We start from the raw sequence: 58441 nt of genomic DNA, 5'->3' as shown, positions 1-58441 counted from the left end.
AGTGACAGCACCCATAGCCACCCCAACAGTGACAGCGCCCATAGCCGCACCCAACAGTGACAGCTCCCATAACCCCACCCAACAGTGACAGCACCCATAGCCCCACCCAACAGTGACAGCGCCCATAGCCCCACCCAACAGTGACAGCACCCATAGCCCCACCCAACAGTGACAGGTCCCATAGCCCCACCCAACAGTGACAGAACCCATAGCCCCACCCAACAGTGACAGCACCCATAGCCACACCCAACAGTGACAGCACCCATAGCCACCCCAACAGTGAGAGCACCCACAGCCCCACACCAACAGTGACAGCACCTATAGCCCCACCCAACATAGTGACAGCACCCACAGCCCCACCCCAACAGTGACAGCACCCATCGTCCCACCCAACAGTGACAGCACCCATAGCCACCCCAACAGTGACAGCACCCACAGCCACACCCAACATAGTGACAGCACCCACAGCCCCACCCCAAGTGATAGCACCCACAGCGCCACCCAACAGTGACAGCACCCATAGTCCCACCCAAAATAGTGACAGCACCCACAGCCCCACCCAACATAGTGACAGCACCCATAGCCCCACCCAACATAGTGACAGCACCCACAGCCACCCCAACAGTGACAGCACCCACAGCCACCCCAACAGTGGCAGCACCCATAGCCCCACCCAACACAGTGACAGCACCCACAGCCCCACCCAACATAGTGACAGCTCCCATAGCCCCAGCAACATAGTGACAGCACCCACTGCCCCACCCAACATAGTGACAGCACCCATAGCCCCACACCATCAGTGACAGCACCCACTGCCCCACCCAACATAGTGACAGCACCCATAGCCCCACACCATCAGTGACAGCACACATAGCCCCACCCAACAGTGACAGCACCCATAGCCACCCCAACAGTGACAGCACCCATAACCACCCCAACAGTGACAGCACCCATAGCCCCACCCAACAGTGACAGCTCCCATAGCCCCACCCAACACAGTGACAGCACCCATAGCCACCCCAACAGTGACAGCACCCACAGCCCCACACCAACAGTGACAGCACCCACAGCCCCACCCAACATAGTGACAGCACACATAGTCCCACCCAAAATAGTGACAGCACCCATAGCCCCACTCAACAGTGACAGCACCCATAGCCACCCCAACAGTGACAGCACCCACAGCCCCACCCAACATAGTGACAGCACCCATAGCCCCACCCAACATAGTGACAGCACCCACAGCCCAACCCCAACAATGACAGCACCCATAGCCCCACCCAACAGTGACAGCACCCACAGCCCCACCCCAACAGTGACAGCACCCATAGCCCCACCCAACAGTGACAGCACCCACAGCCCCACCCAACAGTGACAGCACCCACAGCCCCACCCAACAGTGACAGCACCCATAGCCCCACCCAACATAGTGACAGCACCCACAGCCCCACCCCAACAGTGACAGCACCCATAGCCCCACCCAACAGTGACAGCACCCATAGTCCCACCCAAAATAGTGACAGCTCCCATAGCCCCACACAACAGTGACAGCACCCACAGCCCCACCCAACATAGTGACAGCACCCATAGCCCCACCCAACATAGTGACAGCACCCATAGCCCCACCCAACAGTGACAGCACCCATAGCCACCCCAACAGTGGCAGCACCCATAGCCACCCCAACAGTGACAGCACCCATAGCCACCCCAACAGTGACAGCACCCATAGCCCCACACAACCGTGACAGCACCCATAGCCACCCCAACAGTGACAGCACCCACAGCCCCACCCCAACAGTGACAGCACCCATAGTCCCACCCAACATAGTGACAGCACCCATAGCCACCCCAACAGTGACAGCACCCACAGCCCCACCCCAACAGTGACAGCACCCATAGTCCCACCCAACACAGTGACAGCACCCATAGCCACCCCAACAGTGACAGCACCCAGAGCCACCCCAACAGTGACAGCACCCATAGCCCCACCCAACAGTGACAGCACCCATAGCCACCCCAACAGTGACAGCACCCATAGCCCCACCCAACAGTGGCAGCACCCATAGCCACCCCAACAGTGGCAGCACCCATAGCCACCCCAACAGTGACAGCACCCATAGCCCCACCTGTGACAGCACCCATAGCCACCCCAACAGTGACTGCACCCACAGCCCAACCCCAACAGTGACAGCACCCACAGCCCCACCCAAAATAGTGACAGCACCCACAGCCCCACCCAAAATAGTGACAGCACGCATAGCCCCACCCAACAGAGTGACAGCACCCAGAGCCCCACCCAACATAGTGACAGCACCCATAGCCCCACCCAACATAGTGACAGCACCTACAGCCCCACCCCAAGTGACAGCACCCATAGCCCCACCCAACATAGTGACAGCACCCATAGCCCCACCTGTGACAGCACCCATAGCCACCCCAACAGTGACTGCACCCACAGCCCAACCCCAACAGTGACAGCACCCACAGCCCCACCCAAAATAGTGACAGCACCCACAGCCCCACCCAACATAGTGACAGCACCCATAGCCCCACCCAACATAGCGACAGCACCCATAGCCCCACCCAACATAGTGACAGCACCCACAGCCCCACCCCAACAGTGACAGCACCCATAGCCCCACCCAACAGAGTGACAGCACCCATAGCCCCACGCAACACAGTGACAGCACCCATAGCCACCCCAACAGTGACAGCACCCACAGCCCAACCCCAACAGTGACAGCACCCACAGCCCCACCCAACATAGCGACAGCACCCACAGCCCCACCCAACACAGTGACAGCACCCATAGCCCCACCCATAGCCCCCCCAACAGTGACAGCACCCAGAGCCACCCGTAGCCCCACCTAACAGTGACAGCACCCATAGCCCCACCCAACATAGTGACAGCACCCATAGCCACCCCAATAGTGACAGCACCCACAGCCCAACCCCAACAGTGACAGCATCCACAGCCCCACCCAACATAGTGACTGCACCCACAGCCCCACCCAACATAGAGACAGCACCCATAGCCCCACCCAACATAGCGACAGCACCCATAGCCCCACCCGTGACAGCACCCATAGCCACCCCAACAGTGACAGCACCCATAGCCACCCCAACAGTGACAGCTCCCATAGCCACCCCAACAGTGACAGCACCCATAGCCCCACACCATCAGTGACAGCACCCACAGCCCCACCCAACATAGTGACAGCACCCATAGCCCCACCCAACAGTGACAGCACCCATAGCCACCCCAACAGTGACAGCACCCATAACCACCCCAACAGTGACAGCACCCATAGCCACCCAACAGTGACAGCACCCATTGTCCCACCCAACACAGTGACAGCACCCATAGCCCCACCCAACAGTGACAGCACCCATAGCCACCCCAACAGTGACAGCACCCATAACCACCCCAACAGTAACAGCTCCCATAGCCCCACCCAACACAGTGACAGCACCCATAGCCACACCAACAGTGACAGCGCCCATAGCCGCACCCAACAGTGACAGCTCCCATAACCCCACCCAACAGTGACAGCACCCATAGCCCCACCCAACAGTGACAGCGCCCATAACGCCACCCAACAGTGACAGCACCCATAGCCCCACCCAACAGTGACAGGTCCCATAGCCCCACCCAACAGTGACAGAACCCATAGCCCCACCCAACAGTGACAGCACCCATAGCCACACCCAACAGTGACAGCACCCATAGCCACCCCAACAGTGAGAGCACCCACAGCCCCACACCAACAGTGACAGCACCCATAGCCCCACCCAACATAGTGACAGCACCCACAGCCCCACCCCAACAGTGACAGCACCCATAGCCCCACACCATCAGTGACAGCACCCACAGCCCCACCCAACAGTGACAGCACCCATAGCCCCACCCAAGTGACAGCTCCCATAGCCACCCCAACAGTGACAGCTCCCATAGCCACCCCAACAGTGACAGCTCCCATAGCCACCCAACAGTGACAGCACCCATAGCCACCCCAACAGTGACAGCACCCATAGCCACCCAACAGTGACAGCACCCATAGCCCCACCAAACAGTGACAGCTCCCATAGCCCCACCCAACAGTGACAGCTCCCATAGCCACCCCAACAGTGACAGCACCCATAGCCACCCCAATAGTGACAGCACCCATTGCCCCACCCAACACAGTGACAGCACACATAGCCACCCCAACAGTGACAGCACCCATAGCCACCCCAACAGTGACAGCGCCATAGCCTCACCCAACATAGTGACAGCACCCATAGCCCCACCCAACAGTGACAGCACCCATAGCCCCACCCAACAGTGACAGCTCCCATAGCCCCACCCAACAGTGACAGCACCCACAGCCCCACCCAACATAGTGACAGCACCCATAGCCCCACCCAACAGTGACAGCTCCCATAGCCCCACCCAGCATAGTGACAGCACCCACAGCCCCACCCAACATAGTGACAGCACCCATAGCCACCCCAACAGTGACAGCACCCACTGCCCCACCCAACATAGTGACAGCACCCACAGCCCCACCCAACATAGTGACAGCACCCATAGCCCCACCCAACAGTGACAACTCCCATAGCCCCACCCAACATAGTGACAGCACCCATAGCCCCACACAATAGTGACAGCACCCATTGCCACCCCAATAGTGACAGCACCCATAGCCCCACCCGACAGTGACAGCACCCATAGACACCCCAACAGTGACAGCACCCATAGCCACCCCAACAGTGACAGCTCCCATAGCCACCCCAACAGTGACAGCACCCATAGCCCCACACCATCAGTGACAGCACCCACAGCCCCACCCAACATAGTGACAGCACCCATAGCCCCACCCAACAGTGACAGCACCCATAGCCACCCCAACAGTGACAGCACCCATAACCACCCCAACTGTGACAGCACCCATAGCCACCCAACAGTGACAGCACCCATAGTCCCACCCAACACAGTGACAGCACCCATAGCCCCACCCAACAGTGACAGCACCCATAGCCACCCCAACAGTGACAGCACCCATAACCAACCCAACAGTAACAGCTCCCATAGCCCCACCCAACACAGTGACAGCACCCATAGCCACCCCAACAGTGACAGCGCCCATAGCCGCACCCAACAGTGACAGCTCCCATAACCCCACCCAACAGTGACAGCACCCATAGCCCCACCCAACAGTGACAGCGCCCATAGCCCCACCCAACAGTGACAGCACCCATAGCCCCACCCAACAGTGACAGGTCCCATAGCCCCACCCAACAGTGACAGAACCCATAGCCCCACCCAACAGTGACAGCACCCATAGCCACACCCAACAGTGACAGCACCCATAGCCACCCCAACAGTGAGAGCACCCACAGCCCCACACCAACAGTGACAGCACCTATAGCCCCACCCAACATAGTGACAGCACCCACAGCCCCACCCCAACAGTGACAGCACCCATCGTCCCACCCAACAGTGACAGCACCCATAGCCACCCCAACAGTGACAGCACCCACAGCCACACCCAACATAGTGACAGCACCCACAGCCCCACCCCAAGTGATAGCACCCACAGCGCCACCCAACAGTGACAGCACCCATAGTCCCACCCAAAATAGTGACAGCACCCACAGCCCCACCCAACATAGTGACAGCACCCATAGCCCCACCCAACATAGTGACAGCACCCACAGCCACCCCAACAGTGACAGCACCCACAGCCACCCCAACAGTGGCAGCACCCATAGCCCCACCCAACACAGTGACAGCACCCACAGCCCCACCCAACATAGTGACAGCTCCCATAGCCCCAGCAACATAGTGACAGCACCCACTGCCCCACCCAACATAGTGACAGCACCCATAGCCCCACACCATCAGTGACAGCACCCACTGCCCCACCCAACATAGTGACAGCACCCATAGCCCCACACCATCAGTGACAGCACACATAGCCCCACCCAACAGTGACAGCACCCATAGCCACCCCAACAGTGACAGCACCCATAACCACCCCAACAGTGACAGCACCCATAGCCCCACCCAACAGTGACAGCTCCCATAGCCCCACCCAACACAGTGACAGCACCCATAGCCACCCCAACAGTGACAGCACCCACAGCCCCACACCAACAGTGACAGCACCCACAGCCCCACCCAACATAGTGACAGCACACATAGTCCCACCCAAAATAGTGACAGCACCCATAGCCCCACTCAACAGTGACAGCACCCATAGCCACCCCAACAGTGACAGCACCCACAGCCCCACCCAACATAGTGACAGCACCCATAGCCCCACCCAACATAGTGACAGCACCCACAGCCCAACCCCAACAATGACAGCACCCATAGCCCCACCCAACAGTGACAGCACCCACAGCCCCACCCCAACAGTGACAGCACCCATAGCCCCACCCAACAGTGACAGCACCCACAGCCCCACCCAACAGTGACAGCACCCACAGCCCCACCCAACAGTGACAGCACCCATAGCCCCACCCAACATAGTGACAGCACCCACAGCCCCACCCCAACAGTGACAGCACCCATAGCCCCACCCAACAGTGACAGCACCCATAGTCCCACCCAAAATAGTGACAGCTCCCATAGCCCCACACAACAGTGACAGCACCCACAGCCCCACCCAACATAGTGACAGCACCCATAGCCCCACCCAACATAGTGACAGCACCCATAGCCCCACCCAACAGTGACAGCACCCATAGCCACCCCAACAGTGGCAGCACCCATAGCCACCCCAACAGTGACAGCACCCATAGCCACCCCAACAGTGACAGCACCCATAGCCCCACACAACCGTGACAGCACCCATAGCCACCCCAACAGTGACAGCACCCACAGCCCCACCCCAACAGTGACAGCACCCATAGTCCCACCCAACATAGTGACAGCACCCATAGCCACCCCAACAGTGACAGCACCCACAGCCCCACCCCAACAGTGACAGCACCCATAGTCCCACCCAACACAGTGACAGCACCCATAGCCACCCCAACAGTGACAGCACCCAGAGCCACCCCAACAGTGACAGCACCCATAGCCCCACCCAACAGTGACAGCACCCATAGCCACCCCAACAGTGACAGCACCCATAGCCCCACCCAACAGTGGCAGCACCCATAGCCACCCCAACAGTGGCAGCACCCATAGCCACCCCAACAGTGACAGCACCCATAGCCCCACCTGTGACAGCACCCATAGCCACCCCAACAGTGACTGCACCCACAGCCCAACCCCAACAGTGACAGCACCCACAGCCCCACCCAAAATAGTGACAGCACCCACAGCCCCACCCAAAATAGTGACAGCACGCATAGCCCCACCCAACAGAGTGACAGCACCCAGAGCCCCACCCAACATAGTGACAGCACCCATAGCCCCACCCAACATAGTGACAGCACCTACAGCCCCACCCCAAGTGACAGCACCCATAGCCCCACCCAACATAGTGACAGCACCCATAGCCCCACCTGTGACAGCACCCATAGCCACCCCAACAGTGACTGCACCCACAGCCCAACCCCAACAGTGACAGCACCCACAGCCCCACCCAAAATAGTGACAGCACCCACAGCCCCACCCAACATAGTGACAGCACCCATAGCCCCACCCAACATAGCGACAGCACCCATAGCCCCACCCAACATAGTGACAGCACCCACAGCCCCACCCCAACAGTGACAGCACCCATAGCCCCACCCAACAGAGTGACAGCACCCATAGCCCCACGCAACACAGTGACAGCACCCATAGCCACCCCAACAGTGACAGCACCCACAGCCCAACCCCAACAGTGACAGCACCCACAGCCCCACCCAACATAGCGACAGCACCCACAGCCCCACCCAACACAGTGACAGCACCCATAGCCCCACCCATAGCCCCCCCAACAGTGACAGCACCCAGAGCCACCCGTAGCCCCACCTAACAGTGACAGCACCCATAGCCCCACCCAACATAGTGACAGCACCCATAGCCACCCCAATAGTGACAGCACCCACAGCCCAACCCCAACAGTGACAGCATCCACAGCCCCACCCAACATAGTGACTGCACCCACAGCCCCACCCAACATAGAGACAGCACCCATAGCCCCACCCAACATAGCGACAGCACCCATAGCCCCACCCGTGACAGCACCCATAGCCACCCCAACAGTGACAGCACCCACAGCCCAACCCCAACAATGACAGCTCCCATAGCCACCCCAACAGTGACAGCACCCATAGCCCCACCCCAACAGTGACAGCACCCATAGCCCCACCCAACAGAGTGACAGCACCCATAGCCCCACGCAACACAGTGACAGCACCCATAGCCACCCCAACAGTGACAGCACCCACAGCCCAACCCCAACAGTGACAGCACCCACAGCCCCACCCAACATAGCGACAGCACCCACAGCCCCACCCAACACAGTGACAGCACCCATAGCCCCACCCATAGCCCCCCCAACAGTGACAGCACCCAGAGCCACCCGTAGCCCCACCTAACAGTGACAGCACCCATAGCCCCACCCAACATAGTGACAGCACCCATAGCCACCCCAATAGTGACAGCACCCACAGCCCAACCCCAACAGTGACAGCATCCACAGCCCCACCCAACATAGTGACTGCACCCACAGCCCCACCCAACATAGAGACAGCACCCATAGCCCCACCCAACATAGCGACAGCACCCATAGCCCCACCCGTGACAGCACCCATAGCCACCCCAACAGTGACAGCACCCACAGCCCAACCCCAACAATGACAGCTCCCATAGCCACCCCAACAGTGACAGCACCCATAGCCCCACCCCAACAGTGACAGCACCCATAGCCCCACCCAACATAGTGACAGCTCCCATAGCCCCACCCAACATAGTGACAGCACCCACAGCCCCACCAAACATAGCGACAGCACCCATAGCCCCACCCAACATAGTGACAGCACCCACAGCCCCACGCAACACAGTGACAGCACCCATAGCCCCACGCAACAGAGTGACAGCACCCATAGCCACCCCAACAGTGACAGCACCCATAGCCACCCCAACAGTGACAGCACCCACAGCCCAACCCCAACAGTGACAGCACCCATAGCCCCACCCAACAGAGTGACAGCACCCATAGCCCCACGCAACACAGTGACAGCACCCATAGCCACCCCAACAGTGACAGCACCCACAGCCCAACCCCAACAGTGACAGCACCCACAGCCCCACCCCAACAGTGACAGCACCCACAGCCCCACCCAACATAGCGACAGAACCCACAGCCCCACCCAACATAGTGACAGCACCCATAGCCCCACCCAACAGTGACAGCACCCATAGCCCCACCTAACAGTGACAGCACCCATAGCCCCACCCATAGCCCCCCCAACAGTGACAGCACCCAGAGCCACCCGTAGCCCCACCTAACAGTGACAGCATCCACAGCCCCACCCAACATAGTGACAGCACCCACAGCCCCACCCAACATAGTGACAGCACCCATAGCCCCACCCAACAGTGACAGCACCAATAGCCCCACCCAACATAGTGACAGCACCCATAGCCCCACCCAACAGTGACAGCATCCATAGCCCCACCCATAGTGACAGCAGCCATAGCCCCACCCAACAGTGACAGCAACCATAGCCCCACCCAATAGTGACAGCACCCACAGCCCCACCCAACAGTTACAGCACCCATAGAGCCACCCAACAGTGACAGCACCCATAGCCCCACCCAACATAGTGACAGCACCCATAGCCCTCCCAACAGTGACAGCACCCATAGCCCCACCCAACATAGTGACAGCACCCATAGCCCTCCCAACAGTGACAGCACCCATAGCCCCACCCAACATAGTGACAGCTCCCATAGCCACACCCAACACAGTGACAGCACCCATAGCCCCACCCAACATAGTGACAGCACCCATAGCCCCACCCAAGTGACAGCACCCATAGCCCCACCCAACATAGTGACAGCGCCCATAGCCCCACCCAACAGTGACAGCTCCCATAGCCCCCCCAACATAGTGACAGCACCCTTAGCCCCCCCCAAGTGACAGCGCCCATAGAGCGGGAGGAGAGGCAGGGAGGGAGGGAAGGCGGGGGGGAGGGAAGGCGGGGGGGGAGGGAAGGCGGGGGGGGGGGGAGGGAAGGCGGGGGGGGGGGAGGGAAGGCGGGGGGGGGGGGAGGGAAGGCGGGGGGGGGGGAGGGAAGGCGGGGGGGGGGGGAGGTAAGGCGGGGGGGGAGGTAAGGCGGGGGGGAGGGAAGGCGGGGGGGAGGGAAGGCGGGGGGGAGGGAAGGCGGGGGGGGAGGGAAGGCGGGGGTGGGATGGAAGGTGGGGGGGGGATGGAAGGTGGGGGGGGGATGGAAGGTGGGGGGGGATGGAAGGCAGGGGGGGGGATGGACGGCGGGGGGATGGAAGGCGGGGGGATGGAAGGCGGGGGGGGGGGAATGGAAGGCGGGGGGGATGGAAGGCGGGGGGGGGATGGAAGGCGGGGGGGGGATGGAAGGCGGGGGGGGATGGAAGGCGGGGGGGGATGGAAGGCGGGGGGGGATGGAAGGCGGGGGGGGATGGAAGGCGGGGGGGGGATGGAAGGCGGGGGGGGATGGAAGGCGGGGGGGGATGGAAGGCGGGGGGGGTGGAAGGCGGGGGGGATGGAAGGCGGGGGGGATGGAAGGCGGGGGGGGATGGAAGGCGGGGGGGGATGGAAGGCGGGGGGAGGGGGATGGAAGGCCGGGGGGGGGGGATGGAAGGCCGGGGGGGGGATGGAAGGCGGGGAGGAGGGAAGGCGGGGAGTAGGGAAGGCGGGGAGGAGGGAAGGCGGGGAGGAGGGAAGGCGGGGAGGAGGGAAGGCGGGGAGGAGGGAAGGCGGGGAGGAGGGAAGGCGGGGAGGAGGGAAGGCGGGGAGGAGGGAAGGCGGGGAGGAGGGAAGGCGGGGAGGAGGGAAGGCGGGGAGGAGGGAAGGCGGGGAGGAGGGAAGGCGGGGAGGAGGGAAGGCGGGGAGGAGGGAAGGCGGGGAGGAGGGAAGGCGGGGAGGAGGGAAGGCGGGGAGGAGGGAAGGCGGGGAGGCGCGGAGGGAGGGGAGGCGGGGAGGGAGGGCAGGCGCGGAGGGAGGGAAGGCGGGGAGGGAGGGAAGGCGGGGAGGGAGGGAAGGCGGGGAGGGAGGGAAGGCGGGGAGGGAGGGAAGGCGGGGAGGGAGGGAAGGCGGGGAGGGAGGGAAGGCGGGGAGGGAGGGAAGGCGGGGAGGGAGGGAAGGCGGGGAGGGAGGGAAGGCGGGGAGGGAGGGGAGGCGGGGAGGGAGGGGAGACGGGGAGGGAGGGGAGACGGGGAGGGAGGGGAGGCGGGACGGGAGGGGAGGCGGGGAGGGAGGGGAGGCGGGGAGGGAGGGGAGGCGGGGAGGGAGGGGAGGCGGGGAGGGAGGGGAGGCGGGGAGGGAGGGAAGGCGGGGAGGCGGGGAGGGAGGGGAGGCGGGGAGGGAGGGGAGGCGGGGAGGGAGGGGAGGCAGGGAGGGAGGGGAGGCGGGGAGGGAGGGGAGGCGGGGAGGGAGGGGAGGCGGGGAGGGAGGGGAGGCGGGGAGGGAGGGGAGGCGGGGAGGGAGGGGAGGCGGGGAGGGAGGGAAGGCGGGGAGGGAGGGAAGGCGGGGAGGGATGGCCGAGTGGACGTAGGTACAATGCTGTTTTGAAGGGGCGGTGTCGATTGTCGTAAAAACCCACCTGGTTCACTAATGTCCTTTCGAGAAGGAAATCTGCCGTCCTTACCCGGTCTGGCCTACACGTGGCTCCAGACCCACAGCAATGGGGTGACTCTTACCTGCCCCCTGGAGTGGTGACCAGTTACCCAGTTCACAGGCAATTAGGGATAGGCTGGGTTTGGCAGCGGAGCCCACATCCCAGGAAAGAATAATCTTTTAAAACTGCAGCGCCAAACATCACTAAGTTGCCGAACTCACGTGTCATACTCCACTGCAGCATCAGCGACATGTTGGAGGAAGCTATCCATCCCGCTGCCATCCATTGCCGATACCCCAACCACCTGATAGAAACAACGGCCGTTAGAGTAATCCGGAACAGAACGTCAGCCGCGCGTCCCCGCCCCCCCCCCCAACATGCTCTCCACACCCACCCTGTCAACACCCCTCAGCATCTGAAAGGTTTCATCAAGTTGCCTCTTTCTCCTCTGAACTTCAGAAGATACAAACTCAACCTTTCCAATCCTTCCTCATAAGACAACCCGCCCATTCTTAGTATAGAACATAGAACAATACAGCGCAGTACAGGCCCTTCGGCCCACGATGTTGCACCGAAACAAAAGCTATCTAACCTACACTATGCCATTATCATCCATATGTTTATCCAATAAACTTTTAAATGCCCTCAATGTTGGCGAGTTCACTACTGTAGCAGGTAGGGCATTCCACGGCCTCACCACTCTTTGCGTAAAGAACCTACCTCTGACCTCTGTCCTATATCTATTACCCCTCAGTTTAAGGCTATGTCCCCTCGTGCCAGCCATTTCCATCCGCGGGAGAAGGCTCTCACTGTCCACCCTATCTAACCCCCTGATCATTTTGTATGCCTCTATTAAGTCTCCTCTTAACCTTCTTCTCTCCAACGAAAACAACCTCAAGTCCATCAGCCTTTCCTTATAAGATTTTCCCTCCATACCAGGCAACATCCTGGTAAATCTCCTCTGCACCCGCTTCCTATAATGCGGTGACCAGAACTGTACGCAATACTCCAAATGCGGCCGGACCAGAGTTCTGTACAGCTGCAACATGACCTCCCGACTCCGGAACTCAATCCCTCTACCAATAAAGGCCAACACTCCATAGGCCTTCTTCACAACCCTATCAACCTGGGTGGCAACTTTCAGGGATCTATGTACATGGACACCTAGATCCCTCTGCTCATCCACACTTTCAAGAACTTTACCATTGGCCAAATATTCCGCATTCCTGTTATTCCTTCCAAAGTGAATCACCTCACACTTCTCTACATTAAACTCCATTTGCCACCTCTCAGCCCAGCTCTGCAGCTTATCTATATCCCTCTGTAACCTTCTACATCCTTCCACACTATCGACAACACCACCGACTTTAGTATCGTCTGCAAATTTACTCACCCACCCTTCTGCGCCTTCCTCTAGGTCATTGATAAAAATGACAAACAGCAACGGCCCCAGAACAGATCCTTGTGGTACTCCACTTGTGACTGTACTCCATTCTGAACATTTCCCATCAACCACCACCCTCTGTCTTCTTTCAGCTAGCCAATTTCTGATCCACATCTCTAAATCACCCTCAATCCCCAGCCTCCGTATTTTCTGCAATAGCCTACCGTGGGGAACCTTATCAAACGCTTTGCTGAAATCCATATACACCACATCAACTGCTCTACCCTCGTCTACCTGTTCAGTCACCTTCTCAAAGAACTCAATAAGGTTTGTGAGGCATGGCCTACCCTTCACAAAGCCATGCTGACTATCCCTGATCATATTATTCCTATCTAGATGATTATAAATCTTGTCTCTTATAATCCCCTCCAAGACTTTACCCACTACAGACGTGAGGCTCACCGGTCTATAGTTGCCGGGGTTGTCTCTGCTCCCCTTTTTGAACAAAGGGACCACATTTGCTGTCCTCCAGTCCTCTGGCACTATTCCTGTAGCCAATGATGACATAAAAATCAAAGCCAAAGGTCCAGCAATCTCTTCCCTGGCCTCCCAGAGAATCCTAGGATAAATCCCATCAGGTCCCGGGGACTTACCTATTTTCAGCCTGTCCAGAATTGCCAACACCTCTTCCCTACGTACCTCAATGCCATCTATTCTATTAGCCTGGGGCTCAGCATTCTCCTCCACAACATTATCTTTTTCCTGAGTGAATACTGACGAAAAATATTCATTTAGTATCCCACCTATCTCTTCAGACTCCACACACAATTTCCCATCCCTGTCCTTGACTGGTCCTACTCTTTCCCTAGTCATTCGCTTATTCCTGACATACCTATAGAAAGCTTTTGGGTTTTCCTTGATCCTTCCTGCCAAATACTTCTCATGTCCCCTCCTTGCTCGTCTTAGCTCTCTCTTTAGATCCTTCCTCGCTACCTTGTAACTATCCATCGCCCCAACTGAAACTTCACACCTCATCTTCACATAGGCCTCCTTCTTCCTCTGAACAAGAGATTCCACTTCCTTGGTAAACCACGGTTCCCTCGCTCGACGCCTTCCTCCCTGCCTGACCGGTACATACTTATCAAGAACACGCAGTAGCTGATCCTTGAACAAGCTCCACTTATCCAGTGTGCCCAACACTTGCAGCCTACTTCTCCACCTTATCCCCCCCAAGTCGATTTCGGCGGGAGAACAGCTGGTGAGTCAGTTTCAGCGGGAGCATTGCGGAAGGAGGTTGCTGGGAGGTAAGTCAACCTTTAAAAGCACTTGTCTTTGCAGGGGCAGGCCAGTCGATTTCGGCGGGAGAACAGCTGGTGAGTCAGTTTCAGCGGGAGCAGTGCGGAAGTGGTTGCTGGGAGGTAAGTCAACCTTTAAAAGCACTTGTCTTTGCAGGGGCAGGCCAGTCGATTTCGGCGGGAGTGGAGCTGGCTGGTTAGTCAATTTCAGCAGGAGCTGAGAATTTTTCTTTTTTTTTTTTAAATTAGTTTTTTAGGCGGGAACAGGAAGTCGACCCGCGGACGTCTGGGAAGACCCTCACCAATAAATTCTGGTGGAGAGGAAACCCGAGACACTACACGTGTAGTGTCCCCCACCCGCCCTCCCCCTCTAACCTACGAATAAAACTCATTGGTGTGAGGTAAGTACCATATTTTATTATATTATTATTTTTAATAAAAATTTAATTTAGTTGTTAGCCAGATCTTGGTAGAAAGTTAGAGGAATGGCAGGGAAGGGAGTGCAATGTTCCTCCTGCAGGATGTTTGAGGTGAGGGATGCAGTTAGTGTCCCTGCTGATTTTACCTGCAGGAAGTGCTGCCATCTCCAGCTCCTCCAAGACCGAGTTAGGGAACTGGAATTGGAAGAACTTCGGATCATTCGGGAGGCAGAAGGGGTCATAGATAGCAGCTTCAGGGAATTAGTTACACCAAAGATTGGAGATAGGTGGGTAACTGTAAGAGGGACTGGGAAGAAGCAGTCAGTGCAGGGATCCCCTGCGGTCGTTCCCCTGAGAAACAAGTATACCGCTTTGGATACTTGTGGGGGGGACGACTTACCAGGGGTAAGCCATGGGGTACGGGCCTCTGGCACGGAGTCTGTCCCTGTTGCTCAGAAGGGAAGGGGGGAGAGGAGCAGAGCATTAGTAATTGGGGACTCGATAGTCAGGGGCACAGATAGGAGATTTTGTGGGAGCGTGAGAGACTCACGTTTGGTATGTTGCCTCCCAGGTGCAAGGGTACGTGATGCCTCGGATCGTGTTTTCCGGGTCCTTAGGGGGGAGGGGGAGCAGCCCCAAGTCGTGGTCCACATTGGCACCAACGACATAGGTAGGAAAGGGGACAAGGATGTCAGGCAGGCTTTCAGGGAGCTAGGATGGAAGCTCAGAACTAGAACAAACAGAGTTGTTATCTCTGGGTTGTTGCCCGTGCCACGTGATAGTGAGATGAGGAATAGGGAGAGAGAGCATTTAAACACGTGGCTACAGGGATGGTGCAGGCGGGAGGGATTCAGATTTTTGGATAACTGGGGCTCTTTCTGGGGAAGGTGGGACCTCTACAGACAGGATGGTCTACATCTGAACCTGAGGGGCACAAATATCCTGGGGGGGAGATTTGTTAGTGCTCTTTGGGGGGGTTTAAACTAATGCAGCAGGGGCATGGGAACCTGGATTGTAGTTTTAGGGTAAGGGAGAATGAGAGTATAGAGTTCAGGAGCACAGATTTGACGTCGCAGGAGGGGGCCAGTGTTCAGGTAAGTGGTTTGAAGTGTGTCTACTTCAATGCCAGGAGTATACGAAACAAGGTAGGGGAACTGGCAGCGTGGGTTGGTACCTGGGACTTCGATGTTGTGGCCATTTCGGAGACATGGATAGAGCAGGGACAGGAATGGATGTTGCAGGTTCCGGGGTTTAGGTGTTTTAGTAAGCTCAGAGAAGGAGGCAAAAGAGGGGGAGGTGTGGCGCTGCTAGTCAAGAGCAGTATTACGGTGGCGGAGAGGATGCTAGATGGGGACTCTTCTTCCGAGGTAGTACGGGCTGAAGTTAGAAACAGGAAAGGAGAGGTCACCCTGTTGGGAGTTTTTTATAGGCCTCCTAATAGTTCTAGGGATGTAGAGGAAAGGATGGCGAAGATGATTCTGGATATGAGCGAAAGTAACAGGGTAGTTATTATGGGAGACTTTAACTTTCCAAATATTGACTGGAAAAGATATAGTTCGAGTACAATAGATGGGTCGTTTTTTGTACAGTGTGTGCAGGAGGGTTTCCTGAAACAATATGTTGACAGGCCAACAAGAGGCGAGGCCACGTTGGATTTGGTTTTGGGTAATGAACCAGGCCAGGTGTTGGATTTGGAGGTAGGAGAGCACTTTGGGGACAGTGACCACAATTCGGTGACGTTTACGTTAGTGATGGAAAGGGATAAGTATACCCCGCAGGGCAAGAGTTATAGCTGGGGGAAGGGCAATTATGATGTCATTAGACATGACTTGGGGGGGATAAGGTGGAGAAGTAGGCTGCAAGTGTTGGGCACACTGGATAAGTGGGGCTTGTTCAAGGATCAGCTACTGCGTGTTCTTGATAAGTATGTACCGGTCAGACAGGGAGGAAGGCGTCGAGCGAGGGAACCGTGGTTTACCAAGGAAGTGGAATCTCTTGTTAAGAGGAAGAAGGAGGCCTATGTGAAGATGAAGTGTGAAGTTTCGGTTGGGGCGATGGATAGTTACAAGGTAGCGAGGAAGGATCTAAAGAGAGAGCTAAGACGAGCAAGGAGGGGACATGAGAAGTATTTGGCAGGAAGGATCAAGGAAAACCCAAAAGCTTTCTATAGGTATGTCAGGAATAAGCGAATGACTAGGGAAAGAGTAGGACCAGTCAAGGACAGGGATGGGAAATTGTGTGTGGAGTCTGAAGAGATAGGCGAGATACTAAATGAATATTTTTCGTCAGTATTCACTCAGGAAAAAGATAATGTTGTGGAGGAGAATGCTGAGCCCCAGGCTAATAGAATAGATGGCATTGAGGTACGTAGGGAAGAGGTGTTGGCAATTCTGGACAGGCTGAAAATAGATAAGTCCCGGGGACCTGATGGGATTTATCCTAGGATTGTCTGGGAGGCCAGGGAAGAGATTGCTGGACCTTTGGCTTTGATTTTTATGTCATCATTGGCTACAGGAATAGTGCCAGAGGACTGGAGGACAGCAAATGTGGTCCCTTTGTTCAAAAAGGGGAGCAGAGACAACCCCGGCAACTATAGACCGGTGAGCCTCACGTCTGTAGTGGGTAAAGTCTTGGAGGGGATTATAAGAGACAAGATTTATAATCATCTAGATAGGAATAATATGATCAGGGATAGTCAGCATGGCTTTGTGAAGGGTAGGTCATGCCTCACAAACCTTATTGAGTTCTTTGAGAAGGTGACTGAACAGGTAGACGAGGGTAGAGCAGTTGATGTGGTGTATATGGATTTCAGCAAAGCGTTTGATAAGGTTCCCCACGGTAGGCTATTGCAAAAAATACGGAGGCTGGGGATTGAGGGTGATTTAGAGATGTGGATCAGAAATTGGCTAGCTGAAAGAAGACAGAGGGTGGTGGTTGATGGGAAATGTTCAGAATGGAGTACAGTCACAAGTGGAGTACCACAAGGATCTGTTCTGGGGCCGTTGCTGTTTGTCATTTTTATCAATGACCTAGAGGAAGGCGCAGAAGGGTGGGTGAGTAAATTTGCAGACGATACTAAAGTCGGTGGTGTTGTCGATAGTGTGGAAGGATGTAGCAGGTTACAGAGGGATATAGATAAGCTGCAGAGCTGGGCTGAGAGGTGGCAAATGGAGTTTAATGTAGAGAAGTGTGAGGTGATTCACTTTGGAAGGAATAACAGGAATGCGGAATATTTGGCTAATGGTAAAGTTCTTGAAAGTGTGGATGAGCAGAGGGATCTAGGTGTCCATGTACATAGATCCCTGAAAGTTGCCACCCAGGTGGATAGGGTTGTGAAGAAGGCCTATGGAGTGTTGGCCTTTATTGGTAGAGGGATTGAGTTCCGGTGTCGGGAGGTCATGTTGCAGCTGTACAGAACTCTGGTACGGCCGCATTTGGAGTATTGCGTACAGTTCTGGTCACCGCATTATAGGAAGGACGTGGAGGCTTTGGAGCGGGTGCAGAGGAGATTTACCAGGATGTTGCCTGGTATGGAGGGAAAATCTTATGAGGAAAGGCTGATGGACTTGAGGTTGTTTTCGTTGGAGAGAAGGTGGTTAAGGGGAGACTTAATAGAGGCATACAAAATGATCAGGGGTTGGATAGGGTGGACAGTGAGAGCCTTCTCCCGCGGATGGATATGGCTGGCACGAGGGGACATAACTTTAAACTGAGGGGTAATAGATATAGGACAGAGGTCAGAGGTAGGTTCTTTACGCAAAGAGTAGTGAGGCCGTGGAATGCCCTACCTGCTACAGTAGTGAACTCGCCAACATTGAGGGCATTTAAAAGTTTATTGGATAAACATATGGATGATAATGGCATAGTGTAGGTTAGATGGCTTTTGTTTCGGTGCAACATCGTGGGCCGAAGGGCCTGTACTGCGCTGTATTGTTCTATGTTCTATGTTCTAAGTCACGTCTAATGGCATTATAATTGCCCTTCCCCCAGCTATAACTCTTGCCCTGCGGTGTATACTTATCCCTTCCCATCATTAACGTAAACGTCACCGAATTGTGGTCACTGTCCCCAAAGTGCTCTCCTACCTCCAAATCCAACACCTGGCCTGGTTCATTACCCAAAACCAAATCCAACGTGGCCTCGCCTCTTGTTGGCCTGTCAACATATTGTTTCAGGAAACCCTCCTGCACACACTGTACAAAAAACGACCCATCTATTGTACTCGAACTATATCTTTTCCAGTCAATATTTGGAAAGTTAAAGTCTCCCATAATAACTACCCTGTTACTTTCGCTCTTATCCAGAATCATCTTCGCCATCCTTTCCTCTACATCCCTAGAACTATTAGGAGGCCTATAAAAAACTCCCAACAGGGTGACCTCTCCTTTCCTGTTTCTAACTTCAGCCCATACTACCTCGGAAGAAGAGTCCCCATCTAGCATCCTCTCCGCCACCGTAATACTGCTCTTGACTAGCAGCGCCACACCTCCCCCTCTTTTGCCTCCTTCTCTGAGCTTACTAAAACACCTAAACCCCGGAACCTGCAACATCCATTCCTGTCCCTGCTCTATCCATGTCTCCGAAATGGCCACAACATCGAAGTCTCAGGTACCAACCCATGCTGCCAGTTCCCCTACCTTGTTTCGTATACTCCTGGCATTGAAGTAGACACACTTCAAACCACCTACCTGAACACTGGCCCCCTCCTGCGACGTCGAATCTGTGCTCCTGACCTCTATACTCTCATTCTCCCTTACCCTAAAACTACAATCCAGGTTCCCATGCCCCTGCTGCATTAGTTTAAACCCCCCAAAGAGCACTAACAAATCTCCCCCCCAGGATATTTGTGCCCCTCAGGTTCAGATGTAGACCATCCTGTCTGTAGAGGTCCCACCTTCCCCAGAAAGAGCCCCAGTTATCCAGAAATCTGAATCCCTCCCGCCTGCACCATCCCTGTAGCCACGTGTTTAATTGCTCTCTCTCCCTATTCCTCATCTCACTATCACGTGGCACGGGCAACAACCCAGAGATAACAACTCTGTTTGTTCTAGTTCTGAGCTTCCATCCTAGCTCCCTGAAAGCCTGCCTGACATCCTTGTCCCCTTTCCTACCTAGTCGATTGAACCTTCTCTGAACTGATTCTAATGCATTTACATCTTCCCTTCAATAAGGAGACCAATACTGCACACGGTACTTTAGTCTGACTAATGTCCCGTACAACGGAAACATAACCTCTCTACTTTTGTAATCAAATTTAATAACTATTTGTTTTGACATAATTAATTAGTGCTTCAATGTCACTCAGCGGGGTGCAGTGCCCCAACTGTGAGATGTGGCAGATCCGTGAAGTTTCCAGCGTTTCGGTCGACTACATCTGCAGCAAGTGTAACCAATGGCAGCTCCTCACAGGCCGCGTGGTTCGGTTGGAGCAGCAGTTGGATGCACTTAGGAGCATGCAGGTGGCGGAAAGCGTCATAGATCGCAGTTATAGAGACCCAAGGTGCACAGATGGGTGACCGCTAGAAAGGGCAGGCAGTCAGTGCAGGAATCCCCTGTGGCTGTCCCCCTCTCTAACAGGTATACCCCTTTGGATACTGTCGGGGGGGATAGCCTATCAGGGGAAAACAGCAGCAGCCAGAGCAGTGGCACCACGGCTGGCTCTGATGTTCAGCAGGGAGGGTCAAAGTGCAAGAGGGCGATAGTTATAGGGGACTCTAGAGTCAGGGGCACAGATAGGTACTTTTGTAGTTGTGAAAAAGACTCCAGGATGTTATGTTGCCTCCCTGGTGCCAGGGTCCAGGATGTCGCTGAACAGCTGCAGGGCATCCTGAAGGGCGAGGGTGATAAGGCAGAGGGCATGGTCCATGTTGGTACCAATCACATTGATAGAAAGAGGGATGACGTCTTGCATCAGGAATTCAGGGAGTTAGGCAGTACACTAAAGAGCAGGACCTCTCGGGTTATCGTCACTGGATTACTCCCAGTGCCACGTTCCAGTGAGTACAGGAATAGGAGAATAGCCCAGATGAATGTGTGGCTTGAAGGTTGGTGCAGGAGGGAGGGTTTTAGATTCCTGGACCAGTGGGACTGTTTTTTGGGAAGGTGGGACCTACATCTAAACCAGAGCGGGACTAAAACCCTGGCTGGCGGGTTTGTTCAAACTAGTTCAACAGGCGGAGAGGACGCAGACTGACAGCAGAATCGGGACACAGTATAACACGGAAAAGCAATCAGGTCAGAGGGAATACAGCAGTAGCAGGTTTCAAGGGCCTTATCTACCAAGATATATCAGCTTGGTTGACTTCAGCTCCAGCACCTTGCCTTTTTTCCTGCAGCTCTCTGGAAACACACAGACACACACAAGCTGCTTTTTCAAACTACAATAGACCAAACGTATGAAGCTCTCAGAGAAATTATACTTTTGGAGGAGTTTAAAAATTCAATTCCTGATGTAGTGAGAACTCATGTGGAAGAACAGAGGGTTAAAACTGTGAGGTTAGCAGCAGAAATGGCAGATGATTATGAATTAGTTCACAAATCAAAGATTGGTTTCTGACATCAGTTTCAGCCGGTGAGGGATAGAAATTGGGGACATGAGAAATACTCAAGTGGTAAAGGTGATCTGATGGGAGACAATAAAGAGTGTACCTCAGATTAAAAAAGAAATCCAGGAGGGGCGAAAAGAAATGAAAAGTTTCAAATGTTTTCACTGTAATAAACTAGGCCATGTAAAGTCACAGTGTTGGTGGTTGAAGAAAAGCACTGGGAAGGCTGATGTGGTAAAACAGGATAAGACAGTAGGGTTTGTTAGAGTGGTAAAGGAAAGCCCAAGGGAAGCGAAGGAGGTGCAAACGATTGTACAGCCTGTTCAAGAAGTAATTGTTTCCTTGTGTGGGTAAGGTTTACTCATGTGTATCAGGAGGAGCAGGTAAAGAAGTCACAATTTTAAGAGATACAGGGGCTAGTCAGTCTTTAATGGTAAGAGATGAGGAATTAACAAAGAACAAAGAAAAGTACAGCACAGGAACAGGCCCTTCGGCCCTCCAAGCCCGTGCCGACCATGCCGCCCGACTAAACTACAATCTTCTCCACTTCCTGGGTCCGTATCCCTCTATTCCCGTCCTATTCATGTATTTGTCAAGATGCCCCTTAAATGTCACTATCGTCCCTGCTTCCACCACCTCCTCCGGTAGCGAGTTCCAGGCACCCACTACCCTCTGCGTAAAAAACTTGCCTCGTACATCTCCTCTAAACCTTGCCCCTCTCACCTTAAACCTATGGTCCCTAGTAATTGACCCCTCTACCCTGGGGAAAAGCCTCTGACTATCCACTCTGTCTATGCCCCTCATAATTTTGTAGACCTCTATCAGGTCGCCCCTCAACCTCCGTCGTTCCAGTAAGAACAAACCGAGTTTATTCAACCGCTCCTCATAGCTAATGCCCTCCATACCAGGCAGCATTCTGGTAAATCTCTTCTGCACCCTCTCTAAAGCCTCCACATCCTTCTGGTAGTGTGGCGACCAGAATTGAACACTATACTCCAAGTGTGGCCTAACTAAGGTTCTATACAGCTGCAACATGACTTGCCAATTCTTATACTCAATGCCCCGGCCAATGAAGGCAAGCATGCCGTATGCCTTCTTGACTACCTTCTCCACCTGTGTTGCCCCTTTCAGTGACCTGTGGACCTGTACACCTAGATCTCTCTGACTATCAATACTCTTGAGGGTTCTACCATTCACTGTCTATTCCCTACCTGCATTAGACCTTCCAAAATGCATTACCTAACATTTGTCCGGATTAAACTCCATCTGCCATCTCTCCGCCCAAGTCTCCAAACAATCTATATCCTGCTGTATCCTCAGACAGTCCTCATCGCTATCCGCAATTCCACCAACCTTTGTGTCGTCTGCAAACTTACTAATCAGACCAGTTACATTTTCCTCCAAATCATTTATATATACTACAAACAGCAAATGTCCCAGTACTGATCCCTGCGGAACACCACTAGTCACAGCCCTCCAATTAGAAAAGTATCCTTCCATTGCTACTCTCTGCCTTCTATGACCTAGCCAGTTCTGTGTCCACCTTGCCAGCTCACCCCTGATCCTGTGTGACTTCACCTTTTGTACTAGTCTACCATGAGGGACCTTGTCAAAGGCCTTACTGAAGTCCATATAGACAACATCCACTGCCCTACCTGCATCAATCATCTTTGTGACCTCATCAAAAAAACTCTTATCAAGTTAGTGAGACACGACCTCCCCTTCACAAAACCATGCTGCCTCTCCCTAATACGTCCATTTGCTTCCAAATAGGAGTAGATCCTGTCTCGAAGAATTCTCTCCAGTAATTTCCCTACCACTGACGTAAGGCTCACCGGCCTGTGGTTCCCTGGATTATCCTTGCTACCCTTCTTAAACAAAGGAACAACATTGGCTATTCTCCAGTCCTCCGGGACATCCCCTGAAGACAATGAGGATCCAAAGATTTCTGTCAAGGCCTCAGCAATTTCCTCTCTAGCCTCCTTCAGTATTCGGAGGTAGATCCCATCAGGCCAGGGGACTTATCTAACTTAATATTTTTTAAGACACCCAACACCTCGTCTTTTTGGATCTCAATGTGACCCAGACTATCTACACACCCTTCTCCAGACTCAACATCCACCAATTCCTTCTCTTTGGTGAATACTGATTCAAAGTATTAATTTAGTACCTCACCCATTTCCTCTGGCTCCACACAGATTCCCTTGCCTATCATTCAGTGGGCCAAACCTTTCCCTGGCTACCCTCTTGCTTTTTATGTACGTGTAAAAAGCCTTGGGATTTTCCTTAACCCTATTTGCCAATGACTTTTCGTGACCCCTTCTAGCCCTCCTGACACCTTGCTTAAATTCCTTCCTACTTTCCTTATATTCCACACAGACGTCGTCTGTTCCCAGCCTTTTAGCCCTGACAAATGCCTCCTTTTTCTTTTTTTTTTTGTAGTTTGGGAAGAATGTTGCCAGAAAAGGTGGTGATATGTGGAATTCAGGGTGAGAGGAATAGTGTTCCATTATATGAGGTAAGGTTGGAAAGTGCAGTGAAGAGTGGTGAAGTGGTAGTAGGAGTAATAGAGAAACTATCTAGTCCAGGAATACAGTTTATCTTGGGTATTGATATAGCTGGATCGCAGGTGGGAGTGATGCCTACTGTGGTTGATAAGCCAGTGGAAAATCAGACAACTGAAGGGTTGAAGGACGAATATCCTGGGATTTTTCCGGATTGTGTAGTAACAAAGGTCGCAAAGTCACAGGTTAAGACAAGAGGAGAAATCAAAGAGTGAAGATGAAGTTGAAGTGCAATTATCAGAATCGATTTTTGATCAGATGGTTGGAAGAGAACAAGAACAGGTGGAGGATGAGGTGGATATTTTTAGTTCAGGAAAATTGGCAGAGTTACAACAGAAAGATGTAGAAATAAAACGGATATATCAGAAAGAATATACGGAAGAGGAATCTGAGAGTATACCAGAGTGTTATTACCGTAAAAGTGATGTCTTGATGAGAAAATGGAGACCTTTACATATGCAGGTGGATGAAAAGTGGGCAGAAGTTCATCAAGTAGTATTGCCGGTAGGGTATAGAAAGGAGGTGTTGCGAGTTGCACATGAGGTACCAGTGGGAGGTCATTTGGGAATAAGGAAAACTCAAGCTAAAATCCAGAAACATATTTATTGGCCTGGACTACATAAAGATGTAGTTACATTTTGTCAATCATGTCACACATGTCAAGTGATAGGGAAACCTCAAACAGTGATAAAACCAGCGCCCTTAATACCCATTCCAGCATTTGAGGAACCTTTTACAAAGGTCCTAATTGATTGTATAGGACTGCTTCCTAAAACGAAAAGTGGGAATCAATATTTTTTGACTATAATGGATGTGTCTACTAGGTTTCCACAGGCCATTCCAGTACGTAATATTACAGCTAAAAGGATTGTGGAGGAGTTACTTAAATTCTTTACTAGATATGGACAACCCACAGAAATACAATCAGATCAAGGAATGAATTTTACTTCAAATTTATTCAAAGAAGTTATCGATAGCTTAGGAATAAAACAATTTAAATCAACTGCGTACCATCCAGAATCGCAGGGAGCATTAGAAAGGTGGCATCAGGTATTCAAGACAATGTTGAGGGCGTATTGTCAAGATTATCCAGAGGATTGGGATAAAGGAATCCCATTCGTATTGTTTGCAATTAGGGATGCACCTATTGAGTCTACCAAATTTAGCCCTTTTGAACTAATTTTTGGGCATGAGGACCACTTAAATTGATTGAGGAAAAATTGGTGGGTGAGAAATCAGAAATTACACTATTGGATTAAGTGTCAAATTTTAGGGAACGATTAAATAGAGCAGGTGAATTGGCTAGACAACATTTGAAAGTTGCACAAAATGTGATGAAACGGGTAGCGGACAAGAAATCCAAAGTTCGTAGTTTTGCCAGTGGGGATCATAGAATCATAGAATTTACAGTGCAGAAGGAGGCCATTTGGCCCATCGAGTCAGCACCGGCTCTTTGAAAGAGCACCCCACCCAAGCCCATACCCCCACCCTATCCCCATAACCCAGTAACCCCACCCAACACTAAGGGCAATTTTGGACACTAAGGGCAATTTATCACGGCCAATCCACCTAACCTGCACATCTTTGGACTGTGGGAGGAAACCGGAGCACCCGGAGGAAACCCACGCACACACGGGGAGAACGTGCAGACTTCGCACAGACAGTGACCCAAGCCGGGAATCGAACCTGGGACCCTGGACCTGTGAAGCAATTCTAACCACTATGCTACCGTGCTGCCCACGAAAGAAACGTCAAAAATTTCAATGGACAGCGGACTTTCAACAGGCATTTGACTGCCTGAAAGCTGTAATCACCAATGTTCCTGTATTGGAGAATTGCAAGGGGCTCTGTGGTCAGATTGAACTAAAGTATCTGATTCTAAAGAGAAATGCCGAGGAGTAGAGGAATGGATGGATCGTGCAGAGACTTTGTTCGAAGAGACTGTCAATCGAGAAGGATTTCGGTTGGAGGAAGAAGAACGAGAAAAATGGACTATATTATTATACCTGTTTGCGTGTGTTAGCAAAGAGCAAAGAACAAAGAAATGTACAGCACAGGAACAGGCCCTTCGGCCCTCCAAGCCCATGCCGACCATGCTGCCCGACTCAACTACAATCTTCTACACTTCCTGGGTCCGTATCCCTCTATTCCCATCCTATTCATATATTTGTCACGATGCCCCTTAAATGTCACTATCGTCCCTGCTTCCACTACCTCCTCCGGTAGTGAGTTCCAGGCACCCACTACCCTCTGCGTAAAAAACTTGCCTCGTACATCTATTCTAAACCTTGCCCCTCTCAGCTTAAACCTATGCCCCCTAGTAATTGACCCCTCTACCCTGGGGAAAAGCCTCTGACTATCCACTCTGTCTATGGCCCTCATAATTTTGTAGACCTCTATCAGGTCTCCCCTCAACCTCCTTCGTTCCAGTGAGAACAAACCGAGTTTATTCAACCGCTCCTCATAGCTAATGCCCTCCATACCAGGCAACATTCTGGTAAATCTCTTCTGCACCCTCTCTAAAGCCTCCACATCCTTCTGGTAGTGTGGTGACCAGAATTGAACACTCTACTCCAAGTGTGGCCTAACTAAGGTTCTATACAGCTGCAACATGACTTGCCAATTCTTATACTCAATGCCCCGGCCAATGAAGGCAAGCATGCCGTATGCCTTCTTGACTACCTTCTCCACCTGTGTTGCCCCTTTCAATGACCTGTGCACCTGTACTCCTAGATCTCTTTGACTGTCAATACTCTTGAGGGTTCTACCATTCACTGTATATTCCCTACCTGCATTAGACCTTCCAAAATGCATGACCTCACATTTGTCCGGATTAAACTCCATCTGCCATCTCTCCGCCCAAGTCTCCAATCTAAATCCTGCTGTATCCTCCGACAGTCCTCATCGCTATCCGCAATTCCACCAACCTTTGTGTCGTCTGCAAACTGTTTCTTTTGAACCAGTAAAGTGTTTTTACTGTGTGCATTTCTTAATTGATGGTGCAAAGATGAAAAATGAAACCATCTTGAAGTTGATGGTTTATTTTTTTTTTTTGGGGGAGGTGTCAAGTGAGAGTACCTTTAAGAAATGGATGTTTCGTGATGTCAGAGGTTGGGGGGAGCTGAGCTCACTTCTGCTTTTGGTTTCAGTTTGAAAAAGCAGCTTGTGTGTGTCTGTGCGTTTCCAGAGAGCTGCAGGAAGAAAAGCAAGGTGCTGGAGCTGAAGTCAACCAAGCTGATATATCTCTGCCATCAAACAGAAAATATATATATTCTGTGACCTGGTGTGTTACTGTTTTGGATGTTTTAAGGAACATTTTGAGGGATTATTTAGTGTTGTATTATTTTCGGGGTTATCTTTGAAGTAAGGGGTGTTAAGAGATCCAATGTTTATTTAATAGGTTAATTTGAGTTCATGGAATAAACATTGTTTTGTTTTAAAAACCACGTGTCCATAATTGGAATACCACACCTGGGGAACAAGCCGTGTGCTTCAAAAGCAACAATCCATTAAAGGGAGAGGTCGGTTGAACTCCATGATACATTTTGGGGTTCTGAAAACACCTCTCCCATAACAATTAGCTACGAGGAGCGGTTGAATAAACTCGGTTTGTTCTCACTGGAACAATGGAGGTTGAGGGGCGACCTGATCGAAGTCCACAAAATTATGAGGGGCATGGACAGGGCGGAGAGTTAGTAGCCTTTCCCGAAGCAAGGGCCGAAGGGCCTGTTCCTGTGCTGTATTGTTTTTTTGTTCTTTCTGTCACAGGTTCTTCCTGTGGCCGGAGTGGAGAAATGAAATGTTCACCCCCAAGGTTGGCAGGATAACATGGCTGCTGATTCCGCTCGGCGAAGAACAAATTTACCAGACTGGGCCCAAGGCAGAAGGTGAGAACACGAGGGAAACGTTGTACTCCATCCCGTCTTCCGACCCCATCCCGTCTTCCTCCTCAATCTACCCTCCCTCCTCAATCTACCCTCCCTCCTCAAGCTCACCTCCCGCCTCAAGCTCCCCTCCCGCCTCAAGCTCCCCTCCCGCCTCAAGCTCCCCTCCCGCCTCAAGCTCCCCTCCCGCCTCAAGCTCCCCTCCCGCCTCAAGCTCCCCTCCCGCCTCAAGCTCCCCTCCCGCCTCAAGCTCCCCTCCCGCCTCAAGCTCCCCTCCCGCCTCAAGCTCCCCTCCCGCCTCAAGCTCCCCTCCCGCCTCAAGCTCCCCTCCCGCCTCAAGCTCCCCTCCCGCCTCAAGCTCCCCTCCCGCCTCAAGCTCCCCTCCCGCCTCAAGCTCCCCTCCCGCCTCAAGCTCCCCTCCCGCCTCAAGCTCCCCTCCCGCCTCAAGCTCCCCTCCCGCCTCAAGCTCCCCTCCCGCCTCAAGCTCCCCTCCCGCCTCAAGCTCCCCTCCCGCCTCAAGCTCCCCTCCCGCCTCAAGCTCCCCTCCCGCCTCAAGCTCCCCTCCCGCCTCAAGCTCCCCTCCCGCCTCAAGCTCCCCTCCCGCCTCAAGCTCCCCTCCCGCCTCAAGCTCCCCTCCCGCCTCAAGCTCCCCTCCCGCCTCAAGCTCCCCTCCCGCCTCAAGCTCCCCTCCCGCCTCAAGCTCCCCTCCCGCCTCAAGCTCCCCTCCCGCCTCAAGCTCCCCTCCCGCCTCAATCTCCCCTCCCGCCTCAATCTCCCCTCCCGCCTCAATCTCCCCTCCCGCCTCAATCTCCCCTCCCGCCTCAATCTCCCCTCCCGCCTCAATCTCCCCTCCCGCCTCAATCTCCCCTCCCGCCTCAATCTCCCCTCCCGCCTCAATCTCCCCTCCCGCCTCAATCTCCCCTCCCGCCTCAATCTCCCCTCCCGCCTCAATCTCCCCTCCCGCCTCAATCTCCCCTCCCGCCTCAATCTCCCCTCCCGCCTCAATCTCCCCTCCCGCCTCAATCTCCCCTCCCGCCTCAATCTCCCCTCCCGCCTCAATCTCCCCTCCCGCCTCAATCTCCCCTCCCGCCTCAATCTCCCCTCCCGCCTCAATCTCCCCTCCCGCCTCAATCTCCCCTCCCGCCTCAATCTCCCCTCCCGCCTCAATCTCCCCTCCCGCCTCAATCTCCCCTCCCGCCTCAATCTCCCCTCCCGCCTCAATCTCCCCTCCCGCCTCAATCTCCCCTCCCGCCTCAATCTCCCCTCCCGCCTCAATCTCCCCTCCCGCCTCAATCTCCCCTCCCGCCTCAATCTCCCCTCCCGCCTCAATCTCCCCTCCCGCCTCAATCTCCCCTCCCGCCTCAATCTCACCTCCCGCCTCAATCTCACCTCCCGCCTCAATCTCACCTCCCGCCTCAATCTCACCTCCCGCCTCAATCTCACCTCCCGCCTCAATCTCACCTCCCTCCTCAATCTCACCTCCCTCCTCAATCTCACCTCCCTCCTCAATCTCACCTCCCTCCTCAATCTCACCTCCCTCCTCAATCTCACCTCCCTCCTCAATCTCACCTCCCTCCTCAATCTCACCTCCCTCCTCAATCTCACCTCCCTCCTCAATCTCACCTCCCTCCTCAATCTCACCTCCCTCCTCAATCTCACCTCCCTCCTCAATCTCACCTCCCTCCTCAATCTCATCGTCATACTAATCTACCTGGCCAGGCGCATCTATCCGAGACAGGGTTGGCACGGGGTGACCATCGCACAGTCCATGTGGAGACAAAGTCCCATTCTCAAACTGAGAACACCCACCGTGTTTATGGCAATACCACCATGTTAACTGGAATTAGGGAGAACAGATGTAACAGCTCAAAACTGCACAAACTGCACAACATTGACATTTCGCCATAATCTGTAACATAAGAACATAAGAACTAGGAGCAGGAGTCGGCCATCTGGCCCCTCGAGCCTGCTCCGCCATTCAATGAGATCATGGCTGATCTTTTGTGGACTCAGCTCCACTTTCCGGCCTGAACACCATAACCCTTAATCCCTTTATTCTTCAAAAAACTATCTATCTTTATCTTAAAAACATTTAATGAAGGAGCCTCGACTGCTTCACTGGGCAAGGAATTCCATAGATTCACAACCCTTTGGGTGAAGAAGTTCCTCCTAAACTCAGTCCTAAATCTACTTCCCCTTATTTTGAGGCTATGCCCCCTAGTTCTGCTTTCACCCGCCAGTGGAAACAACCTCCCCGCATCTATCCTATCTATTCCCTTCATAATTTTATATGTTTCTATAAGATCCCCCCGCATCCTTCTAAATTCCAACGAATACAGTCCCAGTCTACTCAACCTCTCCTCGTAATCCAACCCCTTCAGCTCTGGGATTAACCTAGTGAATCTCCTCTGCACACCCTCCAGCGCCAGTACGTCCTTTCTCAGGTAAGGAGACCAAAACTGAACACAATACTCCAGGTGTGGCCTCACTAATACCTTATACAATTGCAGCATAACCTCCCTAGTCTTAAACTCCATCCCTCTAGCAATGAAGGACAAAATTCCATTTGCCTTCTTAATCACCTGTTGCACCTGTAAACCAACTTTTTGCGACTCATGCACTAGCACACCCAGGTCTCTCTGCACAATAGCATGTTTTAATATTTTATCATTCAAGTAATAATCCTTTTTGCTGTTATTCCTACCAAAATGGATAACCTCACATTTGTCAACATTGTATTCCATCTGCCAGACCCTAGCCCATTCACTTAACTTATCCAAATCCCTCTGCAGACTTCCAGTATCCTCTGCACTTTTTGCTTTACCACTTATCTTAGTGTCGTCTGCAAACTTGGACACATGGCACTTGGTCCCCAACTCCAAATCATCTATGTAAATTGTGAACAGTTGTGGGCCCAACACTGATCCCTGAGGGGCACCACTAGCTACTGATTGCCAACCAGAGAAACACCCATTTATCCCCACTCTCTGCTTTCTATTAATTAACCAATCCTCTATCCATGCTACTACTTTCCCCTTAATGCCATGCATCTTTATCTTATGCAACAACCTTTTGTGTGGCACCTTGTCAAAGGCTTTCTGGAAATCCAGATATACTACATCCATTGGCTCCCCGTTATCTACCACACTGGTAATGTCCTCAAAAAATTCCACTAAATTAGTTAGGCACGACCTGCCCTTATGAACCCATGCTGCGTCTGCCCAATGGGACAATTTCCATCCAGATGCCTCGCTATTTCTTCCTTGATGATAGATTCCAGCATCTTCCCTACTACCGAAGTTAAGCTCACTGGCCTAACCTTATGGTTCAGCATTGTCTCCATTTTACCAACAAGGCAGGTGCCAAATCTCTGCTCAATAGACAGTGCAGGTGAGTGTGCCAGAAGCTAAAATGGAGGTGTCAGTCTGGTGAACAAGACTCCATGTAGGCTGCACAGCAGAAGAAGCAGGTTACAGATGGAGGTCAGCAATCCCACAAGCAATGGATCAAATCCAGCCACATCCAGTGTGAATTGTGGTTGACAATTAAACTACTTACGGGATAGGGAGGGTTCCACAAGCAGCCTCATCATAAATGGCGGTGGAGAAAAACACAAGGCTGAAAGTCTCCAGGTGAACAAATCTATGAGTAAATAGATTGGGTAGACAGGAAGAATCTTTTTCCCTTGGTGGAGGGATCAGTGACCAGGGGGCAGAGATTTAAGGTGAGGGGCAGGAGGTTTAGGGGGGATGTGAGAAAAGCCTTTTCACCCAGAGGGGGGAGGGAGTCTGGAACTCGCTGCCGGAGAGAGGGGTGGAGGCAGAGACCCTCAGAACATTGAAGGAGTATTTTGATGAGCATTTGAAATGCCAGAGGAGACACGGCTACAGACCGAGTGCCGGGAAATGGGGTTAGGATAGGTGTTCGATGGGCTGAAGAGCCTCTTTCTGGGATATGTGACAGCGACTCTTGCTGGAATCATTCCAAACACATATTACCACTCCGTTTATTATTCTGTTCAGACACTTCTATGTTCCCTGTTATTTTAGATCCTGGTTCGAACTCTCTCTCTACCCTGCAGATCTCTCCTTTACTTACATCTATCTTGATTCACGGGTATCGTCAACCTGACAGTTCTAAGCCTCTTAGAGAATGGTGCGGAAACGGAGACTGAGCTCAATCCTCCAGCTACTGAAACATAGAAGATAAGGAAAATAGACTAGGAATGCTCTGAAATAATGTACACAACTCACCCGCAGTTTGCTGTAGAATTCATCCAGGACAAGGCTCATGGAGCGGGTCAGGTTACTGGCAAATGTCGTCTCCTGATTCAGTGCATCCTGAAAAGTTTCAAAATCTTTCATCCACTCCACGGCAAAGGAATGGTCCACGATATCGATCTACAACCACAGCAACAGGAAACTTATTAATCTACAATCAGAGCATTAGGGTTTCTCCAGCGTAGAGTGGGAGCAGAAGGCTTACTTGTTATAAACAAACCAATTCTTCTTCAGACATTAATCTACCCACTCACCACATCCCCCGCAACGGCACTTGGTGCTCATATCCCCATCCTCAGCTGCACCTCAGCCCCTAAACTCTCACCACCCACATTCCCACTGGATGGCCATATCCCCTTCAAATCCCAGGCTGACCCATTACTACCCGAGTGTTTCCTGTTGTCCTCCCCAGCCACTCTGTAGCCTGATTAACTGGGGTGAGACTCCATTGGAACTCAGTCACGATTGGTCCTTTACAGCCAGGAAACATTAATCCTTTCTGACTGGGATACCTCTGAACCCAAGCCAAGAGGTGAAAGGTCATTAAGTGACCCCTACGGTGCTCCAACCAGGTTGAAGAGATTCTTACCTTATTCATGATGACAACAAACGGCAGTCTGGTCTTGTAGAGAATGCTAAAAGAGGAGAGACATTACAATTTAATGGAGTATATCCAGGAAATGGGCAACGCAACAAACTTACTAAAGGGATTTAAACAGATTCAATAGAAGCAGAGATCAAATAAAAGGAATTGTTACACAAGTGGAGTTGTTATTGTTAAGTAATGGGTTAAGAGACATTCCAATTACAAAGAACAAAGAAATGTACAGCACAGGAACAGGCCCTTCGGCCCTCCAAGCCCGTGCCGACCCTGCTGCCCGACTAAACTACAATCTTCTACACTTCCTGGGTCCGTATCCCTCTATTCCCATCCTATTCATGTATTTGTCAAGATGCCCCTTAAATGTCCCTATCGTCCCTGCTTCCACTACCTCCTCCGGTAGCGAGTTCCAGGCACCCACTACCCTCTGCGTAAAAAACTTGCCTCGTACATCTACTCTAAACTTTGCCCCTCTCACCTTAAACCTATGCCCCCTAGTAATTGACCCCTCTACCCTGGGGAAAAGCCTCTGACTATCCACTCTGTCTATGCCCCTCATCCTTTTGTAGACCTCTGTCAGGTCGCCCCTCAACCTCCTTCGTTCCAGTGAGAACAAACCGAGTTTATTCAACCGCTCCTCATAGCTAATGCCCTCCATACCAGGCAACATTCTGGTGAATCTCTTCTGCACCCTCTCTAAAGCCTCCACATCCTTCTGGTAGTGTGGCGACCAGAATTGAACACTATACTCCAAGTGTGGCCTAACTAAGGTTCTATACAGCTGCAAACTAAGTTTCTATACAGCTGCAAACTAAGTTTCTATACAGCTGCCTCATTTATGTTAAGTATCCAATGATTGACACTGATATGTAAAGGGGCTTCAGGTGGCCTTTGTGTCAGGTGATGTGATGTCAGAGTTTTGTGCAGAGTCTGTTAAAGTGAAATAAAGGCTGTTGTAAAAGGAGCAGAACCTTTGACTCTTTATACAACAGCAGCTCAACGTCTAATCACCTTTGTGGAAGGAAAATCAAACAAATTCGCAGAAATAACAGCAGGATTGTTGTTGAAGATTTGAATTCACTGTCCGAGTAGGAAGAAAACAGCAGGGGGAATGGAATTTGCAAAAAGGAACCCTTTATTCTTCAAAAAAAACTAGCGATCTTTATCTTGAAAACATTTAATGAAGGAGCCTCAACTGCTTCACTGGGCAAGGAATTCCATAGATTCACAATCCTTTGGGTGGAGAAGTTCCTCCGGAGCTCAGACCTAAATCTACTTCTCCTTATTTTGAGGTTAATTAGTTCTGCTCAATTTCAAGAACAAGCCCAATTTCTCCAATCTTTGCTTGTATCTAAAATTCCTCATTCCTGGTGTCATTCCAGTAAATCTCCTCCACACTCTCTCCAGGGCTTTAACATCCTTCCTTAATTAAGGTGCCCAGAACTGAACACAATACTCCAAATGTGGGCTGACCAATGATTTGTGGAGGTGTGGCATCACTTCTTTGTTTTTATACTCTATGCCTCTATTTATAAACTCAAGGATGCTATAAGCCTTTTTAACAACTTCATAGAATTTACAGTGCAGGAGGAGGCCATTCAGCCCATCGAGTCTGCACCGGCTCTTGGAAAGAGCACCCCACCCAAGGTCAACACCTCCACCCTATCCCCATAACCCAGTAACCCCACCCAACACGAAGGGCAATTTTGGACACTAAGGGCAATTTATCATGGCCAATCCACCTAACCTGCACATCTTTGGACTGTGGGAGGAAACTGGAGCACCCGGAGGAAACCCACGCACACACTGGGAGAACGTGCAGACTCCGCAGACAGTAACCCGAGCCGGGAATCGAACTTGGGAGCCTTGAGCTGTGAAGCAACTGTTTGAACTTGTCTGGCCACCTTCAGAGAATTATGCTCTTGAACCCCGAGGTCCCTCTGCCCCTGTACCCATTCTCAAAGTTGTACCATTGAGCCTGTATTGTCTCCCCGTGTTTCCTCTACCAAAATGCATTACCTCACATTTCACTGCGTTGACGTTTATCTGCCAGGTGGCTGCCCATTTGGCCAACTTGTCAATGTCCCTCTGAAGTCGCTCAGCGTCATCCTCACAATTCACTATTCTCCCTCGCTTAGTATCATTTGCAAATTTAGAGATTTTGCCCTCCACACCCAACAGGGAGAATACAGAATGGCCAATTCACCTAACAGCACACCTTTCGGGACTTGTGGGAGGAAATAGGAGCACCCGGCAGTAAACCCACGCAGACACAGGGAGAACGTGCAGACTCCGCACTGACAGTAACCCAAGTAAGAGTCAACATCCGCGCGGGGGGGAGCGACGGCCTCCGCGCCGGGGGGGGGGAGCGACGGCCTCCGCGCGGGGAGGGGGGGGGGGGAAGAGAGCGACGGCCTACGCGTGGAGGGGGGGGGGGGGAGGGGGAGAGCGACGGCCTCCGCGCCGGGGGGGGGGGGGGGAGCGACGGCCTCCGCGCGGGGGGGGGGGGGGGGAAGAGCGACGGCCTCCGCGCCGGGGGGGGGAGCGAGGGGGGGGAGGGAGAGCGACGGCCTCCGCGCCGGGGGGGAGCGACGGCCTCCGCGCGGAGGGGGGGGGGGGGGGGAGAGCGACGGCCTCCGCGCGGAGGGGGGGGGGGGGGGGGAGAGCGACGGCCTCCGCACGGAGGGGGGGGGGGGGGGGGAGAGCGACGGCCTCCGCGCGGGGGAGAGCGACGGCCTCCGCGCGGGGGGAGCGACGGCCTCCGCGCGGGGGGAGCGACGGGGGGGGGGGGGAGAGAGAGAGCGACGGCCTCCGCGCGGGGGGGGGGGGGGGGGGGAGAGAGAGCGACGGCCTCCGCGCGGGGGGGGGGGGGGGGGGGGGGGGGGGGGGGAGAGAGAGAGCGACGGCCTCCGCGCGGGGGGGGGGGGGGGGGGGAGAGAGAGAGCGACGGCCTCCGCGCCGGGGGGGGAGAGAGAGAGCGACGGCCTCCACGCCGGGGGAGCGACGGCCTCCGCGCGGGGGGAGCGACGGGGGGGGGAGAGAGAGAGCGACGGCCTCCGCGCGGGGGGGGGGGGGGAGAGAGAGAGCGACGGCCTCCGCGCGGGGGGGGGGGGGGGGGGGGGGAGAGAGAGAGCGACGGCCTCCGCGCGGGGGGGGAGAGGGGAGCGACGGCCTCCGCGCCGGGGGGGGAGAGGGGGAGCGACGGCCTCCGCGCCGGGGGGGAGAGGGGGAGCGACGGCCTCCGCGCCGGGGGGGGAGAGGGGGAGCGACGGCCTCCGCGCCGGGGGGGGAGAGGGGGAGCGACGGCCTCCGCGCCGGGGGGGGAGAGGGGGAGCGACGGCCTCCGCGCCGGGGGGGGAGAGGGGGAGCGACGGCCTCCGCGCCGGGGGGGGAGCGACGGCCTCCGCGCCGGGGGGGGAGCGACGGCCTCCGCGCCGGGGGGGGGAGCGACGGCCTCCGCGCCGGGGGGGGGAGCGACGGCCTCCGCGCCGGGGGGGGAGCGACGGCCTCCGCGCCGGGGGGGGAGCGACGGCCTCCGCGCCGGGGGGGGAGCGACGGCCTCCGCGCCGGGGGGGGAGCGACGGCCTCCGCGCCGGGGGGGGAGCGACGGCCTCCGCGCCGGGGGGGGAGCGACGGCCTCCGCGCCGGGGGGGGAGCGACGGCCTCCGCGCCGGGGGGGGGAGCGACGGCCTCCGCGCCGGGGGGGGGAGCGACGGCCTCCGCGCCGGGGGGGGAGCGACGGCCTCCGCGCCGGGGGGGGGAGCGACGGCCTCCGCGCCGGGGGGGGAGCGACGGCCTCCGCGCCGGGGGGGGAGCGACGGCCTCCGCGCCGGGGGGGGGAGCGACGGCCTCCGCGCCGGGGGGGGGAGCGACGGCCTCCGCGCCGGGGGGGGAGCGACGGCCTCCGCGCCGGGGGGGGAGCGACGGCCTCCGCGCCGGGGGGGGAGCGACGGCCTCCGCGCCGGGGGGGGAGCGACGGCCTCCGCGCCGGGGGGGGAGCGACGGCCTCCGCGCCGGGGGGGGAGCGACGGCCTCCGCGCCGGGGGGGGAGCGACGGCCTCCGCGCCGGGGGGGGAGCGACGGCCTCCGCGCCGGGGGGGGAGCGACGGCCTCCGCGCCGGGGGGGGGAGCGACGGCCTCCGCGCCGGGGGGGGGAGCGACGGCCTCCGCGCCGGGGGGGGAGCGACGGCCTCCGCGCCGGGGGGGGGAGCGACGGCCTCCGCGCCGGGGGGGGGAGCGACGGCCTCCGCGCCGGGGGGGGGAGCGACGGCCTCCGCGCCGGGGGGGGAGCGACGGCCTCCGCGCCGGGGGGGGGAGCGACGGCCTCCGCGCCGGGGGGGGGAGCGACGGCCTCCGCGCCGGGGGGGGAGCGACGGCCTCGCGCCGCCGGGGGGGGAGCGACGGCCTCCGCGCCGGGGGGGGAGCGACGGCCTCCGCGCCGGGGGGGGAGCGACGGCCTCCGCGCCGGGGGGGGAGCGACGGCCTCCGCGCCGGGGGGGGAGCGACGGCCTCCGCGCCGGGGGGGGAGCGACGGCCTCCGCGCCGGGGGGGGAGCGACGGCCTCCGCGCCGGGGGGGGAGCGACGGCCTCCGCGCCGGGGGGGGAGCGACGGCCTCCGCGCCGGGGGGGGAGCGACGGCCTCCGCGCCGGGGGGGGAGCGACGGCCTCCGCGCCGGGGGGGGAGCGACGGCCTCCGCGCCGGGGGGGGAGCGACGGCCTCCGCGCCGGGGGGGGGAGCGACGGCCTCCGCGCCGGGGGGGGAGCGACGGCCTCCGCGCCGGGGGGGGGAGCGACGGCCTCCGCGCCGGGGGGGGGAGCGACGGCCTCCGCGCCGGGGGGGGAGCGACGGCCTCCGCGCCGGGGGGGGAGCGACGGCCTCCGCGCCGGGGGGGGAGCGACGGCCTCCGCGCCGGGGGGGGAGCGACGGCCTCCGCGCCGGGGGGGGAGCGACGGCCTCCGCGCCGGGGGGGGAGCGACGGCCTCCGCGCCGGGGGGGGAGCGACGGCCTCCGCGCCGGGGGGGGAGCGACGGCCTCCGCGCCGGGGGGGGAGCGACGGCCTCCGCGCCGGGGGGGGAGCGACGGCCTCCGCGCCGGGGGGGGAGCGACGGCCTCCGCGCCGGGGGGGGGAGCGACGGCCTCCGCGCCGGGGGGGGGAGCGACGGCCTCCGCGCCGGGGGGGGAGCGACGGCCTCCGCGCCGGGGGGGGAGCGACGGCCTCCGCGCCGGGGGGGGAGCGACGGCCTCCGCGCCGGGGGGGGAGCGACGGCCTCCGCGCCGGGGGGGGAGCGACGGCCTCCGCGCCGGGGGGGGAGCGACGGCCTCCGCGCCGGGGGGGGAGCGACGGCCTCCGCGCCGGGGGGGGAGCGACGGCCTCCGCGCCGGGGGGGGGAGCGACGGCCTCCGCGCCGGGGGGGGAGCGACGGCCTCCGCGCCGGGGGGGGGAGCGACGGCCTCCGCGCCGGGGGGGGAGCGACGGCCTCCGCGCCGGGGGGGGAGCGACGGCCTCCGCGCCGGGGGGGGAGCGACGGCCTCCGCGCCGGGGGGGGAGCGACGGCCTCCGCGCCGGGGGGGGAGCGACGGCCTCCGCGCCGGGGGGGGAGCGACGGCCTCCGCGCCGGGGGGGGAGCGACGGCCTCCGCGCCGGGGGGGGAGCGACGGCCTCCGCGCCGGGGGGGGAGCGACGGCCTCCGCGCCGGGGGGGGAGCGACGGCCTCCGCGCCGGGGGGGGAGCGACGGCCTCCGCGCCGGGGGGGGAGCGACGGCCTCCGCGCCGGGGGGGGAGCGACGGCCTCCGCGCCGGGGGGGGAGCGACGGCCTCCGCGCCGGGGGGGGAGCGACGGCCTCCGCGCCGGGGGGGGAGCGACGGCCTCCGCGCCGGGGGGGGAGCGACGGCCTCCGCGCCGGGGGGGGAGCGACGGCCTCCGCGCCGGGGGGGGAGCGACGGCCTCCGCGCCGGGGGGGGAGCGACGGCCTCCGCGCCGGGGGGGGAGCGACGGCCTCCGCGCCGGGGGGGGGAGCGACGGCCTCCGCGCCGGGGGGGGGAGCGACGGCCTCCGCGCCGGGGGGGGGAGCGACGGCCTCCGCGCCGGGGGGGGAGCGACGGCCTCCGCGCCGGGGGGGGAGCGACGGCCTCCGCGCCGGGGGGGGAGCGACGGCCTCCGCGCCGGGGGGGGGGGAGCGACGGCCTCCGCGCCGCGGGGGGAGCGACGGCCTCCGCGCCGGGGGGGGAGCGACGGCCTCCGCGCCGGGGGGGGAGCGACGGCCTCCGCGCCGGGGGGGGGAGCGACGGCCTCCGCGCCGGGGGGGGGGAGCGACGGCCTCCGCGCCGGGGGGGGGAGCGACGGCCTCCGCGCCGGGGGGGGAGCGACGGCCTCCGCGCCGGGGGGGGGAGCGACGGCCTCCGCGCCGGGGGGGGAGCGACGGCCTCCGCGCCGGGGGGGGAGCGACGGCCTCCGCGCCGGGGGGGGGAGCGACGGCCTCCGCGCCGGGGGGGGGAGCGACGGCCTCCGCGCCGGGGGGGGAGCGACGGCCTCCGCGCCGGGGGGGGGGGAGCGACGGCCTCCGCGCCGGGGGGGGAGCGACGGCCTCCGCGCCGGGGGGGGGAGCGACGGCCTCCGCGCCGGGGGGGGAGCGACGGCCTCCGCGCCGGGGGGGGAGCGACGGCCTCCGCGCCGGGGGGGGAGCGACGGCCTCCGCGCCGGGGGGGGGAGCGACGGCCTCCGCGCCGGGGGGGGAGCGACGGCCTCCGCGCCGGGGGGGGGAGCGACGGCCTCCGCGCCGGGGGGGGAGCGACGGCCTCCGCGCCGGGGGGGGAGCGACGGCCTCCGCGCCGGGGGGGGAGCGACGGCCTCCGCGCCGGGGGGGGAGCGACGGCCTCCGCGCCGGGGGGTAGCGACGGCCTCCGCGCCGGGGGGGGAGCGACGGCCTCCGCGCCGGGGGGGAGCGACGGCCTCCGCGCCGGGGGGGAGCGACGGCCTCCGCGCCGGGGGGGAGCGACGGCCTCCGCGCGGGGGGAGCGACGGCCTCCGCGCGGGGGGGGAGCGACGGCCTCCGCGCGGGGAGAGACGACGTCCGCGCAGAGACGACATCTGCGCAGGGAGAGACGGTCTCCGTGCGGGGAGAGCCGGCCTCCGCGCGTGGAGAGACGACATCTGCGCAGGGAGAGACGGTCTCCGCGCGGGGAGAGCCGGCGCCCGCGCAGAGGGGAGAGTTAACATTTCAAGTTGCAGAATGTTGTTTTTATTTTGGATTGAAGGTCAGTCTGAGTGGGGGGAGTAATGCTGTTCCAAATGCAGCATGCAGAGACTCCCCGACCAGTCAATCACTCACAGGGCTAAAAGGCTGGGAACAGACGAAGCCTGCGTGGAATATAAGGAAAGTAGGAAGGAACTTAAGCAAGGAGTCAGGAGGGCTAGAAGGGGTCACGAAAAGTCATTGGCAAATAGGGTTAAGGAAAATCCCAAGGCTTTTTACACGTCCATAAAAAGCAAGAGGGTAGCCAGGGAAAGGGTTGGCCCACTGAAGGATAGGCAAGGGAATCTATGTGTGGAGCCAGAGGAAATGGGCAAGGTACTAAATGAATACTTTGCATCAGTATTCACCAAAGAGAAGGAATTGGTAGATGTTGAGTCTGGAGAAGGGGGTGTAGATAGCCTGGGTCACATTGTGATCCAAAAAGACGAGGTGTTGGGTGTCTTAAAAAATATTAAGGTAGATAAGTCCCCAGGGCCGGATGGGATCTACCCCAGAATACTGAAGGAGGCTGGAGAGGAAATTGCTGAGGCCTTGACAGAAATCTTTGGATCCTCGCTGTCTTCAGGGGATGTCCCGGAGGACTGGAGAATAGCCAATGTTGTTCCTCTGTTTAAGAAGGGTAGCAAGGATAATCCCGGGAACTACAGGCCGGTGAGCCTTACTTCAGTGGTAGGGAAATTACTGGAGAGAATTCTTCGAGACAGGATCTACTCCCATTTGGAAGCAAATGGACGTATTAGTGAGAGGCAGCACGGTTTTGTGAAGGGGAGGTCGTGTCTCACTAACTTGATAGAGTTTTTCGAGGAGGTCACTAAGATGATTGATGCAGGTAGGGCAGTAGATGTTGTCTATATGGACTTCAGTAAGGCCTTTGACAAGGTCCCTCATGGTAGACTAGTACAAAAGGTGAAGTCACACGGGATCAGGGGTGAACTGGCAAGGTGGATACAGAACTGGCTAGGCCATAGAAGGCAGAGGGTAGCAATGGAGGGATGCTTTTCTAATTGGAGGGCTGTGACCAGTGGTGTTCCACAGGGATCAGTGCTGGGACCTTTGCTCTTTGTAGTATATATAAATGATTTGGAGGAAAATGTAACTGGTCTGATTAGTAAGTTTGCAGACGACACAAAGGTTGGTGGAATTGCAGATAGCGATGAGGACTGTCTGAGGATACAGCAGGATTTAGATTGTCTGGAGACTTGGGCGGAGAGATGGCAGATGGAGTTTAACCTGGACAAATGTGAGGTAATGCATTTTGGAAGGGCTAATGCAGGTAGGGAATATACAGTGAATGGTAGAACCCTCAAGAGTATTGAAAGTCAAAGAGATCTAGGAGTACAGGTCCACAGATCACTGAAAGGGGCTACACAGGTGGAGAAGGTAGTCAAGAAGGCATACGGCATGCTTGCCTTCATTGGCCGGGGCATTGAGTATAAGAATTGGCAAGTCATGTTGCAGCTGTATAGAACCTTAGTTAGGCCACACTTGGAATATAGTGTTCAATTCTGGTCGCCACACTACCAGAAGGATGTGGAGGCTTTAGAGAGGGTGCAGAAGAGATTTACCAGAATGTTGCCTGGTATGGAGGGCATAAGCTATGAGGAGCGATTGAATGAACTCGGTTTGTTCTCACTGGAACGAAGGAGGTTGAGGGGCGACCTGATAGAGGTATACAAAATTATGAGGGGCATAGACAGAGTGGACAGTCAGAGGCTTTTCCCCAGGGTAGAGGGGTCAATTACTAGGGGGCATAGGTTTAAGGTGAGAGGGGCAAAGTTTAGAGTAGATGTACGAGGCAAGTTTTTTTACGCAGAGGGTAGTGGGTGCCTGGAACTCACTACCGGAGGAGGTAGTGGAGGCAGGGACGATAGGGACATTTAAGGGGCATCTTGACAAATATATGAATAGGATGGGAATAGAAGGATACGGACCCAGGAAGTGTAGAAGATTGTAGTTTAGTCGGGCAGTATGATCGGCACGGGCTTGGAGGGCCGAAGGGCCTGTTCCTGTGCTGTACATTTCTTTGTTCTTTGTTCTTTGTATGAGGAGGATTTCTATGCCATGAGCCCAGACAGTTCCTGGACCCCTTTATCTTCCACTGAAGCGCTGACCTAATCTCCACGTCAATCACTAATTCCCCAAATTAATTCCAAAGCTGCAATGTTTTTTATTGAAAAACTTTTGTCTTAAATCTCTTGGTGTTTAATGCTGTATCTCTCTCCCCAATTCTAGACCAGAAACATTGTTCCCATATTCTGTCCTATCACTTTATAATTGTAAGCACTTCTGTCAAATCCACCTTTAAACTTCTTTATTCTAATTAAAACAGCCCTGATTTTTTTTCAATCTTTATTTCCTAATACTGGTCAGAATATTCGTTCCTGTTCCGCCCCCAGCTGGTAGAGTCCAAAATTGCAAGTAAACATTTCCCATGGTCTGATAAGGTTTTATACGGATTGACTACTACAGCTCAACTTGCAGAAATTTCCGCATTCCTTTCGCCTTTTCACAACCGTATCACCGTGAACAGCTTTGAAATGCCCGGTGAATCCAAACCCTTCTGCTCCCCCAAATCGTCTCGCCAGATTCACATCATCCTGTACCAGTTTTGTTTAATGCCCCCTTGCAGCTTCCTCTGGTTCTCGGTTTATTATCCTTTCCATTTCACAATTATCTGGAAAGTCTCCCCCCTCCATCCAGACACCCAAGTCACTGAATTGCAGAGTGCCGATTTCTCACAGAGCCTGGGGCCATACCTGCAGGCGTACAGCATGTTCGACATGAAGGTGACTGGATTTGTGCTGCGCGATGTGTCCATCACGTAGACGACAACTGTGCAGAAGGTGGAGGCCTGTGAAGGTGATCAATGTCAGATACAGAAATGTCAGACAGGCTACAACACAAAACCTGGAGTCAGGCTGGAGGTCAAGTCGGCCTTTAAGCTGGCAATAAATACGGTGCAGGACGGGCAGGCGAGGCTGGGAATATAGAATCCCGACACTGCAGGAGGCGGCAATTCGGCCCATCGTGTCTGCACCAATCCTGTGAAAGAGCACCCTCCCCATGCCCAATCCCCCACCCTATTCCCGAAGGGCCCCCGAAGGAGCAATTTATCACGGCCAATCCGCCAAACCTGCACGTCTTTGGACTGTGGGAGGAAACCGGAGCACCCGGAGGAAATCCACGCACACACGGGGAGGACGTGCAGACTCTGCACAGACAGTGACCCAATTGAACCTGGGTCCCTGGAGCTGTGAGGCAGCAGTGTTCACCACTGTGCGACCTTGCCGCCCGGGTCCCTGGAGCTCTAAGGCAGTAGTGTTAACCACTGTGCTACTGTACTGCCGACATGTGGGGGAGGTAGGGACTGGGGTTATCGGGAACATAGAACATAGAAAATACAGCACAGAACAGGCCCTTCGGCCCACGATGTTGTGCCGAACCTTTGTCCTAGATTAATCATAGATTATCATTGAATTTACAGTGCAGGAGGCCATTCGGCCCTTTGAGTCTGCACCAGCTCTTGGAAAGAGCACCCTACCCAAACTCAACACCTCCACCCAACACTAAGGGCAATTTGGACATTAAGGGCAATTTATCATTGGCCAATTCACCTAACCCGCACATCTTTGGACTGTGGGAGGAAACCGGAGCACCCGGAGGAAACCCACGCAGACACGGGGAGGACGTGCAGACTCCGCACAGACAATGACCCAAGCCGGAATCGAACCTGGGACCATGGATCTGTGAAGCAATTGTGCTATCCACAATGCTACCGTGCTGCCCTTAAGAACAAATAAATCTACACTATATCATTTTCCCGTAATCCATGTACCTATCCAACAGCTGCTTGAAGGTCCCTAATGTTTCCGACTCAACTACTTCCACAGGCAGTGCATTCCATGCCCCCACTACTCTCTGGGTAAAGAACCTACCTCTGATATCCCTCCTATATCTTCCACCTTTCACCTTAAATTTATGTCCCCTTGTAATGGTGTGTTCCACCTGGGGAAAAAGTCTCTGACTGTCTACTCTATCTATTCCCCTGATCATCTTATAAACCTCTATCAAGTCGCCCCTCATCCTTCTCCGCTCTAATGAGAAAAGGCCTAGCACCCTCAACCTTTCCTCGTAAGACCTACTCTCCATTCCAGGCAACATCCTGGTAAATCTTCTTTGCACCTTTTCCAGAGCTTCCACATCCTTCCTAAAATGAGGCGACCAGAACTGTACACAGTACTCCAAATGTGGCCTTACCAAGGTTTTGTACAGCTGCATCATTACCTCACAGCTCTTAAATTCAATCCCTCTGTTAATGAACGCGAGCACACCATAGGCCTTCTTCACAGCTCTATCCACTTGAGTGGCAACTTTCAAAGATGTATGAACATAGACCCCAAGGTCTCTCTGCTCCTCCACAATGCCAAGAACTCTACCGTTAACCCTGTATTCCGCATTCATATTTGTCCTTCCAAAATGGACAACCTCACACTTTTCAGGGTTAAACTCCATCTGCCACTTCTCAGCCCAGCTCTGCATCCTATCTATGTCTCTTTGCAGCCGACAACAGCCCTCCTTACTATCCACAACTCCACCAATCTTCGTATCGTCTGCAAATTTACTGACCCACCCTTCAACTCCCTCATCCAAGTCATTAATGAAAATCACAAACAGCAGAGGACCCAGAACTGATCCCTGCGGTACACCACTGGTAACTGGGATCCAGGCTGAATATTTGCCATCCACCACCACTCTCTGACTTCTATTGGTTAGCCAGTTCGTTATCCAACTGGCCAAATTTCCCACTATCCCATGCCTCCTTACTTTGTGCAGAAGCCTACCATGGGGAACTTTATCAAATGCCTTACTAAAATCCATGTACACTACATCCACTGCTTTACCTTCATCCACATGCTTGGTCACCTCCTCAAAGAATTCAATAAGATTTGTAAGGCAAGACCTACCCCTCACAAATCCGTGCTGACTATCCCTAATCAAGCAGTGTCTTTCCAGATGCTCAGAAATCCTATCCTTCAGTACCCTTTCCATTACTTTGCCTACCATCGAAGTAAGACTAACTGGCCTGTAATTCCCAGGGTTATCCCTAGTTCCTTTTTTGAACAGGGGCACGACATTCGCCACTCTCCAATCCCCTGGTACCACCCCTGTTGACAGTGAGGACGAAAAGATCATTGCCAACGGCTCTGCAATTTCATCTCTTGCTTCCCATAGAATCCTTGGATATATCCCGTCAGGCCCGGGGGACTTGTCTATCCTCAAGTTTTTCAAAATGCCCAACACATCTTCCTTCCTAACAAGTATTTCCTCGAGCTTACCAATCTGTTTCACACTGTCCTCTCCAACAATATCGCCCCTCTCATTTGTAAATACAGAAGAAAAGTACTCATTCAAGACCTCTCCTATCTCTTCAGACTCAATACACAATCTCCCGCTACCGTCCTTGATCGGACCTACCCTCGCTCTAGTCATTCTCATATTTCTCACATATGTGTAAAAGGCCTTGGGGTTTTCCTTGATCCTACCCGCCAAAGATTGTTCATGCCCTCTCTTAGCTCTCCTAATCCCTTTCTTCAGTTCCCTCCTGGCTATCTTGTATCATAGAATTTACAGTGCAGAAGGAGGCCATTCGGCCCATCGAGTCTGCACCGACTCTTGGAAAGAGCACCCTATCCAAGGTCAACACCGCCACCCCATCCCCATAACCCAGTAACCCCACCCAACACTAAGGGCAATTTTGGACACTAAGGGCAATTTATTATGGCCAATCCACCTAACCTGCACATCTTTGGACTGTGGGAGGAAACCGGAGCACCCGGAGGAAACCCACGCACACACGGGGAGGATGTGCAGACTCCGCACAGACAGTGACCCAAGCCGGAATCGAACCTTGGACCCTGGAGCTGTGAAGCAATTGTGCTATCCACAAGGCTACCGTGCTATCCCTCCAATGCCCTGTCTGAACCTTGTTTCCTCAGCCTTACATAAGTCACCTTTTTCCTCTTAACAAGACATTCAACCTCTCTTGTCAACCATGGTTCCCTCACTCGACCATCTCTTCCCTGCCTGACAGGGACATACATATCAAGGACACGTAGCACCTGTTCCTTGAACAAGTTCCACATTTCACTTGTGTCCTTCCCTGCCAGCCTATGTTCCCAACTTATGCACTTCAATTCTTGTCTGACAACATCGTATTTACCCTTCCCCCAATTGTAAACCTTGCCCTGTTGCACGTACCTATCCCTCTCCATTACTAAAGTGAAAGTCACAGAATTGTGGTCACTATCTCCAAAATGCTCCCCCACTAACAAATCTATCACTTGCCCTGGTTCATTACCAAGTACTAAATCCAATATTGCCCCTCCTCTGGTTGGACAATCTACATACTGTGTTAGGGAAGAACTGTGTGTATGTAGATAGGTTTATGGGAGACAGTGGGTCAGGTATATAGATGGGGCTGAGGAAGGAGCTGTGCTCCGAAAGCTAGTGATTTGAAACAAAAACTTATTGGGCTTTAACCTGGTGTTGTAAGACTTCTTACCTTGTCCAACAGGTTTGAGATTCTACTCAGTGAGGACGAGCGAGGACTGCAGGGAGGATGAGCAAAGTGACCATAGCAACGCGATACAGGGACAAGTGAGGGAGGACAAGAGAAATGAAGTCACAGTCGGGGACAGTATAGTTAGAGGAATAGAAACTGCACTCTAGCCAGGATAAGGAGCCCCGAAGACTGTTGCCTACTTGGTCCCAGGTTTAAGGATAACTCATCTGGGCTGACGAGGAACTTGGGAGTGGAAGACCTAGTTGCTGCGGTCCACGTAGGCACCAATGGTATAGAAGTAGAATGAGGACGAGGTTCTGCACGGGGAATATGAGCAACTTGGTGCGAAATCAAAAAGCAGAAACCCAAAGATTTTTAAAAATAAATTTAGAATACCCAATTCTATTTTTCCAATTAAGGGGCAATTGAGCGTGGCCAATCCACCTATCCCGCACATCTTTGGGTTGTGGGGGTGAGACCCACACAGTCACGGGGAGAATGTGCAAACTCCACACGGACAGTGACCCAGGGCCGGGATTAAACCCCGATCCTCGGCGCAGTGAGGCAGCAGTGCTAACCACCCAAATCCCTGTGCTGCAGCTTTCTGCAGTCTTTCTCCATTTCAATAACATTCACCTCCTTTATTCTTCCTACCAAAGTGCAGAACTTCACTTTTTCCTACTTGTACTCCATCTGCCGAGTTCTTGCCCACTCCGAACCTCTGGAGACTCTCTTTTCCTCACCAATCGCCTCCCCATCTATTTTTGTGTCATCTGCAAATTTGCAATAGTACATCGGTTTCCATTCCAAGTCATTAATATACACTGTAAATAAATTGTGGACCCAAACACTGATCCCTGTGACACTCCATTGATTACAGATTGTCATCCTGAAATGCCTCCCTTATCCCAACTCGGTCTTCTAAATAGTTAGTCAAAGCTCGACCCATGCTAACTACCTCCAACACCATGAGGTATCTTAAGGAGCCTTTGGTGTAACCTTAAGTGAGGGGCAGGCTGGTGCAAAAGGTTAGATCACATGGGGTCAGGGGTGAACTAGCTGGATGGATCCAGAATGGGCTTGGCCTAGAAGACAGAGGGTAGCAGTGGAAGGGTGTTTTTCCGAATGGAGGTCTGTAACTAGCGGTGTTCCGCAGGGATCAGTTCTGGGACCTCTGCTCTTTGTAATATATATAAATGACTTGGAAGAAAACGTAGCGGGTCTGATTAGCAAGTTTGCGGATGATACTAATATTGCAGGAGCTGCGGAGTGATGAAGATTGTCAGAGAATACAACAGGATATAGGCCGGCTGCAAAATTGGGCAGGGAAATGGCAGATGGAATTTAACCCAGACAAATGATAATCGCTTATTGTCACAAGTAGGATTCTAATGAAGTTACTGTGAAAAGCCCGTAGTCGCCACAAAGAAAGCATATGGCATGCTTGCCTTCATAGGACGGGGTATCGAGTATAAAAGCTCGAAAATTGTTCCATTATATGGAACGTTGGTTAGGCGACATTTGGAATACTGAGTCCAATTCTGGTCACCACACTACCAGAAGGACGTGGAGGCTTTGGAGAGAGTACAGAAAAGGTTTACCAGGATGTTGCCTGGTATGGAGGGTATTAGCTATGAGGAAAGATTGAATAAACTGGGATTGTTCTCCCTCGAGAGACGCAGGCTGAGGGGCGACCTGATAGAAGTTTATAAAATTATGAGGGGTATGGATAGGATGAACACTTGGAGGCTTTTTCCCAGGGTGGAAATGACAATTACAAGGGGGCACAGGTTCAAGGTGAGGGGGGGAAAGGTTCAGTGGAGATGTGCGGGGGAAGTTTTTTTACACAGAGGGTGGTGGTGGCCTGGAATGCACGGCCCAGTGAGGTGGTTGCAGCAGATACGTTAGCGACGTTTAAGACTTATCTGGATAGATACATGAACAGACGGGGTATAGAAGGATACAGGCGGTTGGTCTGGCGCAGGGGTGGAGGGCCGATGGGCCTGTTCCTGTGCTGTATTGTTCTTTGTTTTTTTTTCATTTTTATATTACAGCTACTGGTTCCCGAGGAGGTTAGTTACAGAGTAAAGCTCTCTCCACGCTGTCCCCATCAAACACTCCCAGGACAGGTACAGCACGGGGTTAGATACAGAGTAAAGCTCTCTCCACACTGTCCCCATCAAACACTCCCAGGACAGGTACAGCACGGGGTTAGATACAGAGTAAAGCTCCCTCTACACTGTCCCCATCAAACACTCCCAGGACAGGTACAGCATGGGGTTAGATACAGAGTAAAGCTCCCTCTGCACTGTCCCCATCAAACACTCCCAGGACAGGTACAGCACAGGGTTAGATACAGAGTACAGCTCCCTCTACACTGTCCCCATCAAACACTCCCAGGGCAGGTACAGCACGGGGTTAGATACAGAGTAAAGCTCCCTCTACACTGTCCCCATCAAACACTCCCAGGGCAGGTACAGCACGGGGTTAGATACAGAGTAAAGCTCCCTCTACACTGCCCCATCAAACACTCCCAGGACAGGTACAGCACGGGGTTAGATACAGAGTAAAGCTCTCTCCACGCTGTCCCCATCAAACACTCCCAGGACAGGTACAGCACGGGGTTAGTTACAGAGTAAAGCTCTCTCCACGCTGTCCCCAGCAAACACTCCCAGGACAGGTACAGCACCGGGTTAAATGCAGAGTAAAGCTCCCGCTACACTGTCCCCATCAAACACTCCCAGGACAGGTACAGCACGTGGTTAGATACAGAGTAAAGCTCCCTCTACACTGTCCCCATCAAACACTCCCAGGACAGGTACAGCACGGGGTTAAATGCAGAGTAAAGCTCCCGCTACACTGTCCCCATCAAACACTCCCAGGACAGGTACAGCACGGGGTTAGATACAGAGTAAAGCTCTCTCTACACTGTCCCCATCAAACACTCCCAGGACAGGTACAGCACGGGGTTAGATACAGAGTAAAGCTCCCTCTACACTGTCCCCATCAAACACTCCCAGGACAGGTACAGCATGGGGTTAGATACAGAGTAAAGCTCTCTCTACACTGTCCCCATCAAACACTCCCAGGACAGGTACAGCACGGGGTTAGATACAGAGTAAAGCTCCCTCTACACTGTCCCCATCAAACACTCCCAGGACAGGTACAGCATGGGGTTAGATACAGAGTAATGCTCCCTCGACACTGTCCCCATCAAACACTCCCAGGACAGGTACAGCACGGGGTTAGATACAGAGTAAAGCTCTCTCTACACTGTCCCCATCAAACACTCCCAGGACAGGTACAGCACGGGGTTAGATACAGAGTAAAGCTCCCTCTACACTGTCTCCATCAAACACTCCCAGGACAGGTACAGCATGGGGTTAGAGACAGAGTAAAGCTCCCTCTACACTGTCCCCATCAAACACTCCCAGGACAGGTACAGCACGGGGTTAGATACAGAGTAAAGCTCCCTCTACACTGTCCCCATCAAACACTCCCAGGACAGGTACAGCACGGGGTTAGATACAGAGTAAAGCTCTCTCGACACTGTCCCCATCAAACACTCCCAGGACAGGTACAGCACGGGGTTAGATACAGAGTAAAGCTCTCTCCACGCTGTCCCCATCAAACACTCCCAGGACAGGTACAGCACGGGGTTAGATACAGAGTAAAGCTCTCTCCACGCTGTCCCCATCAAACACTCCCAGGACAGGTACAGCACGGGGTTAGATACAGAGTAAAGCTCCCTCTACACTGTCCCCATCAAACACTCCCAGGACAGGTACAGCACGGGGTTAGATACAGAGTAAAGCTCCCTCTACACTGTCCCCATCAAACATTCCCAGGACAGGTACAGCACGGGGTTAGATACAGAGTAAATCTCCCTCTACACTGTCCCCATCAAACACTCCCAGGACAGGTACAGCACGGGGTTAGATACAGAGTAAAGCTCCCTCTACACTGTCCCCATCAAACACTCCCAGGACAGGTACAGCACGGGGTTAGATACAGAGTAAAGCTCCCTCTACACTGTCCCCATCAAACACTCCCAGGACAGGGACAGCACGGGGTCAGACACAGAGTAAAGCTCCCTCAACACTGTCCCCATCAAACACTCCCAGGACAGGTACAGCACAGGGTTAGATACAGAGTAAATCTCCCTCTACACTGTCCCCATCAAACACTCCCAGGACAGGTACAGCACGGGGTTAGATACAGAGTAAATCTCCCTCTACACTGTCCCCATCAAACACTCCCAGGACAGGTACAGCACAGGGTTAGATGCAGAGTAAAGCTCTCTCCACGCTGTCCCCATCAAATACTCCCAGGACAGGTACAGCACGGGGTTAGATACAGAGTAAATCTCCCTCTACACTGTCCCCATCAAACACTCCCAGGACAGGTACAGCACAGGGTTAGATACAGAGTAAAGCTCCCTCTACACTGTCCCCATCAAACACTCCCAGGACAGGTACAGCACGGGGTTAGACACAGAGTAAAGCTCCCTCAACACTGTCCCCATCAAACACTCCCAGGACAGGTACAGCACAGGGTTAGATACAGAGTATAGCTCCCTCAACACTGTCCCCATCAAACACTCCCAGGACAGGTACAGCACAGGGTTAGATACAGAGTAAATCTCCCTCACACTGTCCCCATCAAACACTCCCAGGACAGGTACAGCACGGGGTTAGATACAGAGTAAATCTCCCTCTACACTGTCCCCATCAAACACTCCCAGGACAGGTACAGCACAGGGTTAGATAGAGAGTAAATCTCCCTCTACACTGTCCCCATCAAACACTCCCAGGACAGGTACAGCACGGGGTTAGATACAGAGTAAATCTCCCTCTACACTGTCCCCATCAAACACTCCCAGGACAGGTACAGCACAGGGTTAGATGCAGAGTAAAGCTCCCTCAACACTGTCCCCATCAAACACTCCCAGGACAGGTACAGCACAGGGTTAGATGCAGAGTAAAGCTCTCTCTACACTGTCCCCATCAAACACTCCCAGGACAGGTACAGCACGGGGTTAGATACAGAGTAAAGCTCCTTCTACACTGTCCCCATCAAACACTCCCAGGACAGGTACAGCACGGGGTTAGATACAGAGTAAAGCTCCCTCTACACTGTCCCCATCAAACTCTCACAGGACAGAGACAGCACGGGGTTAGATACAGAGTAATGCTCCCTCGACACTGTCCCCATCAAACACTCCCAGGACAGGTACAGCACGGGGTTAGATACAGAGTAAAGCTCTCTCCACACTGTCCCCATCAAACACTCCCAGGACAGGTACAGCACGGGGTTAGATACAGAGTAATGCTCCCTCGACACTGTCCCCATCAAACACTCCCAGGACAGGTACAGCACGGGGTTAGATACAGAGTAAAGCTCTCTCCACACTGTCCCCATCAAACACTCCCAGGACAGGTACAGCACGGGGTTAGAAACAGAGTAAAGCTCCCTCTACACTGTCCCATCGAATACCCATGGTGGGCAGTTCAGCACAGGTAGATAGATTGTACTGTCCTTCAGGATAACCACTGGCGGGACATGAGCGGACAGGTTTTGTAAACGGATTTAAAAACTTCACACTGCGTTTTATTACCTACCAAAGCTTCTGTGATGATCGTTCCAGATGCCGACCAGGTGAACACCTCAATCTGTCCAGGAGTGTCTATTAGAACAAATCTGAAACAACAGGAGACCAACTCAATGGGCGAAGAAAAATAATTCCAGTTTCTTCAGTTTCTCCAAGTCATCCTGCGCATCATTTTTGGTATAATTCTGGTAAATCTCTGATCCCTCACGGGGCTGATATAATTCTGGTAAATCTCCTCTGATCCCTCACCGGGCTGATATAATTCTGGTAAATCTCTGATCCCTCACCGGGCTGATATAACTCTGGTAAATCTCTGATCCCTCACTGGGCTGGTATAATTCTGGTAAATCTCTGATCCCTCACCGGGCTGATATAATTCTGGTAAATCTCTGATCCCTCACCGGGCTTATATAATTCTGGTAAATCTCTGATCCCTCACTGGGCTGATATAATTCTGGTAAATCTCTGATCCCTCACCGGGCTGATATAATTCTGGTAAATCTCTGATCCCTCACCGGGCAGATAAAATTCTGGTAAATCTCTGATCCCTCACCGGGCTGGTAAAATTCTGGTAAATCTCTGATCCCTCACCGGCTGATATAATTCTGGTAAATCTCTGATCCCTCACCGGGCTGATGTAATTCTGGTAAATCTCTGATCTCTCACCGGGTTGATATAATTCTGGTAAATCTCTGATCCCTCACCGGGCTGATATAATTCTGGTAAATCTCTGATCCCTCACCGGGCTGATATAATTCTGGTAAATCTCTGATTCCTCACCGGGCTGATATAATTCAGGTAAATCTCTGATTCCTCACCGGGCTGATATAATTCTGGTAAATCTCTGATCCCTCACCGGGCTGATATAATTCTGGTAAATCTCCTCTGATCCCGCACCGGGCTGATATAATTCTGGTAAATCTCTGATCCCTCACTGGGCTGATATAATTCTGGTAAATCTCTGATCCCTCACCGGGCTGATATAATTCTGGTAAATCTCTGATCCCTCACCGGGCAGATAAAATTCTGGTAAATCTCTGATCCCTCACCGGGCTGGTAAAATTCTGGTAAATCTCTGATCCCTCACCGGGCTGATATAATTCAGGTAAATCTCTGATTCCTCACCGGGCTGATATAATTCTGGTAAATCTCCTCTGATCCCTCACCGGGCTGATATAATTCTGGTAAATCTCTGATCCCTCACCGGGCTAATATAATTCTGGTAAATCTCCTCTGATCCCTCACCGGGCTGGTATAATTCTGGTAAATTTCTGATCCCTCACCGGGCTGATATAATTCTGGTAAATCTCTGATCCCTCACCGGGCTGGTATAATTCTGGTAAATTTCTGATCCCTCACCGGGCTGGTATAATTCTGGTAAATCTCTGATCCCTCACCGGGCTGGTATAATTCTGGTAAATCGCCTCTGATCCCTCATCGGGCTGGTATAATTCTGGTAAACCTCTGATCCCTCACCGGGCTGATATAATTCTGGTAAATCTCTGATCCCACTCCGGGCTGATAGAATTCTGGTAAATCTCTGATTCCTCACTGGGCTGATATAATTCAGGTAAATCTCCTCTGATCCATCACCGGGCAGATATAATTCTGGTAAATCTCTGATCCCTCACCGGGCTGATATAATTCTGGTAAATCTCCTCTGATCCATCACCGGGCAGATATAATTCATGTAAATCTCCTCTGATCCCTCACCGGGCTTATATAATTCTGGTAAATCTCTTATCTCTCACAGGGCTGATATAATGCTGGTAAATCTCTGATCCCTCACCGGGCTGATATAATTCTGGTAAATCTCCTCTGATCCCTCACCGGGCTTATATAATTCTGGTAAATCTCCTCTGATCATTCACCGGGTTTATATAATTCTGGTAAATCTCTTATCTCTCACAGGGCTGATATAATTCTGGTAAATCTCTGATCCCTCACCGGGCTGATATAATTCGGGTAAATCTCTGATCCCTCACCGGGCTGATATAATTCTGGTAAATCTCTGATCCCTCACCGGGCTGATATAATTCTGGTAAATCTCCTCTGATTCCTCACCGGGCTTATATAATTCTGGTACATCTCTGATCCCTCACCGGGCTGATATAATTCCGGTAAATCTCTGATTCCTCACCGGGTTGATATAATTCTGGTAAATCTCCTCTGATTCCTCACCGGGCTGATATAATTCTGGTAAATCTCTGATCCCTCACCGGGCTGATATAATTCTGGTAAATCTCTGATCCCTCACCGGGCTGATATAATTCTGGTAAATCGCTGATCCCTCACCGGGCTGATATAATTCTGGTAAATCTCTGATCCCTCACCGGGCTGATATAATTCTGGTGAATCTCTGATCCCTCACCGGGCTGATATAATTCTGGTAAATCTCTGATCCCTCACCGGGCTGATAGAATTCTGGTAAATCTCCTCTGATCCATCACCGGGCTGATATAATTCTGGTAAATCTCCTCTGATCCCTCACCGGGCTGAGATAATTCTGGTAAATCTCCTCTGATCCCTCACCGGGCTTATATAATTCTGGTAAATCTCTGATCCCTCACCGGGCTTATATAATTCTGGTAAATCTCCTCTGATCCCTCACCGGGCTGATATAATTCTGGTAAATCTCCTCTGTTCCCTCACCGGGCTGATATAATTCTGGTAATTCTCCTCTGATCCCTCACCGGGCTGATATAATTCTGGTGAATCTCCTCTGATCCCTCACCGGGCTGATATAATTCTGGTGAATCTCCTCTGATCCCTCACTGGGCTGATATAATTCTGGTGAATCTCCTCTGATCCCTCACTGGGCTGATATAATTCTGGTAAATCTCTGACCCCCTCACCGGGCTGATATAATTCTGGTAAATCTCCTCTGATCCCTCACCAGGTTGATATAATTCTGGTAAATCTCCTCTGATCCCTCACCGGGCTTATATAATTCTGGTAAATCTCTGATCCCTCACCAGGCTGATATAATTCTGGGAAATCTCTGACCCCTCACCAGGCTGATATAATTCTGGTAAATCTCTGATCCCTCACCGGGCTGATATAATTCGGGTAAATCTCTGACCCCTCACCGGGCTGATATAATTCTGGGAAATCTCTGATCCCTCACCGGGCTGATATAATTCTGGTAAATCTCTGGCCCCTCACCGGGCTGATATAATTCTGGTAAATCTCTGATTCCTCACCAGGCAGATATAATTCTGGTAAATCTCTGATCCCTCACCGGGCTTATATAATTCTGGTAAATCTCCTCTGATCCCTCACCGGGCTGATATAATTCTGGTAAATCTCTGATCCCTCACCGGGCTTATATAATTCTGGTAAATCTCCTCTGATCCCTCACCGGGCTTATATAATTCTGGTAAATCTCCTCTGATCCCTCACCGGGCTGATATAATTCTGGTAAATCTCTGATCCCTCACCGGGCTTATATAATTCTGGTAAATCTCTGATTCCTCACCGGGCAGATATAATTCTGGTAAATCTCTGATCCCTCACCGGGCTGATATAATTCTGGTAAATCTCTGATTCCTCACCGGGCAGATATAATTCTGGTAAATCTCTGATCCCTCACCGGGCTTATATAATTCTGGTAAATCTCCTCTGATCCCTCACCGGGCTGGTATAATTCTGGTAAATTTCTGATCCCTCACCGGGCTGATATAATTCTGGTAAATCTCTGATCCCTCACCGGTCTTATATAATTCTGGTAAATCTCCCCTGATCCCTCACCGGGCTGGTATAATTCTGGTAAATCTCTGATCCCTCACCGGGCTGGTATAATTCTGGTAAATCGCCTCTGATCCCTCATCGGGCTGGTATAATTCTGGTAAACCTCTGATCCCTCACCGGGCTGATATAATTCTGGTAAATCTCTGATCCCTCTCCGGGCTGATAGAATTCTGGTAAATCTCTGATTCCTCACTGGGCTGATATAATTCAGGTAAATCTCCTCTGATCCATCACCGGGCAGATATAATTCTGGTAAATCTCTGATCCCTCACCGGGCTGATATAATTCTGGTAAATCTCCTCTGATCCATCACCGGGCAGATATAATTCTGGTAAATCTCCTCTGATCCCTCACCGGGCTTATATAATTCTGGTAAATCTCTTATCTCTCACAGGGCTGATATAATTCTGGTAAATCTCTGATCCCTCACCGGGCTGATATAATTCTGGTAAATCTCCTCTGATCCCTCACCGGGCTTATATAATTCTGGTAAATCTCCTCTGATCATTCACCGGGTTTATATAATTCTGGTAAATCTCTTATCTCTCACAGGGCTGATATAATTATGGTAAATCTCTGATCCCTCACCGGGCTGATATAATTCGGGTAAATCTCTGATCCCTCACCGGGCTGATATAATTCTGGTAAATCTCTGATCCCTCACCGGGCTGATATAATTCTGGTAAATCTCCTCTGATCCCTCACCGGGCTTATATAATTCTGGTAAATCTCTGATCCCTCACCGGGCTGAGATAATTCTGGTAAATCTCCTCTGATCCCTCACCGGGCTGAGATAATTCTGGTAAATCTCTGATCCCTCACCGGGCTGATATAATTCTGGTAAATCTCTGATCCCTCACCGGGCTGATATAATTCTGGTAAATCTCCTCTGATTCCTCACCGGGCTGATATAATTCTGGTAAATCTCTGATTCCTCACCGGGCTTATATAATTCTGGTAAATCGCTGATCCCTCACCGGGCTGATATAATTCTGGTAAATCTCTGATCCCTCACTGGGTTGATATAATTCTGGTAAATCTCCTCTGATTCCTCACCGGGCTGATATAATTCTGGTAAATCTCTGATCCCTCACCGGGCTTATATAATTCTGGTAAATCGCTGATCCCTCACCGGGCTGATATAATTCTGGTACATCTCTGATCCCTCACCGGGCTTATATAATTCTGGTACATCTCTGATCCCTCACCGGGCTGATATAATTCTGGGACATCTCTGATCCCTCACCGGGCTGATATAATTCCGGTAAATCTCTGATTCCTCACCGGGTTGATATAATTCTGGTAAATCTCCTCTGATCATTCACCGGGCTGATATAATTCTGGTAAATCTCTGATCCCTCACCGGGCTGAGATAATTCTGGTAAATCTCTGATCCCTCACCGGGCAGATATAATTCTGGTAAATCTCTGATCCCTCACCGGGCTGATATAATTCTGGTAAATCGCTGATCCCTCACCGGGCTGATATAATTCTGGTAAATCTCTGATCCCTCACCGGGCTGATATAATTCTGGTGAATCTCTGATCCCTCACCGGGCTGATATAATTCTGGTAAATCTCTGATCCCTCACCGGGCTGATATAATTCTGGTAAATCTCCTCTGATCCCTCACCGGGCTGAGATAATTCTGATAAATCTCCTCTGATCCCTCACCGGGCTTATATAATTCTGGTAAATCTCTGATCCCTCACCGGGCTTATATAATTCTGGTAAATCTCCTCTGATCCCTCACCGGGCTGATATAATTCTGGTAAATCTCCTCTGTTCCCTCACCTGGCTGATATAATTCTGGTAATTCTCCTCTGATCCCTCACCGGGCTGATATAATTCTGGTGAATCTCCTCTGATCCCTCACCGGGCTGATATAATTCTGGTGAATCTCCTCTGATCCCTCACTGGGCTGATATAATTCTGGTGAATCTCCTCTGATCCCTCACTGGGCTGATATAATTCTGGTAAATCTCCTCTGATCCCTCACCGGGCTTATATAATTCTGGTAAATCTCTGATCCCTCACCAGGCTGATATAATTCTGGGAAATCTCTGACCCCTCACCAGGCTGATATAATTCTGGTAAATCTCTGATCCCTCACCGGGCTGATATAACTCGGGTAAATCTCTGACCCCTCACCGGGCTGATATAATTCTGGGAAATCTCTGATCCCTCACCGGGCTGATATAATTCTGGTAAATCTCTGGCCCCTCACCGGGCTGATATAATTCTGGTAAATCTCTGATTCCTCACCGGGCAGATATAATTCTGGTAAATCTCTGATCCCTCACCGGGCTTATATAATTCTGGTAAATCTCCTCTGATCCCTCACCGGGCTGATATAATTCTGGTAAATCTCTGATCCCTCACCGGGCTTATATAATTCTGGTAAATCTCCTCTGATTCCTCACCGGGCTTATATAATTCTGGTAAATCTCCTCTGATCCCTCACCGGGCTGATATAATTCTGGTAAATCTCCTCTGATCCCTCACCGGGCTGATATAATTCTGGTAAATCTCTCATCCCTCACCGGGCTG

At 53.8% G+C, this 58441-nt stretch overlaps 1 protein-coding gene across 1 annotated transcript; it reads right to left on the bottom strand.

Moving 5' to 3' along the window:
• Positions 1-11952: 11952 nt before the first annotated feature.
• On the bottom strand, positions 11953-52231 carry gpn1 (GPN-loop GTPase 1; the record flags this gene model as incomplete). Its single annotated transcript, XM_072494846.1, has 5 exons — positions 11953-12046; positions 32087-32233; positions 32703-32748; positions 42726-42820; positions 52153-52231. Coding segments are annotated over 5 exons (454 nt in total), but the record flags the coding sequence as incomplete, so codon positions are not given.
• Positions 52232-58441: the final 6210 nt, after the last annotated feature.

Source organism: Scyliorhinus torazame, unplaced genomic scaffold (genome assembly GCF_047496885.1).
Source record: "Scyliorhinus torazame isolate Kashiwa2021f unplaced genomic scaffold, sScyTor2.1 scaffold_1253, whole genome shotgun sequence".
NCBI lineage: Eukaryota > Metazoa > Chordata > Chondrichthyes > Carcharhiniformes > Scyliorhinidae > Scyliorhinus > Scyliorhinus torazame.
Note: the sequence above shows the minus strand (reverse complement) of the source record. Positions and strands in the feature narration are given on the sequence as shown.